Source organism: Drosophila busckii, chromosome X (genome assembly GCF_011750605.1).
Source record: "Drosophila busckii strain San Diego stock center, stock number 13000-0081.31 chromosome X, ASM1175060v1, whole genome shotgun sequence".
Classification (NCBI taxonomy): domain Eukaryota; kingdom Metazoa; phylum Arthropoda; class Insecta; order Diptera; family Drosophilidae; genus Drosophila; species Drosophila busckii.
Genome location: NC_046608.1, coordinates 4,904,753 through 4,976,841, shown reverse-complemented (window position 1 = coordinate 4,976,841; position 72,089 = coordinate 4,904,753). Strand labels below are relative to the sequence as shown.

Genomic DNA, 72,089 nt, shown 5'->3' with positions numbered 1-72,089 from the left:
AACTATTAACAGGTGAGTCAAGTTATGCAAAAATAAATTCTTAATGAATTATTAGTTATATTTAAAAAGCAACAAATTTTAAACAAAGCTAAATACAATTTTATTTGTTTAGCTTTTATTTGTTTTGATATTTTTGTGCAGTGTATAAATATGCTAGAGCACGCGTGTGGGTGGTTGGGTGGATGGATGGATGGATGAGTGTCATGTAACTGAACTTTGACAGATTTGCCAAGCGGGGTGAGGGGGGGGAGGGGGTGGCACACATCGAAGACAAAGTCGTAAACTATGCAACAGAATTCGCTGCTGAGCTGCGAAGGCGTGAGCGATGCCAAAACCGAAAGCTAAATGGCAAAAGTTGCACACACACAGCCAAACATATGTGTGTGTGTGTGTGTGTGTGTGTGTGTGAGCATTTATTGGATTTTTATGATAAGCAACGACAGCTACGACGACAGTCACTCAAAGTTTTGCGTGTTTATTTTTAAGAATGTTTGACTGTGTTGGTGGTTGGTGGTGGGTGGGGCATATTGTTGCTGCTTTATCAGTGATTAGATAACAATGGGCAACAGGAAATGTGCAAAATTGTGTCTTGCAGCACGATTTGCCGTTTGTTATTTATGCTGAGGCAACACACAATGCAAATCAAACAAACAAACAATAAATTCAGCGACGACATGTGGCCAAAAGCGAAGAAGAGCGGCTCACAAACAATGAGCGGCAGGCAGAACACCGGCAGTAAAGCGCATACATATCCTATAAACATTAAGGATATCCTTGAGTAGATGCAATTTTCTAACCAATATAATTCATAAATTTATTTTCAATCCTTTCCGCACATAAATTTTCATATTATGCAAGCAGAGAGACTAAGCCAAAGCAGCAGCTATGACATTTTTGCTGCTAGGCCTATTGTGCTGCACTATGTCCTGTCGACTGTCTACAACTCTGTGTGTGTGTGTGTGTGTGTGTGTGTGTGAGTGTGCATTATTATTTGTCGTCGTGCTTGTCATTATTTATATGGGCAGGCATGAGATAAGTTGCTTGCAACATTGCAGCAGCAGCTAGACTGCTAGAGCAGGCAATTACACACACATAGACACACACACACACACACACATACACACATTGATAGGCTGCAGTGCAAGGTTGTTGGCCCAACATTTTGATTTATAAATGCCAACAAGGACTACGAGTGCGTTTCTCAGTTCTCCAGAGCTCCAGAGCTCACAGTCTGTGCGTGTCTTTGTCTCACACACACACAGAGACACACACACAGGAAGCTGCTCTTGTCTGGCCGCCCAAGTGGCCATTAATATATCAGTTCAATTCATATTTGAAATTTTGCATTTCCTCGCAGACGAGAGTCCTGTGCAGCGAGTCCTGCTTAACAGTTACCCAATTGCTGCTGCTGCATACGCATGCGATTATGATTTGTGTCTTACTTAATGCACAGACAGTTTGGGTCAAGTGTATGCACACACACACACACACACACACAGGCACACAACTTGCCTCGTTGCTGCTGCTGCTGCTACTGCTTCGTCTCAATCTGATTGATTTAGAATTCCAATTGAGACTGGCTGAAATATGTTTGTCTCGTATCTCCCACTCACTCACTCTCTCGCTGTCTCTGTCTCTGTCTCTGCGCATTTATGCATAGGCATATCCTTTTGCCAAATTTGCATTTTGCAAGCGGCAACGAACCAACGAACGAACGACTTATTGGTATTTCATTGATTTATGACACTTGTGAAACAATTTGGAAAATCACAGATTAGCAGCCAGCCAGACCCAGGCACCTACACTAATTACGGCCCAGCCCCACCCCTCTCACTCTCCCTCTGCCACTGCCTCTGCCATGCAGACATGCCAGACATTGCTGCAACTTTGTCATGTAAATCGCTCGAGTTGCCCAGCAGCTCAGCTCAGGTGGCAACATTTAATTACAGCAGCTCTCTTGCTCTCTCTCTCTCTCGATCTCTCTCTCTCTCTGTCTCTTTGGGCAATTACAACTAAAAATTGCAGCTACAACTTTGGCTAGTAGGCGGGCCTGTTCTAATTGTATCAATTAAGCATTTAATAAATTATTTTATTGATAAATTGCTTAAAGCAAAGTTCAAGCCACAAATTTAGCGCATATTTAACTTTGTTAAATGCACAGCTTAGTTAATTTATGAGCAGCAGCAGTTTAGTTAGTAAGTGTTGAGTAAATATTAAAATTAAAATATTATTACAATTTAAATATATTTACTTAAGTTTTAAGTTTTTTGTTGCATCAATTCGTTTGTAAATATAATATAAATAATTTTTAATTTTGTATAGGTTTGTTTTATTTTTTTAAATTTAAATATTTGTGCGTTTGATTTGCTTTTGTGTTTTGTTGAATTTTGAATTTTTTGGCATATTTAATTTGATTTAAGTTTTTTCAAAGCTAGCAAATTTAGAAATATCTTTTATTAAATTTTGGCAAATTTATTATGTATTTTAAAATTTAGCAATATTTTTTATTAAATTTGTATTTGATGAGTAAAATTTTTTACTCTAACTATGCAACTTAATAATTATTTTAAAATTTTCCGATTTAATTTATATACATACTTCTAAACGTCTTTTTGTATAATTGCTTTAAAAAATAAACCTCATGACTTTATTTAATTTAGATATATTTAATGCTTAACAAAATTGCTTAAATATTTTTTTTAAATTTCTTTGAAATTCCTTGAAAAAAAATCATAACATATTTGTTTTAAATTAAAAAATAAATTAAAAAAATAAAATTCTCTATCTAAATAATTATTTAAAAATTTTTTGTTTTAATTTAGATCTAATCAAAATTAATAAAATCTTTTTAGTTTTCACTAAAAAAAAAACTCAAGACATAATTTATTTTAAATATTTCAATTTTCATACAAATGCTAAAAGCTTTATTAACTTTCTAAAGAAAAAACTCATCATATGTTTAAATTGAAAAAAATGAATAAAAAATAAAATTCTCTATCTAAATAATTATTTAAACAGTTTTTGATTTCATTTAGATTATAATTCTAATAAAAATTGTCAAATGTACTTATTTAATTTCACTAAAAAAAAACTCAATTATATTTTTAATCTTAAATATATTTATACAAAATTGCTAAAAGCTTTTTATTTAATTTCTCTAAAAGAAAAACTCATGACATATTTGTTTTAAATACAAAGAAGAAATTAAAAATAAATTTTCACTCTATTTATCTATCTAAATAATTATTTCAAAAGTTTTCTATTAGATAAAATTTAACTTATGACATGCATTAATTCTTAAAAAAAAAAAAAAAACTTAATTTAGATATATTTAATTTCAGAAAATTGCTAAAAATATTTATATTTAAGTTCTTTGAAAAAACTCATCATATAAAATAAATAATATTTTATATAAAACGGCAGCTTAGTTAGAAAATTAGCAAGCATAAATTAATAAGCGTAGAATTATCAAGCTGAACTTGTTGCATATTTTTTTTTTTAACTTTGCTGCTTTTATTAAAAATTAACGAAATGTGCTTGATGCATAAATTTATTTAGCAGCTGCATATTGAACCCTGAGTGCTTAAATTTAAATAAGTGGCAAACGAAAAATGTGCTAAATATTTGCTAACTCCACTGCTAGCCAAGATCTCTTGGCCGTCCATGCAGCTTTGGCAACTGGAAGCGGCAGCAGCAGAAGCAGCAGCAGCAGCAGCAGCTTTGTCACTGCATTGCGACTGCAGATTATCCCCTGTGACATTCTACTACACTTGGCTAATGCCAAGAGAGGATGGGTGGCTGCTGCATCCGCTGGCAGTTGAGCACAGTGATTAGGCGATGGGGCAACAAACGATTTGTTGCATGTTGTTGCAATTGATTGTTGCAATTTCAATTTTGAATTATGAGCACTGAGGGAGCACTGGGGGCAGCAAGGATGCGTTGCTCACTGCATCCGTTTGCAACGGCACTTCCTGTGTGCGTGTGCGTGTGCGTGTGTGTGTGTGTTAAGCTCCCAGTCTCAAGCTGGCAGCAGCAATTGTGCAACTGTGCAACTGTGCAATGTGTTGCAAGTTGCATTGGCAGCGTCATTCAAGTGTTTAGTGATTTATTGAATGACGTTAGAGCCAGAGCCATTGTTAGATTCCCCCCAACCACCCAACCACCCAACCACCCACTTTTGCCAGAGCTTAGGCAACAATAGCTTTGAGCACTTTTGACAGCTAAGATTTGTTTATGCAACAGCAGCAACAGCCACAGACACAGCGACAGACACAGAGAGCAGCAGTGCGCTTATCTTGAGGCTTGTCTGTCTGGCTTGCATGTCTGTCTCGCTCTCGCTCTCGCTCTCGCTCTCTGGTGCTGTCTCGCTCTGTCTAGCTTTGCTGCATGCGCTTGCATATTGGTAACAAATTTGTGGTAATTGATTTGAAATTGATTAATTTAAACAAACTTGCGAACCCTAAAGCGACTTCAACTTCCAACATTATCGACACGCAATTTGACATATTGAATAACAGTAAAACGTTGCAGACATGTCAGCAACAGCAACTCATGTCCTGGCCTCATGTATCGTCGTCGTCCTTCGTCGTCGTCTGTCTGCTGTGCCAAATGGTGCACATGCAAAAATATGCCAAATCGCTTGCGAACAAGCAACAGCCACAGCGAACATGTTTGCCTCACATATGTGGCAGTCTGTCTGTCTGTCTGTCTGTCTGTCTCGGCGTCTGTCGCTGGGTGTTAACATACATCAAATATTGACAGTTTACTTAACACAACGCCAGACGACACTTGCAATCGAGTCGAGTCTCGAGTCTCGCATCACAGCCACAAGCAAAACAGTCTATGCGGTCTTTGTGGCCTGGCTCTGTGCCTTGCAACTTATTGGCCAGATTGATAAAGAGTTACGTTAGCTAATCGCTTCAAATGCCAGCGCATGCAAATTGGCTTTGGCTTTAGCTTTGAACTTGATTTAAAGCAATTTATTTAGTAGCAACATCAATTACTAAGCGCTCAGTTGAGTTTTGCTTTGCTTTAAACTTAAACTTCGCTTATTTTCATTAAACTATTTATTTATTTATTTAATGTCAACTATCCACAGTCGACAATAAAAGAAAAGGATTATAAAAAATATTTAAAATTTAAATATAAAAATTATCTAAGAAGCAATAATGTAAAATGTTTACTTTGTTCACTACTATTTTGTAAATAACTTTTCTGTATATTTTTGTTGCCATAGCTGTCTTATAACTTTTAAAAACTTTAAATAAAAATACAAAAAAAATATTTTTTAAAATATTAGTCAATAAAATAAACGTTTTACCTTAACAAAATAAATTAACAGTGAATTAAATTATTACTTGCTTAGCATAAAAATAAATTTATTAAAAATCTACAACGTAAATAAATTGAAAATTGCACTAAAAAGAAAGCATTAAATAATTAGTCAACAAAGTAAATATTTTACTATATTTTTTATTAGAGAACTCAATTATTAATAAAATATTTTATTAGTGAATTTATTTATTACTTGCTTAGCATTAAAATCAATTTATTAAGCTAAATAAAATCAAAATAAATTGAAAATTGCACTTAAAAGTAGTATAAAATATTGGTCAACAAAATAAATATTTTACTATATTTTTTATTAGAGAAATCAATTATTACTTGCTTAGCATTTAAATCAATTAGTTCAAAATCAAAGCAAATCTTTTGCATTGCTGCTGAATAAAATCAAAAGTAATTTCAAATTAAAAAAGCAGACGCAGCATATTCAATACTTATATTAAAGATATATATTATTTAATAAACTTACAACTTGTTTATTACATTACTTGATTCAGTCATTAATAAATTCAAGTCTAGGCTAATTTGTTTGCATTGCTAAAAAGTAAAAGTGAGCCAAAGTGATTTTTAAAGTGCATAAAGCAAAGTTTTTTTTTTGTAATTAAATTAAATATAAACTGCAATTTAAATGGCTAAGCTATTTGCTATGCAATAAGCGATTGCCAAAATTCTATTGTTCAAATTAATGCAATTTATAATATCAATAATTAGACAAAAAATTCATATAAATGTAAAAACTTTGTTTTTTTTTTTTAACAATTTAGCTGCGTTGTTCTATTCTTAAATCATTTTTTTAATTGTTTTAATGCACTGCTAATTTTAAATAAGTTTATATCCATATTTATTACAATTTTATTAATAAACTATTTATTAGTTACACTTATTGTAATTGTTAAAATTATGAAAATATTTTTAACGCTCTCTCTCTCTCTTTCTCTCTCTCTCTCTCTCTCTCTCTCTCCCTCTCTCTCTCTCTCTCCCACTCTCTCTCTCTTCTATACAAACTATCAATTATGCATATGCATCGCTCTCTCAGTCTCTGCCTATCTCGCTCTATTTCATGCTGCGCCTAAAACTGTTGCCTACTTCTAGGCCACGCCTTTCAGCTTTTGCTTTTCAGCGCCAATTGCGCGCATAAAAAATTCTTTTTATTCTAAAATGCTTTCGCTATATTTCTTTTTGCATTTTTAATTCGGGGTTGAGCATAAATCTGTGCCTGGGCATTGTGGTTATGATTTATCAATGCTTTTAACTGCAGCCAATAGCTACGAACTGAACTGAACTGAACTGAACTGAACTGGGCGTCAGCTTGTGGGCGTTGTGGGTGGGTGGGGGTGTAAAAATTTGCATAAGACGCTGCCTGGCAAATGGAAAATGTCAATGAAAAGCGAAAGTGCCGCGCCATGATTAATGGCTGTGATTTTATTTTCATTTTCCAAATATTGCGTTTGTTTCGTTTCGTTTCTATTTTTTTTTTTGCATATTATCTGTTGAGTTTTGGAAATTGTAATTTAATTTAGAGCGTATAGTCTCTGGTGGCCGCTGGCTCTTGGCCCTGGCCCTATGCAAATGAGCGGATTTATGTTTTTAAGCCCAGACGCTGCCGTCGCCTCCGCTGCCAATTGAAAAAGGCAGCGTCCTGAAGCGAGACAATTGTCAATTGCATATCCTTTTCGCATTAATATTTCATTAACAACATTTGCGGAAGTTTGATCTTCTGCATCAATGGCTTGTAAAATTGACTTGGCCCAACAACAACAATAACAATGAGAAGAAGAAGCAGCAGCAGTAGGTAACAAAGTTCAAACTTTGCACTCCCCCCACCCCCTTCGTTGCTTGCTGCTCTCTCAACAATGTTGCCTTATTAGATTAATTTCATTTCAGCTTTTTTGTTCGGCTCTCGGCGTAATCATCCTGTTGATTCACCAAGCTCACCCACCCATCCACCCACCCACCGCCTTGGCAACTTATGCAAATTTTGTTCTTTTTTTTTTTTGTGCTCTTCACATGTTTGTGCATGTTTGTTGTATTTTTTGGCAACCCTCAGCCCTGCGCTCCACTTTCAATTTGGCAAAGCCCAATGCCTCGCCCGTAATTTTCATTATTTATATTTTTTCCATTTTACTGATTATGATTTAAAGCCGCGGCCACGGCCACGACCGCAGCCAAAGCTAAAGCCAGGGCTATGGGGATTGTCACACTGATTGCCGCGTATCAATTTCGTCGGCAGTTTGCCAATTTCTCAAAATGAAATGAACAACGTACAAAAAAAAAAACGCGCACGCCGTAGAAAGTGAAATTTAAAATAAGCCATTAACCGCAGTCGACGAGGCCGCCATTCGCCAGCCAGTGTTCAATATATCAAAAAGATGTTTAAAGCGCAAGCGAGAGTGGGCCAAAGAGTTGACAACAAAATGCAGTGAGGCATAGAATAAGATTGAGTTGAATAGAATTGAAATTTTAAGCTTGAAGTGTAGCAAATAAAATAAAAAGTTTGAGCTGCGAAGAGTTAATTTATTTAGTAACAAATTATAAGCCGAAAATTAAGAGCTGCAAATATATATATATATATATATAATAAATAGTGCTAAAAATGACGTAATATATATATAAATAAATGCAGATTTTTATAAAAAATTAAACAGCTGGGAATTGCTTAGCGCATAAATTACAAAAAGTTATTAATATTATATGCAGCAATAGGTTAGCACAAAAAGATATATATTAGTATCAATATGATATTAAATAAAAAGAAAATTAAAAATACTTCATATTATATTTATTATTTATTATTTGCATATAAATAAAACAAATTGCTTTAATGATATACAAAGCAAAGCTTAGAAAAGAATGATTAAAGTATAAAAAGAATTAAAAATATTTTTTATATATTTTATTTACTTATTTGCAAGTATTGTTATAATTTCTATAATAATTATTTAAAAAAAAAAAAACAATATTTTTTTCAAAATTATTACAATTAATAAATAAGATTTTCGAGTAAAGCAACAAATATTTTAGTAAAAAGTATTTAGTGGATGACTATGCAAGACTAAAAAAAAGTTAGGATTATATGAAATGAAGATGGGTAAATATGCTGGTAGCAATAAAAAGAGTAGAAAAAAGTTCTAAAGATAACTATGCAAAATAAAGCTTACATGATGAATATTGATAGTATCTAGTATAATGAAATCGGAAAGTAATACATTAAGTTCGATGCAAATTATTTAATTCTGCGTAACCTAAAAATATAAACAAGTCGAACTTGGATAGATATTTGCAAAAAATTCTATAATTATATAATTATATATATAAGGATATTACGATATTATTATTTTTATTTTATATGGGGCCTGGAAAACAAGAAAAATGTTATAAAATACAACATTGCAGAGCGGAATACATTAATAGGTATAATAATATATAAATAAAAGTAACTAACTTAATTAGCCGCTAAAGATTTAGACATGCTCTAATATGCATATATATTCATATATATATATATATTTAAAGCGCTCAACTTATTCACGCACAGCAGCTGCAACTGCTTGAGCAACCCTCTGCGCTTCGTGAGCGGCAGCAGCAGCTTTTGGTTTGCCAGTTTTTGGCAACATGACTGATATTTGCATGATGCTGATGCTGAAGCTGATGCTAACTACGCCTGTCAAGTGGGATTTTGTGCGATTTTTCTTGCCAGTCGCGAGCAGCGCGAGACTCACGCGTATTGAACAGCGAGCGCGCCCGCCTCTGACCCCACAGCTTTGAGTTCAGCTGACGGACGAGCTGGGCTGGCTATGGAACTGGGGGTGGGTCGCTGCTCCCTGTTGCTGGCAGTGGCGGCATGCATGCCGAAAATTGCGTTGTTTTGCGTGTAACCGCGCGTGGTAATCAAACACGCGGCGCGACTTGCTTGGCTGGGTTGGGTGGGGGGTGGTTGGGTGGTTTTTTTTTTGCGCATATGCCGCGAGCTGTGTGGCGCCTGTATCAATGCTGCTGTGGCAGGGGGCGCGGCTGTTTGCAAATATGTTGCCAATTCGACGGCGCATTGACGTTTGCCTTTTGCCTTGACGCCGACGCCGCTGCCGCTGCCGACGTCGTCAACAGCTCAACTTAAGTTGCTAACGAGCTGCGCTGCGACTTTGAGCCGCCGGCGCTGCCGCAACATTAATAAAAATTTACAAAAAAAAAAAGCGCACACACACACACACACACGCACACATTTTTAAGCAATTCTTTTTGCTTTGCACTTTATAACGTCGAGTGGGGCTGAGGCTGGGCGGAGGTTTATTTTTTTTCAATGTAATTTTTTCAAATATTGTTCAATTTGGCAAACGCCGCGCTTAACGATGTGTGCGTAATTTAAGTGCCCGTATTGATGCTTAGTGGGTGGTTGGGTGGGTGGCAGGTTGAGCCTTTTGAATTTTCACTTTGATGGTTTGACATCAATGCCATATGATTTAATTATTTTGATTAATCATTTTTAATTGTATTGGCAAAAGCGCAATGAGTGCGCCCAGCAAGTGGGCGTGGCCAGCGTTTATTAATAATACAAAAATAATAATGCGCTGCTCATTGAATGATTTTCCAACATGAGCACCCTTTAGATCAAAGATATATTCAAGTGGCTTCAACTTTTGTTTGCTATGAAGCGGCAAATTTATTTAATAAATTTGTATTTTATATAGTTTATATGCAAGCCTTTAAAGCAATAAACAGCCAACTTTTTGCATATTTTTATCAATTAAATAACAGTTAATTTGCATAGATAAAATACACTACTCATTATAGTAATTAGCTTTAACTGGTGATGTAAAGATTTTCTAAATGGAAGCTCATGCAAGTTTTAACTAATCAAATTATACATAATTGCCGTCAATCAACATTTAATTGTGCTAAAATTTCTATATTCAAAATGTATTTATAAACTTTTAAAATGTATAAGCTTTTAGCTTACTCATTATAATAATTAACTTTAGCTATAATATAAATATAAATTAATAATATATTTTAAAATTTTAATTAATTTTAATATTATATACTAACACTCGACTGCCGATGACATTGAAAATAGAATAAATAAAATAAATAAAAATATTTAATAGACCATTTTTACATAAAAACCAGTGCAATGTTTATAGAATCTATTAATAATCTGTTCATACAACATAAAAATAAACTGTTTATATAACATAATTGTAATAATTACGTATATATAAAATACACTCATAAAGGTATGTAAGAATGATTATTATTTATAATATATAATATATAAATTTCTAGCTGCTATCATTCATTTATTTGTTGCTGTTGCATTATTTGAATTATCTAAAGCATTTTTTATGGCATTTATTTATACATTTATGTGTATGCTTTATTTACTATATAATTTTATTGAATTCACTAAATTGTTGCGCTATTCTAGCTATTCTAGATAAATTTTTTTAATTTTTGTATTAATTGCTTATTTTTATATATTAAGTTTGCTTGCATTAATTTGTTAAACAAAACAAATCAGTCTAAGTTTTTAATATATATTTATGCATATAATTATATAATAATAATAAATTCAATAATTTTTTTACTTATTTGATTCACAACTAAATTTACATACAATAAATATACTAAAATTTAAATTAATAATAATTAATTAAATAATTTTTTAACATATGTAAATAATTAATATGCATTATACTTAATATATACTTAAATATGCCAATTTAAAATAAATTGTATTATTTATTTTTTATCATTGCTTTTTCTTTTTAATTTGCAGTTACAGTGACTGAAGTCAAATTTAACGCAAGGTAAGTTTATTTTTAAATATTTTTAATTATCAAAGCAGCACATAGATTAATTTATTGCTTATTTATTGCAACTTAATTAAACTCTAGCTTGGCAATTAGTTGCTCTAACTATTTTGCTTAGACATATTTTGATTTATTTAACATTTGCGCACTTAATTAAGCAATAGTTGTAAATAAGATAATTATGCGCTTGCAACGCTTTTGTTTTTTTGGAGCAAGCCCAACACCCAACGCCGCCCACACACACATCGCAAGCCTAACGCGCAAGCCTAACCGCTTCCGTTTCCGCCTTCATTTGCGAACTGCAGCTGAGTCTCGCTGCTTGGCTTGGGCTTGGGCTTGGGCTTGAGTCTTAACCCTTTTGGCTTGGCCACATTAGATGCGCTGCCTTCATCTCATGCCCAGCACATTGCGCTGGCTGGCAAGCACTTAAATAGTTTTTATCATGTAATTACCGCCGCTGTCGTCTACCAGGGCTGCGCGCATCCTCCCACAGATTCGCGCATCCCACGCAGCCTTTGACGCTTAACTTTTTCTGCTGCTTTTTGCGGCGGCGACTTCCGTGATTTGTGCAGCCAACCGCAGCGCCCACCAACCCAGCCAAGCTTAGCTGCCCACATGAGTCTGAGTCTGAGCATGGGCGTGGTTGGCGTGGGCGTGGCACAGCTGCCCATTGCGTGTATTACAATAATTTTTAATTACCGGCGTAAACGTAATTATGAATTTTTATTTTTGCAGTTCTATTTTTTCTGCGCTTTGCTGCGTTTGTTTTCCATTTTTTTTTGCCTTTTTGCTGTTGCTGCTGATCCGGTTCAGGATATGCACAAAGGCCGTTTACAGTTGGCTGAGGCGGCAGTCTAAGGGCTTCAGCGCTATGTGTGTGTGTGTGTGTGTGTGTGTTGGCCTTTTGTTGTTGCATGTGTCACTTGCGTTGGCGTTGCCAGATTTTGTGCCGAGTTTCTTTTCTTAAATGCCAAAGCGCAAGTGTTCAAAGGGAAAAGCGTTTAACAGCAGCAAAAGCTGCGTGGGGTGGGGGTGGGGCTTAGATTCTTCAGCTGCACGCAATTATCACAAGTGACGTGAAGCGGATGTGCTGCCAACGTCGTCGTCGCCGTCACCGTCGCCGTCGTCGTCATCGTTGCTGTGCATAAAACAATAAGTGCTGCATGCTTTCAGGCGCCTGCTGTTGGGCTGCACTGCAGCAAATGCTTCGCTGGCTTGAGCTTGGGCAGTCAAATGACTGCAGCTTGACAATTTAGTTGGATGGGGGGGGGTTGGGTGTGTGGCTTGCTTATTTTTTGGTGAATTTTTATGGCTGCCCGCAGCGGCAGGCGCGCGCTCATTACGCCAACTGCGGGTCCTGCCCGGCGTCAACGTCAGCATCAGCGCCAGCTCATCAGCCTTAACCCTTTATATACATATATATGTGCGCTCTCTCTCTCTCTCTTTCACTCTCTACGCTCTTTCGCTCATGCAGTGGCAGCTTCTTGCCTCTTTTGTAGTTTTAGCGTTGCCTGCGTTGCATTTTTAGCTTCTTCATTGCGCTTAAGGACTTTTGACTTTTGTTTTATTAGTTGTGAACCCGCACCCCACCCAACACACACACACACACACACACACACACACACACACTATGTTAGGTGGCACTGCAGGCGCAGTTATTTAAGCATTTGCCATGGCTAGTCTCAGTCTCAGACTCAGCGTTGATTTTTTTTATACACTACAGCAAAGAGTTGCGTTAGTTATGCAAAAATGTAGTAAAAATAAAATAAAAAATGTGCTAAGCTCAATTTAATAAATTGTCAACATTATTGTTAAAAAAAAAATAGAAATATATGCATAGAAAATTATAATTATTTAATAAAAGCACAAACGTATTTAATATAAATGCTGACATAATTTTTGTATAATATAAAATAGCTAAAAAAATATAAATATATGCAAGTTAAATTTTTAACATTTTTTTTAACTTTTAAATTGAATTCAGAATTATGAATTTATTTTTTAAAAAAGGCATTTTTTTGTTAGCAATATGTATTAAATATTTATATATATATGTGTATAAAATTATATATATATTTAACTATTTAATTACAAGCAATATATAGTGCTTAATAAATTTAAATAAAATTATTTATAAATATTTTAATAAATCAAAGTTGAATTGATTTAATATTTTTTAAGAAATATAAGCATATAATATTGAAAAACTAATAAATTGCCATACATTTATATTTATAAAAAATATAAATTTATTTAAATTAATTGCAAAGCGCATTTGAACTTCGTTCGATTTGATTTGCTAGCGCTCGCTGCTTATTTTGTTTTGTTTGATTTTTTGCTGTTCTTCGTCGTTATACAATTTTTTTTGTTGTATTTTTTTTTGTATTTTTTTTGTATTTTTTTTTTGTAAGCGCGCTGTGTACTATTTCTCATATTTTTAATTTCTGCACTTTGTCCCTATTTATCCTGGCGTTGGCAGTTTTTAATTTCTCTGCTTTTCCGGTGCAAAGTTAATGAATAATTGTGCGCACTTTTGCGGCAAACGGCGACAGGCAGCAGCTGAGGAAGATGAAGAAGAAGAAGCGGGGGCAAGTCAAAAGCGTTGGCGACATTCCCACTGTGTGTTGACGCCATTTTTATGTGGCAGGCAGCCGCATGAGCGAGTGAATAGAAAAATATGAGTGAGAGTGAGACAGCGCCTGGTAATAAGTAGTGTGTGGGGGGGGTAGTGGGTGGCGCTGAATTGCGCAAAGTGTGATTGCATCCGGCGCCTTAATGAGTTCTTGATTTAATTCTTTTTGCAGCTCTCGCTCTTGCTCACACTCAGTCCTCTCACTCGCTCTTTTTAGCTGCCCAAAAAAATGTTGAGCTGACAGTTGCAAAGCCCAAAGAGCGCAGCGCTCAGCTCATCGACACTAATTTGTCATTCAATGCAGCTTGAAATAACAAACTGCTGACCAAATCAAGCTCAAGTGGCAAGAATGACAAACAAATGAAACAAAAAATGGCAGCAACTGTAATAAGAGCAGCCCAAAAGCCAATGCGTAATCAAAGTGCTGCCCCAGCCCTAGACTGACTACATCTTAGGTGTAGGATCAGACACCAGGGCACAGTCCAACTCCCAACTCCCAACTCCGCTTGTCTGCAGCTCTCTCTTCAGCTCTGTCTCTCGCCTGTCACAGACAATGAGCATCATTGTGTTTTAAGTGCGTTTGTTGTGTCGTCGTCGTCGTCGTCTACTCCAGTTGCAGTCGAGTCGAGTCGAGTCGACTGGCTGTCCTGCTTGTTTATTTATTCTTTTGCTTGTTGCCCTGCCCTGACAATTGTCACTGGCTATAACTCCAGAGCAGAGCACAGCGGCTACAATTTTTGGCATTGCTTTGGCTTTTCCGTTTGCCAAGACAGCTTCAAGTCCCAGCCCTGCCCTGCCCTGCCCTGCCCCACTTCCCACTTTTGCCAATGCAAAGCGTTTTCAAATTAATTGATTAAAGTCCATTACAAGTTGCTCGCTCGCTCGCTCGCTCGCTCAGGCGACAACCCAAAATGACAGTGGCAATTGTATGAGAAATGACTGCAAAGCTCTTCACTCTGCACTCCACTCCACTCCAAGAGCCAGTTGGTGGTCCAGCAGCAGTCAAGGACTCTTTGTCCTTTGTGCACGCGCTTAACTCTGCCCAATGCATATGGCAAGGCTCATTGATTTTGTGCCTTTGCTGGCTAAAAAGGATTCCACACCATAATGAGCAAAGCTTTGTCAAAAGCGAAACCAAATTTGGCTGCAATTCATTGCCTATTTTTATAGCTTTAATAATATTTTGTTTGCTTTTAGTTAATATTAATTCAAACAAAAATAAATGAAATATTTTTATGTTAACTAAATGCCAAATCTATTAGTATTTCTATTTTATTTCTGCAACACAAATATTAAATAATTTTTTGTTTACAAAATACTCGAGTCGAACTTAGTTGCTATTAAATTATATTTCAAATAATTACAAATAGAATATTTTATTATGCTATAAACAGTCACAAACTAAAGTTTTGGCTTGCAAATTTAATATTTGATTTTATTCAATTAAATGCTTATAAAAAACAGAAAATAACAAATATTCCTCAATTTATATTACAAAAGTTGCAGTTAAAAATTATTTAATTTAACTACTTACTGTGTTATATTTTAATTTAATATTTTATGCTTATTTTATGCGAAATTTATTAGTGATTTATTTTATTTGTCTGCCACAAATATTTAAAAATTTTCATTTTATATTAAATAGTCGAGTCGAACTTATTCGCTTTAAATAATATTTCAAATAATTACAAATAATTACATAAAAATTAACAAAGAATTACAGCAGCTTGTGGCTTAGACTCTTGTGAAAATACTTATGCCTACTACTGTGTTATTAATAATCAAAGCTTATAAGTTATGCACAGCTTTATTGCATAGTAAATTTTTTTTTTATTAATTTATATTTTTATATTAAGACTTTATTAAATAAATTTGCAAATATGAAGCAACAAATTTTCTAATAATAAATTTATTAGATTTATTCATATAATAATAAAATACAATGCAGTATTATTAATTTCCTAACTATTTATTTAGTATTTGCCTTGCATTTTTATTTTATTTTATATTAATTTATATTATGCTTGCTATTTATTGGTTAAATTTTAAATAGCAACAAGTTTTGCTGCATTGTATAATAATAAATTTATGAATTTTATAGATTTATGCAATGCAGTAATTTCGTAACTATTAATTTGGTATTTATTTGCTTTGCAACTTATATTTTTTATATTATTATATATTTTATATTAATTCTTGATTTAAATATTTTTTACTTACATACAAAAAGTTAGAATATTCAATATTTAATTTGAATTTTCATTGTCTAGCAAATTTTGCTTCATTGTAATAAATTTATTATAGTTTTCTTATTTATATTCATAACTTTTAATTTAGTATTTGCTTTGCTGCTTGGCTTAGCTAAAATAACTTAATTGACTTAAAAAATTAAGAAAATTGCTTACTAGTATTTATTAAATAAATAAATATTAAAAAAATATGAAGCAACAAATTTTTTTCATAAATTTATTAATTTGCTAACCATTAGTTTAGTATTTGCCATTTTTATTTTATTTTATATTAATTTATTTTAAGAAAAATGCTTACTATGCAACAAATTTTGCTGCATTGTAATAAATTTATTTAATAAGAAATATTATTAATTTGCTAATTTAGTATTTGCCTTTCAAGTTGCCATTTAGCCATTTTTATTTTATTTTATATAAATTTATTATGCATTTGTTTAATAAGCAATATTATTAAATATGTAACTATTAATTTAGTATTTGCCTTTGCTTAACTGACTTAATCAATTAAACGACTGCGACTTAAGCTGCTGCGCACTTTTGACTGCTTTAGAATTAAACTACTGCTGGGGCAACTAGTTCTTGAACTGACTCCCAACTAACACTAGAGCTGCCCATATAGCTTGACGATTTATGAGATCGGGCGCTGTTATTTACAGCCCAAGCAGCCAGCAGCGCCAACTTTAGCTGCAACCTGCTGTGCCCTTAAAGGCACACGGCAAAGTTTTTGGACAGACGGACGGACAGACAGCGAGCACTACTTACGTTACGTCTGCTTGAATTTTATTTATGTACGGCTAGCCAAAAGTATGCCCGAGCAATTTCTCAAGGCGCAGCAGCAGCAGCAGCTTGGGCCTGGTACAAATAGAAATCAAACTTGTAAATTAGCAATACTCATTGACAAATATTTCATGGCGTGGTGTGGGTTGGACAGTTGGACTGTCTGTCTGTCTGTCTGTCTTACAATCAGTCAGCGCTCGTCCTGGCTGCCGTTGCTGCTGTCATCCTTGTGGTTGGGCAAACATTTTTGTTGCTGCTGTAGCCAGAGCTATGCAATATTTCAAACACGAACTTTGCGCGCGAAAGATTAATTAACTTATGTCAAAGTAATTTTCAACGTTCGTTAAGGCGACACGAGCCAAACAGCAGCAACATAGGCTGTCTCGCTCTCGCTAGCGCCAGTCAAGCGAAATTGATTGTCAGTCATTCAAAGACATTTTTTCTTATTTCTCGTAGCTTTGGCGCGGCTGCTGCTGCTGCTTGGGGAGCGATATTGGCTTTTAATGGGGGTGGCTACGCAGCTTTTGTGGCTTACTCTAGGTCAAAACGAGAGTACGGGGGTCAGTCTTGTGAATATTGTTAGTTATTTTTTGGCTGGGGCAGCTCTTTGGGCTTGGGCTGCGTCGACACAGTCAATAAGTAAATAAATGAATGTAATTACAAGCTAAATAAACACCAATGCGATTAATGGCTCAACGGCTATGTGTGTGTGTGTGTGTGTGTCTCTGTGTGTGCGCATAAAAATTGTCATAGTCTGCGCTTTAAGCGCTTTAAGCAGCGTCTTGAGCATCAAAGGCATTGCAATTGCCGCCCAAAAGCAGGCAACATATTTTTATTTCAACGCAGCAAAAATGTTAAGAAGTCGCCGCTTTTTTGCATAAAGTACAAAATTTACACATTCTTAGTTAAATAAAAAAAATACGCGCATAGCGTTAAAAGAGTTAAAAAAACGTTCTCATGCATATTTTGCCAAATGCTACAAAAAATGAAAAATTACAAACACACACATAGACGCACACACACATGTTTGTGTGCTGCTCTAAAGAACTTGAGCAAAATTCTTATAATTTTTACACACTCAAACACAACTTGTGTGTTGTTTTTTATTTTTTTCGCTCTCTCTCTCTCTCTCTTGTAGCTTAGCAAAAAAATGCTTTTTAACATTGCTTTGTGCAAATTGCAGGTGGGGCCCTTCGCTCGCGGTTTAAGAAATGCTTAAGCAAGCAGATTTCAGCTCGTCATTTATGCGTTTATCTGCGACCAGCCACGAGGGGCCACCACCTAACCCAACCACCCAGCTATCTACCTAGGCTCTCTCTCTAGCATTGCCGACGTGCCTGCCTGCCAAACTCTTGCCCAGCTTACAACAGCTCTAATTTTTTTTTGCTTTGCGCGCTGCACTGCGCCAAAAGTTGCTTAGCAAATATTTTTAAAATTTTTATTAAATAAAACAATTAAGCAAAAATGCTTGGCAAGCTGCTGCCCATATATATTTATGCTTCTTCTTTTTTATAGTTAAAATATATATTGCAAAAATTCAACTATGACAATATAAATATCACAGCAAGTTAGACAAACGTCGTCTCATCTTAAAGACTTCAAAGTGTTTGTAGTCTTTAGCTAAATTTGCTACAAATGTTGCTAGGCAATTTAGTTCTTACTACAATTGGAGTAGTGTTGGAAAAGGCTTTAGAGCTGCATCAATATTGTTAGAGTTGCTCGTCAAGTTGTGCAGTTAAAAGCATAACACAGCGATCTAGCATAGAATGTTGACTATATCTATATAATTAAAATAATAAAAAACTAAATCCTAGATTCATTGATTAAAAGAATCATAGAAATAATAATAATAATAATAATACATTTTCCATATTAATTGAATAATAAATTCAAAACTTCTTGTCTATCTCTTGCATTCAATCTTTTGCTCTCATTATCTCCCTCTCTCAGCCACTTTTTCTCCTTCTGTCTCCCTCGTTTCCTCTCACTATCTCACACATATATGCACATTTATATAGCATAAATCTAAAATGCTTTGCTTTTTCTTTAAATTAAATTCCAATTTATTCGGATGTTGTTAAATTAGTTTGCTATTACCTACAACTTTAACTAATTATATTATATAAATATAATAATAATAAAATAATATTATAATAGGGTATGAGAATGACTAGGCAATAAACCTAGTTGACAAGTCTTGGGGGTGTTGCCTCTTCCCTCGTAACATGCGAGACGTTGCCCAAGTGCATTGGGGTGCTTTGCAGCTTCACTTGTATTAATAAAATTAAATTAAATTTAAACTTAAATTATTCCAAAGCAGCTTGCAGCTTATGCTACTATAGCTAATGCCATATTTAATGCAATTTAATTTAAATTTTCTATAACATAATTTCCTAATTATTTTAGTTGCGCTGCTTGTCGCGCAGTGTAAACATTTGGCGGCTTTGTATGCATGTGTGTGTGTGTGTGTGTGTGTGTGTGTGTTTGCGGTGTTTGTGTTGCAAACGCAGCATGCCTAAAATTATGCAACTGTAAATGGCAGCTGCGACTGCAACACACACACAGAGACACACAGACACTCAAAGCTCTTGTTGCAAATCTTTTCTTTTGCACATAGAGCGAGAGACAACAGCCCGCGAGGCAAAAGAAAAATACGCGAAAATTATATTTAAGATGACATTTTATTTGGGCTCTTAGGCATATATGCGGTTGCACTTCAGTCTGTGTGTGTGTGTGTGTGTGCGTGTGTGTGTGTGTGAGCAGCTTGTTAACCTGTTCGTTTGTTTGTTCATTGTCAGCGCTGAAAAAAAATGAAACGCTGGCCAATTAGCTGCCGCTGAAGTTGCAACAAGCAAGTTGCAACATTAAAGGCGCGTACACTTGCCTCTGTGTGTGTGCGTGTGTGTGCCACAGTTTTGTGCTTAATTAGCAGTGTTTACGTGCATTTTTCTTGCGTTCAGCAGTTTATTATCTGCAGCTGCACTAAGCCTAAGACTTTGGGCTCTGGTACGTCCGACGATTGTAACGGTTACAGTTGCTGCTTTTTAATTAACATTTAACACGTTGGCTAGCCCCCAAGCACACCCCACCCCACCCCACCCCGCCTCACATGCATGACATACATCAAAAGCAACAAGAGACAGACAGTTGGGCAGATTAGCAGCAGCAGCAGCAGCAGCATGAAATATATGAAATAAAAAAACTGTTAAAAAGGCCAGCAGTGGCATCATTAATGCCAAGAGTGTGGGCGTATGTGCTGTGGAGGGGGGCGTGGCAGTTGTTACACGCGTTAATTTCATTAAAATTAAACACATGCCTGGCCAAAAACAAAGCGCAGCGAGCGCTTTTAAGTAGCTTCGCTCTCGCTCTGTCTCTGTCTCTTTCTCGCTCTGTTTTGCAGCTAATATAAAAATAACATTAGCATGTCCTTCTACAGGACACCTTAGTCGAGTGCTTTTCTGGTCAGGACAAACGACAATGAGCTACGTGTGGCAGCCCACCCCACCCCCCACACCACAACACATTGAGCACGCAATCTTCTGCTCTCTTCTTCTTCTCTCTCTATCTCTCTCTGCCGCTTACTTTGCGTCTGTTTGACTGTCAAACGTGAGCTGTATGCTTAACTCTTTTATTTTAGCCTAAAAATAAAATAAACACAAGTGCCTAGCGCCAAGTTGTAGACTACAAAATACTAAATACTAAACTAAATATGTTTTGTTAACATTTTCTTTTAACATCGACTGTACATAGTTGATTTTAAATAAATATAAGAGCATTCCATTTGAATATTCATTTTTATTATTATTAATATGATTTTTATTTATTTATTTAATTTCAACAAATTTATGAAACAAATAATATTTAAAATTAAATTTAAAAGTATTTAAAAATTAATTCATCTTTTTTTTAAATTTAGCTTAACACTTATATTAAAATTAAGCACCTAATGCTGCTGGGCAGCTTTAAATAAAAAAATCAAACTAAGTCTGCAGCTAATAATAGAAGCAATAAAAATGCTAACTGCTTTAAAAAATATAGTAGCTGTTTATTTAACATCGAATGCGTCTAACTATGCAAAAAACTTTGCTGTGCTAATTTTTTTTTGCCAAGTTAATGCTGCTCAAAGTTGAAAATAAAAGGCCCACAGCATTGTTACTTTTATCTATAACTTTAACTAAATAATTTTGTAATTAATTAAATAAAACGCATTGCGTTTATTTTAAGTGTAAAAAGTACATGCTGTTGCTATATTTTTACTGATTGTGACAACAGCTGCTCAAACTTATAAATAAAAAAAAAATCGAAACTGCGGCATTGATTTTTATGCCATAACTTTAACTAAATAATTTTTTAATTGCACAAATTAAATATTTATATAATTATTTTTTTTTTTTAACGTCTGCTGAGCTTAAAAAGCTATGTGCTAATTTTTTTTTAAATTCTGCAAAGCATAAGACTTTATTAAATTAAAGAGCAGCAGCTTTTAAGTCATAACTTGAACAAAAATCAAGCGATTTGGCTACAGTTTGCTGCTTTATGCTTTAAATGCTGCTAGCAATAAAATTGCATTAAAATATTTTGGTTAATACAACTTTTAAATATTTTGGCATATTTTGATTTTCATTTGAATTTGAATACAATTTGACTGCCTAAAATTGTGCAAACGCGGCTCATTTAGCTTATAAATAAATTTAAAAAAAATCGTAAAGCTAAAAAATGTACGAAATTTGCAAACAAATTTAATTGCTTGCTTGCTACTTGTATAAATATTAAACAAAGCATAAATATATATACTTGTTTTATTTATAGTATTTTTACGCTAATATAACGACGCATAAAACAGCAGATTTGAAATTTTATAAGCTGAGTGGCAGCTGCTCCAAGCTTGAAATAAATTTTCGAAATTTTTTTAATTGCTAAACATTTTATTGATACTTTAATATTTTGTGCATAGCTTGGCTAATGAGTCTGCTGCATTAATTTATTATTAAATGCTATGCAAATATTATTCTAAGGGTTTAAAAATAAAGTCTGTTTAATAACTTATATATATTATAGCTTATATAAAATATTATGCGGCTAATTGAATTAAAGCTAAAATGTTATTTATAGCAGCTGACTAAGACTTAGTTAATCAATCAGACCAACACACACGCCTTGCATACAGTAAAGCAGCGCTATAGCCAACTTGCTTGCCTGCCAAGTCGAATCAAAAATTTCAAATAATTTCAATCAATTAAAGCTCAGCGTAGAACGCAACGACGCCACATAAATATTCAATTCACAATTTCTGCCAGTTGGCAACCAAATTCGCATAATGAAAACTAACAAAACAGACGATGATGATGCTGATGATGTGGGGGCTGCTGCTGCCTGCGAACGACAAAGCGCGCTGAAAATTAAAAGCAGCTGTCAAATGCATTTGATAGTCTTTAAACCCATACACACCCGCCCAACCCCCTCGAGCGTCTCCAAGCTGCGCTCGAGACAAACAACAAATAGAAAATTATGCTTCAATAAATAAATTTGCCTATGTGCGGCACGTCTGGGGCGTGGCTGTTGAAAAACAAAAGTTGATTTTAGTGCTAGTTTTGATTTGATTTGTGTGCGTGTGTGTGTCGCTGTGTGTGTGTGTGAGCTGAAAAGGTGCGATTAATTGAAGAGTCCTGGCAACGGGCGCAAGCAAAAGCAAAAGCGCGTGATGATTTTACATTTTGCCTGGCAAAATGCGCTAGTTTTTTGTTTATTTTACACACACATACACACACACACTTGTATATGTGTGCGTGTGTGTATTTTCATTGATAATAAAAGGATAATAATAAAGTGCGCGTCGCGGCAAATATTTGAATTGCTTTCTTGTCCAGAACTCTTGCACACACATTTATTTATTTGTGTGTGTGTGTGTGTGTGTGGCAGACGGTCCTTTTCAGCTGGCGCGCCCAAAAGTATGCATGGATTTTATGCTTCGCATATGCTATACATAGCTTGCTCGCTCTATCTCTCTATCTCTCTCTCTCTCTCTCTCACGCTCGCTCACTCTTTCACTCTCGCTCACTCTGTGTATATTTGGTCCTTTGCAATTTATTGTTTTCGACATATTTGCGGCTGTTTATTTGGCGCACATTTACACTAAACAAAGTGCCGCGGCTCTAACTAACATAACTCTTGGCTTTGAAGCTGCCACACACACACACACACACACACAAGCGTAGATAAAGCTTTGAGCACTCAAGTATTATTTTTGTGTGCTGTAGTTTGATATGCAAATATATTTATTTGAAATATATAAATGAGTCACATCCATTTAAAAGTAATAATTAACTTAATTTGTTGAGTTTAGTAGCGAACAAAGCTAAGCAAACTTTGGCTTAGTATCAACTAGTTTAGTAAATCGAACAGTGATTATTAAATTAATGATAAAGCTGCACTGAATGAGGCGCTTACAACGCCTAGAAAAAATTATAGACAATACAAATAGCAAAAAGTGTTGCACAGACACATAGATAAACAAATAAATAAATAAGTATTTCAACAACTTCTTCGATATTTTGTTAACTATATTTATCAGTTCTAGCAATGTCTGCTATAAACTTTGTAAGCATACCCAAATTTTATTAATTTATCCTTCTGGTTAAAAAAAAAACCTCGAAAAAGGGCTGCAAAAACAGGATATATTTCGTTTTTTTTTTTTAATTTTTACTTTAGCTAAGCGTTGAAGCGTTTATTATGGTTTCAAGCTGAGACTGCAATGAATGCAATTATATTTTTCTAAATAATAAATTCAGCTAAACAAAATTTATAACAATTTAGATGCTTTTATGCCAGTTAGTCTATAAATGTTTTGAATAAATAAGTTAAGCTTAAGTCGAGTTCATAAAAAACTAAAACAAAAATCAGCTTAAACTATTTAATTAACTGAGAGCATTATTAACTATTTAATAATTGTTAGAAAATGAAAGAAATGACAATGTAGAAACGAGATATAAAAATTTTTAAATTAAACAAATTAATATTCAACTATTAAAGTCCATAAAACTTGCCTAATTGTTGCTTATTATTATTAAATTTTGCCTAAATACGTATCTTATATTATTATTACTATTAAAATCAATAAATTAGTATAACAAATTAATTTACATTTGAAAAGTTAAAGCCTTGACGCTGCCTGTTGTTTGTTGATAATAAAAAAAAATATTTTATAAAAAATAAAAAAAAAATTTAATAGCTTTCATGTATATATATTGATTTGATTTAACAATTGGTAATAATAATTTTTCGCATAAATTTTAAACTAGCATCAATAAAACTTTATTTTTTGTATACTAAGCAGATCGAAGTGAAATCAATTAATATTAATGGCAAAAAATAAAAGCAGCTGCTAGTTTGCTTTATAAATTTCATTTAATTTTTTTGCATATATTTATTTGATTTAATTTTAAACTAGCATCAAAATTAAAACTTGCTAAAAATCAATTAATTAGCAAGGCTGTAGCTAAATGCTAAAATAAAATTATTAAAGCCATTTTAGCATTTCATTGATGCTAAGCCTAAAAGCAAACGCTCATAAATAAATAAAAAATAAAAAAAAACACAAGACTGTGAGCCTTGAGCCTTGCAGGCAGGAAGTAAATTTGCGCGTTGACAAACATAAATTAACCAAAATAGTATTTAAATCAAATGCGATTGCAATCTACAAGTGGCTCTAACTATTGGTGACCCATTTTTGGCTAAAACCAGCTGCAGCTCCAACTGCAACTGCAACTGCAACTGCAACTGCAACTCTTCTTCTTCACTGTTGCTGTTGCCTGCTGCTCTCTATCGCCGTTTTTATGCCTATCGCTTGGCTGAGATGCACATTTTTGGCCAAATTGCCTGTTGCCAAAGGCACAACATCTATTAGCCATTAGCCATTTATGACAAATTGATAATCAGCTACAAGCCAAGTCCATGCTTGAGGCACGCACCAAAATGTACTTGCCACAAGGCTAATTTGCATACAATGGGGCGGCTCAAACAGCTTTTGGCCAACAAGCTCAACGCACTTGTCGCTAAATATGATCGCCAAGATTTAACCGATAAGCCAATAAAAGCACCAACTTACCAAGTTAGCTCGCTTGCTTTATTAATTTTATATATTATTTATATATATTTATTTATATTGTCGCCATTTTGCGTTGCATTGATCTATTGAGACGACGACTAGCCCTGCCCACTGTGCACACTGCCCATTGCCCACTGTGCCCACCGAGCGCTACGTACAAAAGCAGTCAGGTAGCTGCCTCTCTCACTCTCGCCCCACACACACACACACACACAGCACACACACAGTTCAAGTAAACGCGTTGCTATCTCACTCACTCATGCGCTCACACACACGCACACACACATACGCTCGCTTGCGCTCTCGCCCACTCAGCAGCGCGCGCTGTGAATTGAGCGCGCTCTGCCCCTCATTGAGCGCTTTTCGTTTACTCTTCGAACTTTCCCCTGTTCGAAAAAGTTTGCCTGGGGAAACGTAATGCGGCGATTGAGTGAAACCTTAGCTGCTGCTGCTGCTGCGACTGCGACTGCAATGAGCGCAGCGCGCTGCTTTTAGTTGCTGCAGTCGTCGCTGCAGCTTTTGTGCCAATTGAGCGTCAAGCTATATAAATTTATATTGCTGCACAAATAAATATATAATATATAGCTGCTCAATATAAATATGTTGAATTATATTTTAAAAGTAGCATTTTTAATTTATTCATTGTTAATATTTATTGTAAGTAATTTAAGTAACAAGCGTTGATTAAGATTATTTAATAATAGTTAAGCTGATGATTATATTTTATATTTTTAAAATATGTTTAGCAGCTATGTAAAATATAAAAATATTAAATAACTATTTGATTTAGTTTTTGAGTAGCGTAAGATATAGATTGATATTTTAATTGATTGAATTTTGATTGATTTATTTTTAAAATATTTATAACAAGCTGAGAGCTAAAACAATGAATTTAATAATTGACTAGCATGATTTTCTACTACTATAAATACTAAATAAAAATATTTATTAATTTATATAACAATTGTAAGCTTTTTTGATAATACTAAAGCTTTTATTTTGTAAATTTATATACTTGTTAATACATAATAATATTTGCTTTGGCTATAGAAATATTGTTAATAAATTTATATAAAGCATTAAATTTGCTTCAAGACTTTCGCAAGTGTTTGCAACTTATGAACTTGTTGAAAATAATGACAAAATGATGACTGCAAGTGCGCGCGTCCATATGTCAGTTGGTCATTATTTCATAGTCAATTGTCATTGGCGAGAGGCAAACAAAAGTTCATTAGGCAGCGGCAGCGGCCACCAAACGTGGCAGCGTGGCAAAGTCCGTGGCACACATATGCCAAACACACACACACACACACACAGCTGACTGAGATGCCAAGGACACGAGCGCATTAGCAGGCCCACACACTCTCTATCTGTGTGTGTGTGTGTGTTTGTGGATGCAACACAAAATGTCAGCGACATCATTTGTCAAAACAAACTTTTTGACGTAGTCGCGTCGCAGCGAAAGTGCGTATATGCCCACCCACTGTCAACCCCCCCACCCAGCAACCCAACACACTTTGTCTCGCTCTCTGTGTGTGTGTGTTGAACGTCTGAGTCCACACATGAGTTTATCATTATTATCGCAACGCCGAAACTTGCGTCCAGCTAAATATTCAAAATTGCACGCGGGTTCACCCCCAAAGTTTTGGCAGTATTTACCTTAGTTTTAATCTGTTAAAAAATTAATCAGCTGCATACATACACTTAGTGAAAAATGAAATAAAATTGAGCTGGCTTTACAAAGAAATGCTGCTAACATTTATATTTTATTGAATAAGTATTTAACTTAAAAAAAAAGCACAACAAGTTGAGTGTAGAATTTATATTAATTATTATATAAATTAATAAACATTTAATAAAAATTCTTAACATAATTTATTGTGTTTTGATTTCAAGTTAGATACTTAAAATTACTGCATTTGTATTTTTACAATATTTCGTAGTTCCGGTAGTTTGCACAAATGTTTGCGCGCTATAAAGTTGCTAAACTATTTTAATAAGAATTAAATTCATTTATTTTTTTATTATTCAATTTTTTTAATCTTTTTGGGGTATTACTCAAGCCAGAATATACTTTTTTATTATTATTAAAATTAAATTATAAACCCAAAGCTAATTAAAATTTTGTTTTATTTTTTTATTATTTTATTTTATCATTTTATTTCCTTTTATTATTATTTTATACTTTTTATTATTTTATTTATTTATATCTTTTTGTTTTTCAACTTTTGCTTTGCATTTATATTGCATTATTATTGAATTTAATTATAAAAAAAACAGAAATAAATTATATTTTTATTTTTATTATTTTATTATTTTATTTATTTTTATCATTATTGTATTACTTTTTATTATTGTTTTATTTATTTGCCTTTTATATAGTTATGATTTTGCCTGTTTGCTTGTCAATTTAATTTTAAAATATTTGCTGGCATTAAAAATAATTATAATAGCATTTAATTTTTTTTCAATGATTTTTATATATTTTTGCAATATTTTGCCAATTAATTATTTTGTTTTGATGTCTTGCAGCTCTTGTATCAAAATAATTGAGGGTAAGTGCAAAATATGCGCAATATTTTGTTCAGAAATATAAAATCAAATAAATATAGCAAGCAATAAGTGAATCAATTAATTGCAGCTTGAGCTTCAATTATAAAACTAAGACATTTCCATTAAACTAACTTATGTTTTGCAAACTGCTTGAGCTTTAATGCTTAATGTTGCACGCTCTTAAATTTTGTTGCAAGTATTAACATGTTAACAATTCATACGGCTATAATACCCGTTGATGCTCGCTACTTTGCTCTAACGACTGTCGCGACTCCGCGCGCTGCATGCCACACAGACATGCCACACAGGCTTCGCATGCTGTTGTTTATTTTGCCTGCGCCACGGCTCATGCATGTGTCTGTGTGTGTGTTGATTTTTGGTCGCGTTTTTTGTGGCAACAGCAATGTCGGCATATTAGCGGTTTTCGTGGCCGATTATTTGCAAGCACATTTGATTTGGGTGCAAAGCGAGAGCGAGACAGAGCGAGAGAGTGAGTGAGTGAGTGAGTGAGCGAGAGAGTGTGAGTGAGTGTCGCACAATTAATTAAACAAATGCAGCTTGGAGTTGTGTGTGCTGCGATTCGATGGTGACAAACACTTTCATTTCATTTCATTTCATAATTACAACAAAAACTCATTTGAAAATATGACAGACAAGTCAGCGAAAGAGAGAGAGAGAGAGAGAGAATCCCTTTGCGGAAGCTGCTGCTGGCCGCCAGCCAAAAACCCCAAGCCCAGTCCACAACTCAGCTGCTCAGCTGGCTGGCGACGAAACGAAGCGAAACTATGCACAGTTATGGACACGTACTTTGGTCAAAAGTGGGTGGGAGTGGGTTGGGTTGGGTTGGGTGCGCTGCTCTGCCCACTTGTGCAAATTATTGTGAAATATACAAGACAGCAAAAAGCACAAACAGCAACAACAACAACAACAACAGCAACAAAAAGCGAGAGCGAGAACACATTGCATACTTTTGAAAATGAAGTCATCGAGGCGCTCAGAGACACTCACATGCGCGCTCTCTTTCGCACACACACACACACACACACACACTCTCTCACTCACACTCAGTCTATGCCACATGGAACCCTTAATTAAATAAATTCAATATGCGCAACGGGGCGGCGCTCCAACTCCCCCCCCCAAAAAAAAAAAAACTAAAACTGCCAACTCCAAGCAACAACTACAAAATTATATGGCGAAAATGTTAGTTGGAAATCGTCATGGATTTTAATATTTAAAAGCGTTTTCAAAAATTGTCCCAGCGCCCAGCGCCCAGCAGTTGAAGTGAGAGCGATGGAGCGAGCGCCTGCTCCGGAACGTGGCTTGACCAGCAAGTGCCGCAGTTCAGAGGCCAAACGCATCGAGTCTCTGTTCCCAGCACACAGAGCTCTGGCCACAGCCAAGCAGCGCCATGGGCGTAGCTAAGCATCAAGCAGGGGCATCAACTCTCTTTTATAATACATTGGGCTTTATACAATTGCATAATTAATTTTTAAATTGCATAGAATTCAATTTGTTTAATTTATTACATTTTTTCATTATTTACACTATTTTTCTAAATTTCATGAATAATTCATTTTGGAATATATTAAATTTTAGTTTTTTTTCATCTAAATTTTTTAATTTATGTATTTTTTATTCTAATAATTTTGTTTTTATTAGAATTTTTCGCTCATTTTCATGCATACATTTGTTTGCTTAAAGCTTTAATTTTAAAATAATAATTTATTTATGAATTTATTAAATTTTATATTTATTTATTCTATTAATTTGGATTTATTTTTTTAAAGAATTTTTAACAACCTTTGAACTATGTATGCATTTCTTTTAAAAATGTTATTATTTTTGTACATACTTATGTATTATATTAATTTTTTTTTGCATTTGTTTTAGTTTAATTTTTGTTGAATTTATAAGAATTTTTTAAAACTTGTTTGCATTTTTTTATTCTATTAATTTTGTTTTTTTTTTTTAACTATGTATTAATTTTATTTATTTCTTAGATTTTAAAAGTGTACATATTTATTTTTTTAAGGATTTTTTTTTTAATATTCCTATGAATTTATTAGAATTTTTTAAAATTTGTTTACATTTTTCATGCCAAGCTGCCCCCTGCTGTCTACGCCCCTGATCGAAGCCAAGCGCCCAACTTCGACAGGGCAGCGGCAACATTTTGATAAGCGTCGTCCGGCTGGACAACCCCACCCCACCCTCCTTACTCTAACTGCTCTGGTCAGCACCCAAAAAAGGGATATTATTTAATGAGCTAAACTTAAAGCGTTGAACGTCGCTACACTGAATTGGTTTCTGGACTGGGCACAAACCAAATTGAGTTGACCTCTTTTGCATGTGTGTGTGTGTGTGTGACTCTCGTAGTTAGTCTTGGTCTCGCTTGGCTTGCATATTCAATTGAAACTAAAGTCCCAACCCTCCGGTTGGTCCGGAGTTTCTCAGTTCATCAGCCCACAGCCGCATTGGCGTCCAGGCTTCATTTTTGTTTGGGGTCAGGCGTGTGCGTGATTAAAAATTCAACACCCGAAACGAATGTGGAATTGAACGGCAAATTAAATGAGCACACTGCATTGGGTATGGGGGCTGGACCCGGGACCGTCACTAGCATTCGATTCACTTGACCAAAAGCACACACACTAAATATATTTTGAGCAAATGGCAAGCTTATGAAAATTAAATGTTGAGCATACATATAAATGTAAAGAACTCTACAATGTACAGTTACAAATTGTAGAAATAGAAAAACAAACTATAAGCATAGAAATATATGCTGCATAGTATAGATCAAAAGAGCGAGAGGGGAATAGAGAGTGAAGGAAGCTGAGTGAGTAAAATATTTATTATTTAAATATTTTGGCAACTAGCTATAAACAATTCGCATAAGGCTCAAGTTTAAGCGTCTAATGGGCAACAGTGCGTATTATTAATATTTTGTAAACATTTTAATACAATAGCAACAAACTTTTTGCTACTGCAGTTGAGTGTGCATTAGATATTTTAATATGTTAAAAAAAAATTATTAGATAATTAGATATTTCTGTAATCTTTTTCAAACGAATTAACTTTATTTATTTATTTACATACGCCTAGGTGAATTTGAATTAGCAATAAATAAATAAAAAATTATTAAAATCAATTAAAAAAAAAAACAATTACTAAATATATAATATATACTAAAATATTCTTTTGCTTTTTAAATAGACAATTTTCACTAAGGTACTTTTTAAAAAATTGATATTTATTTTAAAATAAGTATTTAAATGTTAGCCAATTTATTATGAACTAAAGTAGCCGCTAAATTCTAAGCGAAGTGCAAACTTTGTTATGTTCATTTACTTAGCTTTGAAAACTTTCAAATCAATGTGCTGCATATTAGAAACAAAATATTTTCCTTTTTTTTCTCGCTTGCTCTGTTTTGTTAAATTTCTAAAGCTTATGGGACGCATATAATTTGTTATGAGCTACTCTGAGCTGCAGATAGGGAGCGTGCACACGTTTAAAGAGTTTACACACACACATGCAATACACATACATATACACATATACATATTAAATGAGAGCACATATCAGAATGGCAGGCGACTTATCCCGCTTATCAGAAGAACAGCACACACCTTCGCCTTTCGAGCTTCCAGCTTCGAGCTTCGACTCGACTGGGAGCGTTTACATAAATTCATAAAATTATTGCCCGTAATCAGCATTATGCATTTGTAAAAACCGCAAAGAGTGAGGAAGAGTGCGGGGTAGAGGGTATGAGGGTAGGCAGCTTTCATAATTATAAGCGATGTCTCGTCTCGTCGCTCACTCCAGAGAGCAGCAACTGAGCGAGCGAGCGAGAGAGAGAGAGAGAGAGAGAGCGAAGCTTGTTGTTGGTTTTTGCTTGATTTGCCAGTAACATTTTCTTTTTAATTATTTATATTTTGGGATTTTTAGCAGGCAGTGCACGATTCAAAGGCTTTGCAAGTTTTCTTCTACATGCATGTGTGTGTGTGTGTTTATCAAAGGGGGTTGAGGGTGTGTGTGTGTGTTATTTGCATACATCAGACGCTACCGACAATATCTTTTTATGCTTTTTTTCTCACATATACACACATGTGTGTGTGTGTGTGTCTGCACCACCCAAGTTTTGAAATTCAACTCTCCTCCCCCCAACCAGCACCCAGTCAACCCATCAAGCCTGCTTTTTGGCATGTGTTTTATTAGGCATGTTAATTAAAAGACATGAAATGAAAATAATTAAAAATATGTATAAAAATATATATAAGCTATATACTATACACATATACATATATCTGTGTGTTATGGTATTATATATGCCTTGGCTGTTAAGCAGACTTTATTGCTTTTTGCGCTTAACGGTATCAGGTTAACATATGAGTGAGCGGGTTGGGCTACCACCCCTTGCGGGTGGGAGGTAGTTGTAATTAGGTTTCGAGCTTTGCATATAGTAAGCTTTGATTTTTAATGCCTGAGTGGCTTGGGTGTCGCCTTTTTTGTTTTTGCAGGGTATGGGGCGCCTTGGTGCCTTGAGGTGTTAACATTTTTATCGTCTTATTAACTCATTGCTGGCTGTGGTGTCAATTTACAACAAAAGCGCCGCCAAAACTGAAACAATAGCCCAACAATTGGCCACCCACACACACACACACACAGCAGCAAAGCAAGCAACAGTTTCAAAACACCCACCCAACCAACTCAGCAACAATTTTTGGGGGCATTGTCTACAGCATGCGTAGGTGTTGGAATAAAAAACGACTCGACGACTGCCAGGCAACTTAAGTGTTGCTAATAACGCCTACAACTAAGTAAAAACAGCTGCCAGCGCGCGCTCGGTGGGGTTGAGTCTGGGGTGGGAGTTGGGAGTTTGGCTTGGGGTTGGGGGTGCTTGGCTTTGGTTCACGACACTTTTAAGAAATCGCAAAGTTTTGCGCGCTCCCAGCTCCCAAACAATACTTTGATGCGATTTTGCGGATATTAGGTGTTAATTTTTCAAAAGCACCCCTACCAAGAAAAGCAACCCCGCTACCCCTTTCATTACTCATTTGTGTTGCCATTGCGATGGCGTCGTCGTCTGCTGTTGCCTTTTGTAATTTTAACTGCTTTTGGTTAACACTTTTACGCATTGCCAACTGCCTGTGGGCGCCCACGCCCACCTACTTGAACTCTCCCACTCTCTCTGCCCCTTTCTTTGTGTGTGTGACATCGATATCACATGGCAGAGCGCCACTTCAGGCAGCTACAAAAGCCTGACAAAGTCATCGATGGCAAAACTTTGGCTGCTGCTGCTGCTGCTCGCAACTTTTTACTTTTTTAGCTACTTTAATTGCCCCCCTGGGTAACTAGTGCTTGGTGGGGTGCAGGGGTGCAACAACAAGCAGTGAATTAATGCCCGTCTTTCTTCTTTTGTTTTGTCGCACCATTTATTGAGCATTTTAGCCTTTCATCGATGCTTTCAGCTGAAATTATTTTTGCTCATTTTAATTATTATAACCGCTAAGTACCCAAGCTACCACAGCTACAACAATGCCACACCCACACCCACACACATACAAATATATATATATATATATGGAGGTGGCTAGGCAGCAATGCTGACGAGCTCATGATGTGCCTCGCAATTTTGGAGGGTAGGGCGGTTGTGCGGGTGGAAGTTCTTAGGGCTCCCCGCAAAATATACAAATTTTAACGGTTATGCGCTGTGGCATGGGCATGGTCATGGCAATGGTTAGGCAGCAAGTACTTCTACTCAAATAGCTCTGTTCATTTTCTAGCGGAGGGGGCTTTGCCATTGTTGTTGGGCTTTGGGCTTTGTGGCAACTGAGACGAGACTGAGAGCTTCTTGTATTGAATACCATACTCAGGCTCAAGTTGTTTATAAACAAATATAATCGGCAAGACAAAACAGCTAAACACTTGGCATTATTTAAATGCTTTTAATGCTTGATATAGTAGAAAAAAAAAAACAAATCGAACAAGCTATAATCAACTTTATACTTTAGCCGATTCATTTAAAAGTTATAAAATTCAATGGCTCAAAGCGTTAAAACGAAAGTTCAGCTGCTACGCCAAATTTATAAAAGTGTTTAACATAGCCTTTATTTAATTTTAGTACTACTTCTACTCTTCTTGTTAATTATTAACAAAATGCTTGCCCTATTTTAATTCACAGCAAACATTGTTCTTAAGGCTGCGCTGCTTACAAGAAATATTTTATTATAAATAATTATTTACACGTAAATAGCTTTGACAAACTGCACTCAACACCAGTTCCCTTTCGAGCAACAAAACGCCATTTGCCTTTATGAGATCTGCAAAACAAAACATGTGCGTAGCTAGTGCAAGACTTAGAGGAGCCTAGGCGTACACCCCTTCCAGCTACGCCTCTCACTAAGTTGAAAACTAAATGACAATGAAAGCAATGCAATGAAAACGAAACATGTGCGTAGTCAGTGCAAGATTTAGTGGGGCTTAGACGCACGCCCCTCTTAGCGACGCCTCTAAGACAAGACGAAAGCAAAGCCATGAACTCTCTCTCTTAATTGCTTGCGCTCACTGCACTAGCTCAGCGCTGTCTGTAACTTCGTTATGATCGCTGCTTGCGTCGCGCTCTCATGCTTAGCTACGCCTCTAACTAAACTGAAAACTAAATGACAGACAAAGCAAACCAATGAAGACAAAACATGTGCGTAGTCAGTGCGAGATTTAGTGGGGCTTAAGCGCACATCCCCCTTAGCGACGCCCCTAAGGCAAGACGAGCGAAAGCAATGCACGAATTTTACTTTTGCTCGCGCGCTCTCTCTCATTTGCTTGCGCTCACTGCAAAGGTGCTCAGCGCTGTCTGTAGCTCCATAATGATCGCTGCTTGCGTTGCGCTCTCTCTTGTGCTAGCGCTTTAACTTGTTCAATTCTTCAATTTTGTAGTGCAAGTCATTGAGAGCCTAAGAGCTTCAATTGTCAAATTGAATTGTTTATTGTTTGAACGTGTGACATGTGTGTATTTTTTTATATATTACTTACTATTGTAATTGCAACAATTATTGTGCTGATCGTGCTTACGTTGACAAAGGCTATCCAGCGGGATTAAAGCCTTGCTTTGGGCGTTCGGTAAGTGTTTGTTGTTTAGACACTGCACTAATTCTAACTCTAAGCTAAGCGCTGCTTTATTGCCTTTAAAATTTGCAAGTCGAGCGCTGCTGTGTGTGGTGGCTGCTTGTTTGGCTATAATTAAGTGCATATTTATTACTGCGGTAGATAAAATGTTATGCTGGCTATTATTTTAGTTTTATGGGCAAGCGTGAAGCTCGTACAAGCATCCAAGTCGCTTGTTGTGTGTGGGCTTAAGAATCTGAGCCCACAATGCAGTAGCAGCAGCAGCGCAGGTAGCCAGGACACAAACCATTGCTAGCAATTAAGCCAGGACTAAGGCGCAGTCGAGTCAAGTTTGAGATTGGCATTGGGTTGCAAGCAAAACAAAAGAAGCAGCGAAGACCGACGACGAAGAAGCACCTAAGCAATTGCAATAAAAACAACGCTAATTGTTTTAAGGTCGCCAGCAGCGACGTCGGCAGCAGCGGCAGCAACGCAATAAGGTGTGAAATTCTAGCACATAAATTCAAGCGCTGCCGCTGCCACTGGAAAAAGTTTGTGCCAGAGTTTTTTGGCTTGGCGCCTTGAGCGCCCGTTGATAAGGCCAAAAAGTTGTTGGGCCGTAAAATAATAACGACAAGCAAATTACGCATACGCCGTGTTGTTTTACATTGTCTACGTGTATGCAGTGGGCCTGGCCTGGCCAAAAATGCGAAGATGGCTTATTAATATTATTACTCATACGCAGTGTCTGACTTTAGCAACTGCTGTTGGGCATTGTTGTTGTTGTTGTTGTTGTTGCTGTCTGGCAATATAATTATAATTGTTTAATGAACTGCAGCCAAACAACGAAAAGGCAAACAGATTCACAATAGAAGCAGCAGCAGTAGCAGCAGCAGCAGCTGTTGCCATGGGCGTAGCGCAAGGGGCGCATAATAATTCAAGCAAAGTATACTTTCAACTATTTATAGATTCATAAAATTGATAACACGTGCGCTGACTATTTTTGTAATTCAATTTCCTCACTCAAGCCTAACAGTTAAATTGACAATTAAAAAAAATGAAATGAAATCATTTTATAATCACCTAATGACTTCAGCACATCAAATTGCTTTCCTATCGAATTATCAAAAATTAAAATTCAAACAATTCGACACGCGAGGCCGCACAATCAAACTATAAAAGCTAAAACTGCGCTAACTGAAACATTAAACGTTATTCGACGCTTCAGCCAACAACATGCGTTTCCATCTGAGCTACTTCATCAGCTTGCTGCTGCTGCTGCTTTGCAGCAATGCTGGCCATGTGGTAAGTTGTGCTTAAGCCCCAATTGGAATCACTAACTTGATGGCGCTTTGCAGTTTGCCAAGCCACAGGGACCGCCCTGCCCAGGTGGGCGTCCTGGTGGACCGCCACCAAGTGGACCGCCGCCATCGGGTGCACCACCAATGCCGCCACAATCGACGACTACTCCAGCTAGCTGCTAAAGCTTCAATACCAAGCTGTAATTTTTTTTTCTGTTACTCCAATTTATCAAAAAGCTGAATATACTATATAAATAATTTGCAAAGCTAAGCAGCAAATTTATTTAATTTTAATAGAGGGTTAATTAATATATAATAGATAGTTAGCAAACGATTGCGTTGGCTACTGCGCTTGACATTAGTTAGACAGACTTGTCTAAGCTGGGGCAACATCCACAGTCGTTTGGCCCATTGCGCTGCTTGTTTTTGGCTGAAAGGTGTTTAGAACTTGCTTAGTTGTCTTTGTTCAAATTTGCTTGCATTGGGTTATTGCCATTTCTAGGAACTATTCAGTAATCATAGGTTAATTTCTTTGTTAAATATATTTTTGGTAGGCGCCACATAACTACATTACTATAATATATAAAAGTTGTAAAGAAAAACATGCAATTTTTTATAACAATAATTAAATATTTAGTTGTGAATATTTTTATTTTTTTATATACAAATCTTTAATTGTCCTTTTTTAAGTTACTTCAGCCTAAGCAACGATTTTAAATCAAGTATACGTAAAAGTCTATGTCATATTGTTCTGTATGGTATATATTGTTATTTAAATTAATATTAAAAAAAAAAAAAAAACTTATCATTGGCTTAATGCCAACAAATATCGGTTTATCGATAAATGCTACACTGCAAATATATCGTTTATATTTATTTGAACTGCACAAATATTTTGTTTAAAGCATTGGCAACTTAATTAATAACTCAGCTAATCAATAGACTTATATAAGCTGCTGCTAATTAATAATATAGTTAAGCAAATATTTATATGGGGATATAGCTCAGAGGTAAGAGTGTTCGACTGCAGATCGAAGGGTCCCCGGTTCAATCCCGGGTGTCCCCTTGTAACAATTTTTTTTTTATAAGTTAATTTTACAACTTAATCTATAACTTAGTCTATGTCTAGTGAACTAACGAACTAACTAGCTACTCGTAATATATTTAAGAGCTTAAAGCTAGCCCAGCCGTTCTCTATGCCTTTTTATTTGCTGTCAATCCTTTTTATTTATTCGAAATTTGTTGTTGTTTTTATCAAAAATTGTGTGAATCATGTCTGATGATTTTTTGACATTCTTGAAATTTAGCATGCATTGCTTTAAATATATCTTCATCTATTTTGTGTGTGTCAATTTATTGGAGCAGCTCATACAAAGCCAAGAGAGCACAACCAGCTGAAAAGCCAAAAAAATAACCCAAGGATGTGTGTCCTGTACAGCTGGCAGCAACAACAACAACAACAACAACAACAAGCGAAATTTCCATAGGCGCAAATAGAGAATAAAAACAATAGAAAATGCCAAACTTGCTATTTATTGAATTTAGGTTAAAATTATTGTTGACATGCGCTCAGTTACTTCGGGCAGGACATTATCCCTGCATTGTTTAAAGTATGAGTACGCTACAAGCCAAAAGTAAACACTAAGCGCTGTAAATAGTTATAAACAATTAGTTGTTCGGTTAAGTTGTCAAGTCACTTGCCCATGTAAACAAAGTTCATAACAATTTCAAAGAGCGTATTGCTCTTGTCGTTCACCCAGAAATAAGCAACACTGCAGCTAAAAACAATGTGCAAAAGATCGGCGAATAGATAAACAACAATCATAGGTGACATCTGCTGTAAATAGTTAAAATAAATTTAGTTATGCTAGACAATTCCACAAAGTTAAAGTAAAACCAAAAGGCAGCGCATTGAATTGAATTTTAAATACTTTTAATTATTTTCTTTTACCATTCAACATTCTATATATAATAATAATAAAAAAGCATGTTAACAACATTATTAATTTAGTTTTTTAGATACAAAAACTAATGAATAAATTTAATAATTAATAAAGTAGAATTAATAATTAATATAAGTATTTTAATTCAAGTTCTAAACATTTCATAAGCATGTTAAATGAGTCAACTATAATTCTCATTTTATTTTGAATGCATTTTTTACATTTTAAATAATTTTGATTAATTTTTAATATCAAGCAGTGCAAAAAAAAAACTCCTGATGTTTTTTAATACAATAAAAGTGCATAAATTTCTTGTTAATATAAATGTATCAAATTAATCTAAAGTAGCAAAACTTACTTAAACAAAAATAAGACTAACTAAATTTTTTTTAAAATTTAATTAAAATATAAATAAGCAGTAATTAATAAACAACAAGCACTAAAAACTTTATGAATACATAAACATAAAATGAATGCATTACAAATAAATAATAATATTTAAAAGTATTTAAAGTTAAATGCTGTTGAGCTTGTTGCTCGTTACACAGCACTGCTTTTCGCTAAGCATGTTTACCAACACTACTACAAGCTAAGTTTGAACTTAAAGTTTTGACACTTTTATATTCAAATGTTGTATCAAATTATTTCGCTTACAATCGCAGCGCTCAACCAAAGACAAATGCAGCCAGACAAATGAAAGCTATAGACAAATACAGAGAACTGATACACAAGCGGAACTGCAAGAAAGAGAGAGTGAGAGAGAGTGGGATAGTGAGAGGGGGCTGGGCTGGATTAGCTTGGCGCTTGCTACTTACTTGGGCCATAGGATAGATGAACCAACTTCATGCAAACGCTGGTGAAGGCAATCAGAAAGCAGCCCTGGCGCAGACTTATGCCCCAAAAGAATTTGGACAGACGTAACTTCATATCGAACTGAAAGCAAAGGCGTCGCCGACTTGTTCCCCAAGCTAAATGTGGGAAAGAGCAAGCAACAGACTCTTTTGCATATTTGGCCAGACGCAAAATAAAAATAGATATATAAAGTTTTATGTGCTGTGGGGTAAATATCGTAAACAAATGTGCAAATAAATATAAAGCAAGAAAATATAATAATTAAATTGCATGCAGCGCAGACACTGCAACAAAATGGCGGCGCACACTTATATGTGTGTGTGTGTGTTGTAAAAATATTTATGTGACCGCTTCGCACACTCATTGGTTTTCAGCAATTTTATTGTTGTTGTTGCTTTTCTTTTTTTGCATACACCACACAGTTTACAATATTATTGCTTACTCGTTGGGGCTTTGTTATATTTATGCATGGGCAGTGCTTAAATTTATTTATCATTCAATTAAATATTTAAAATACCAAAAAATGCTTTCACCAACATTACACACACACACACACACACACACACAAGCACACACGTGCACCTTTAATATTGAAATTGAAATCATAAATAAATGAGCAAATTTGCCGCGCAGCTTTTTGCTGTTTGCATTACGCGGCGTATGCGTAATATCTGTTTGTTTGTTTGTGTGTGCTTCCATTTTATTGTTGTAGCTTTTTTTGTTTGCGCATGTGTGTGTGTATTTTTTGCATGCAATGTTTGTAAAATTAATTGACATTTTATTTGTTAATTAATTGTTATAGCCGTTGGCCACATGGCCACACACACACACACACAAGCAAATGGCCAAATGGCTTTTCATTATTGTTATTACAAATGCTGTTGGCCATTATTATTTGCTCGTTAAGCCAACATGACCTGCTTGCTTGCCACTGTGTGTGTGTGTGTGTGTGTGTGTGTGTGTGTGTGCGTGTTGCCAAATTTAATGCATTTGTAATTTAGTTGTAGTTTTAATTGCAAAAATTGTTAATTTTCTAATAATTTATTTATATTGAATTTTGCGCATAGCCATTATAAACTCTCGCTATCTCACTCACACACTTGCTGAGCATAAACAAAGCGGCTGGGCTAGTAGAAATTACACTAGTTAACAAACATTTATTTTTTAGTCAATTGCTTAATTTTTTGTCTGTTTTTGACTTTAATTTTAAGCTTATAACAACTTAAAATTTATTTGCACATTTGTTTTTGCTGTCATTTTAATTTACTACAAAAATAAATGTAAGTTAAACTTGACGGTCTTGAGCTTTGAAAATCATTTTGATTTATTATTGTTTATTTATTTTAGATATTAATTATTATTAATGTGCGTGTTAATTATTGTAATATAATAATAATTAAGTTTGCTGCATTTTGTATAATTAATGCATAAATTTGTTTTTTATTTCAGTGAACTTTTAATATTTGATATTCAAGCTAAAATAAAAGCAACAACAGGTAAGCTTATTTATATAAATTTCATAAACAATTTCGGGCTAAGCAAACTTCAGTGCTTAATGACAAATTTAGTAGCTTAGCTTTGTTTGAATTTCCAATGCTTTGAATGGAAAGTTAATGGCATTGCCTTATACAATAAAATAATTTAATTAATTACATATTGACTTATGTAAGTTTTCTTTCAATTAATTGCTGTAAGCTGCAGTTTACTAATAATATAAGTGGGGATATAGCTCAGAGGCAGAGTGTTCGACTGCAGATCGAAGAGTCCCCGGTTCAATCCCGGGTGTCCCCTTTGTTAATAAATTTTTTTTTAAAATAGTTAGCAATGAATAAATTTTATATAATTTTTTATAATTAGCTATTTTTATTTATTTATTTATAATTGCTGCGAAGACGATATAAAATTGTAATCGGAGCCAAATTATTTCAGCTATAGCTACGGGGCATTAAGCTAAAATTTTTCTTATTCGATGTTGACATCATTTTTAACAGTAGTTTTATATTAAATTAGTTGAGCTATGTACGGATAGTAGTTTTATGTTTATTATTTACAGGTGGGTTGTTTATATTTTAATTAGTTATTTATTTTGTAGTATAAGCTAGAAATTCTAAACAGTTGTTTGGCTTAACTCATTTGCTGCTTAACTCTCTCTCTCTCTCTCTCTGTCTTTATCTCTGCCTCTCGCTCTTTTGGAATTACTTAAGTAAGCAATACTTTCTTGAATATTTTCGCTACACTCGCTCGCTCATAACTTGGTTGGGCTTTTGGCAATTTCAATCTAATCTCGGCCACACAATCCGGCAATAGATGATGGGCTCAGCTCGAAACTGCAACAGCTGAAGCAGCAGGAGAGGGCGAGTGGGGGTGGGAGTGTGGGGTGGGTGGCGCAGCAGAGGGCCCATCAATTTTTACAACTTTAAATACCAGCAGGAAGTAACTTAAAAACGACCTTACAGCCCAAAGCCCAAACACTGCTCATGTGCAGCCAACCAAAAAAAAAAAAACAAGAAAACCAAAGAGACCAAAAAAATGCAAAGAAACAAGTAAAAGTGGGTGGGGATATGCTCGGGGGGTGGGGGAAAAAGCAACAGACAGCATTTCGAATGCGTTCGAGAATGCGGCAACGACGACGACGACGGCGAATGGTGAATGGCAAATGGCGAACGGTGAATGGCAATAAGAAAAAGTCATAACAAAATTTTACGACAACTTTGGCGGCGGCGTTTTATTTCGTACGCGATCGTAGCTCTAGGAGTAGAGGGAGTGGGTGAGTGTGGGGGGGGGGTGTCCTCCGTGCGCCTGCTTGCCCATTTGTCGGTTAGCGTGAGCTGCAAAACAAAGGAAAATTACCAACGAAGCAAGCAGCACAGACAAAAATATTCTAATGGCTGCCATCCCGCTGGTTGCGCAACGCGTTACGGCAAGGAGGGGTGGGGGGCATATAATAATCATCTATATTCATGGATTAGGATTCAATTTTTATGCCAGCGAGCGAGCGGGCGACCGAGCGAGAGCGAAAAAATGAAAAGCGAATAAAAAAGCAACAACAACAACAACAATGAGGGTTAAATTGAAAATAAAGCGAGCCAGCGAAACGCCGACAAATATGAAATTATAAAGATGCTAGCAAAGAGACAAAGAGTGAGAGTGAGAGCGAGAGCGAAAAAAAAACACAAAAATTATACAAAAATTTATGCAAGAAAATATTACCAAAGAGCTAATAATTTTCTCCCAACGCGTTGCAAGGTGGCAAAAGCGTCGCTGCCGACGCCGCCGCCGTCGCCGCCGCATGAGGCATGCCACCTTGCTGTGTGTGTGTGTGTGTGTGTGTGTGTGTGGGGGGTGGCAAGCAGATTGCCTTTGGCTTGGCGCGCGAGCTTGTATTAATGAATAATATCCAAGGCTTCAGCTTTAGCTTCGACTGCGACGGCATCGACTCCAAAGCATCGACTAGAGCAGCCGCGCAATTGTGGCTGGGGGCACGCCACAGGGGTTAATAAGTAATCTGCATTTTTTGACATTTATTTATGTCCTCAAATATGTGCGACACCCACACCCCCCACACCACCCACGCGCTGACAGCAGCAGAGAGAAACACAACAGCTGTTAAAATTGTCATTAGACAAAATATTATGCCCAGGTCGTTGTCCCAAAAAAAAAAGCTTAGCATACTACTCATTGGCTGTAGTCAGCGGCAACACGCACACAAACACACATACACACACATACACACACATACAGTTTAATCTTTGCCTAGGCTTAAGCTAGTTGCACTTGTTCTCACACAGCTAATCAATGGACTTATATAAGCAACTGCTTGTTTTCAATTAATTGTCATTTATAATATATGCGGGGATATAGCTCAGAGGCAGAGTGTTCGACTGCAGATCGAAGAGCCCCGGTTCAATCCCGGGTGTCCCCTTTGTGGTTAATACTTTTTTTTACTTAATTTATTTTATTTTATTTATGCAACAAAACTAATTTAAGTGTGTTTTAGTACAAACTTAGCAGTGCAAAGCCTTTGTGCTTAAATTAGTTTGTTTGAACTTAGCTAAGGCAATTTAATGGCGACGCTCAGTGTCTGTCCGCTGGCAGTGAAAAGAGCAAAGCAAAAGCAGCGTACGCTGGCAGCGATGCTCGCACAGCAGCAGCAGCGAAGAGCGATCGAGCGCAAGCGAACGCAAACAGCCTGCTGCTCTCGCTAGCAAAGCAATGGCGCTGATTGTATACGTAAGAAGAATAGTATAAGTGCAGCGCAACATTGATCACTGTATAAGAATATAAGTCTGCGTAAAGCGTTCAGCGCAGTCGCTCTCGCGGCACGTAACACAAACGAAAAGAGCGAGACGCAAGCGAGCAGCAAAAGTAGAAGAAGTAGGCAAAAGGAACACAAGACAGCTGTTCTACGCTACTCGGACTGCTTGCGCTCTCAGGTGCCTGGCGTTGCACACAGACAAATGTGGTGTGTGTGGGGAGGCTGGCAGCTTAGCCAGCGAATGAGCGGCCGCAGCTCATTGTTTGAAATGCTAAAAGAAAGAAGAAGAAGCCAGCCAGCTAGCACCAGATCATGCCGTGTAAATAAATAATAATACTAATGTATTACAACTAAGGCCAATTGCAAGCGTGTCGGCTAGACTTTAACAATTCAATTGCTAATAGGCCGCATCAGCTTTAGCCTTGTTTAATTCTTACCATTAGTTGTTATTACAACTCATATATGCATACCTAACCTGCAATCAAATATAGAAATAAACAAGATAATTATAAAAATATTATATAAGCAATGTTCTTTCAAAATAATGCTGTAAGCGCAGTTACTATAATAAAAGTGGATTCGCTCAGAGGGAAGTGTTCACTGCAGAGCGAAGAGTCCCCGTTCAATCCGCGGTGCCCCTTTGGTGTTGAATTTATTTTATTAATTTTTATTGCATTAAATACTAGCTGTCTTTGATGAAATGTTGCAGAAGGCAACTGGGGAAAAGTTCCAAAACTCCAAGTGCGATTCACATGTCAAGGTAATTTGAACGCACTTTTTGTGCTGCCCGACCCCGTCTCATTTTATGAGTGAATTAAAATAGTGCATGCCACGCCCATGCGCCCACACGCCCACATATACATATATACACTCATGTGTGTAATTACTTAGTTTATTATATTGTAAGTGCGACTCGTACTCGGACTCGCACTTGGACTCGGAGTTGGGAGTTGGAAGTCTCGAGTCCAATTCGAAGTCCGCGTCCGAGCTTTGAAGCTTGGGGCACGCACCACTGCCACTGAGTGGGGCAAGCAGCATTCGCATTCGCTTTTTATAGTTTGGCAAATCGTAAAAACTTTTACAGCATTTACATGGCGTTGGCAACAGGGTTGCTTAGCTTAGGGTTGTCGTCGTCGTCGTCGCCGTTGCTATTTGTCTTGATTTGGGGGCAGCTTTTTCAATTACCTTGCAGCCACGCCCACCTTCTTTTTTTTGAGACGCACTTAAGTCGCCTGACCAAAAAATCATTAACTATTTTAATTTCAAGTTTGTAAATTCCATGCAATTTAAATGCGAATGACAAGGGCGTGTTTGACTAAAACCCGCTCGCTGTCTCACTCACACACTCTGCAACTCTCTCTCTCTCTCTCTCTTTTAGTGTTTGCACTTTGCCCAAATGCTAAGCAAATACAATTAAAGCGTCTAAGAAAAAAGCCAATGATTAAAAATGCACAAAAACCAAAAGTGCGCACCGCAAACTTTCTCTCTCACTCTCTTGCGCTCTCTCTCTCTCTCTCTGTCTATCACTTTGAGTGCAGCTCAGCACTTCAACTTCAGCTTAAGTTCAGCTCTCAAGTGCTTCAAAGCATTTTCCATTTACTACTTAGCTGCGGCTTTTATTCCATTTAAATACAAAAAAAAAAATACTGCAGCTAATCAAAATGAATTTATCGATGAACAACAAAGCCAAACCGGCGACATTTATCTGCCAGACAGACAGACAGACAAACAACAAGGATACGGACATGGCATATTTTCCACGCAGTTACTTGGCTTAATTCCCTAACTGTCTGTCCGCAGCCCAAAAAGGTCGCCGCGTCGCCAGTGGCTTCCGGTTTCAGTTCACGTAAAAAAAATGCTTCAATTGCTTAAAAAAAAATTATATTACTAAAAAATGAAAGCTAGAAAAACATTTAAAACATTTTAAATATGCAAGTTTACTTAAATTTTTATATAATATTTAATACTATATTCAATTATTTTGGCTATATTAAAATAATTCAATTTGTTGTAGTTATAACGAGTGTGAGTAAGAAATTTCAAATAATATTAAATATTATATTGAATAATAATTTTATAACATTTTAAATAATTTTAGAAATTGGCATTTATTTTTCTCTTATTATATTATTTTTATTATTATTATAAAATATAAAACAGCGAACAAAAAATTATTATTTTCATTAGTGCTTATTAAATTTAGCTTAATTTGTTCTAATTTATTTAATATCTTTCATTATGTTTATATTATATATAAATATTTATTGATTGCTTGTGTTTTTATTATTGCCAAATTTGAAGCCGATTTTTTTTTTATTAATTTCCCTTTGAATTTTCATTCGTTTTATGGTTGCTTAGCACGTTCGCTTGGGCTTGAAATCCTGCTGAGAAAATTTGCCATAACTCAATGCCGCCGAAGGCGTAACTAGCCACGCCCACCGGCACGCTAACCTTGGCAATAATTTAAATTTATAATTTCTATTTATATTTATTTTATTTCTCAGTGGGTTTTTTTTTTTCTTTTTGGTATTTGGCTCGTTGTGTTATTTTTGGAACTGCCTTTGGCAACCGCCTAATCGGATAATGTGAAAATTTTTGTAATCGAAGTTTGCCTTTGGAGTCCTTTGGAGTAGTAAAGTCCTGGTGTACATGACTTGAGTCAATATATGAAAAGCTAACCCTTTTTTTCACTCATTGTTGTTGTTGTTGTGCGCATTTGCATGACGACAACAAGGACTAAGGACTAAGGACGCAGCCGTTGGTTCGCGGCTTTTGTTTTAATGTCAGAGAGAGCGAATCGCGGGGCGGAGGCGCTGGCTGCTCAATTGTCTAACATTATCTGATTTAGCGTTTAATACTTAACCCTTGCCAAGGACTCACACACACACACACACACACACACATAGAAAGATATAGGATATACCCGTCGACACACGCGTTGCCATTAAGCAGGCAAAAGTAAAAAAAAAACACAAAACCAAATAAAATAAAAATGAGCATGGGAATGGGAATGAGACAGAGCCAGGCGCAAGGATAACGAATTAAAAAATTAAAAATCGAAAAGCAACGACATCAGCAGCAACAGCAACAACAACAAGGACGAGCATGACGACAAGAACAACAACGAGACGACGACGACGACGACAAAAGGTAAAAATGCGCTAGGGGTGAAAGTTGATTAGTTGGGTTGAGGGGGCGGCTGAGCGGTTGGGGGTGCGGGATTGTGATGTGCTGCCGCTGATTAGGCAGCGCCCAAGGGCTAGCTATAGCGTATGCATTCAAAGGGTTCAAGGGGGGGCATGGGGTGGGGGAGGGGGAGGCAAAGACAACAAGGACGACGGCGGCGGCATAATTAAAACTCCCAGCGCCGTGTAATAAATGCCAAGGCAGGCACGGCCAATAAATAGCAACAACAACAACACGAAGAACGAGAACAAGCATAACATTAGCAACCCTTTTTTATCTCAGCCCTGGCGTTGGTGGGGAGGGGGAGGTTGGTTTCTCCTGAGGCGCCAAGAAAATAAAAGCAACAATCGAATTTTAATCAATTCGCGCAACGCTTCGCTTCGTTTCAATTCTACGCGTTTTTTTGTGTTTTCTTTTTTTTTGGGCTTTTTCATTTGCATTTTGCATTGAAGCTTAAGTCGGCGCCGCGTGCTCTGCGCTTTGTTTCTAGTCAACGAGGCGTTTGAGCCCAACCAGCCAATCCAACCCAGCCCAGCGCAGGATGTGCGCATAGGTGAGCAAACAGCTAGAGATTCTGACCAGCTTTGATTACTTTACGCACTGACCCGCACAGCCTGCCAAATATTTAGAGCCAGAGCATTTCAAGCACAGCCCAAATTGCATTCAAAAAGCCAAAAGAAATAGCTAAAAGTGCAATTGAAAATTGTTGTAATGAATTTTGTGTGATAAAAAGTGTTAGACAATTGCTTGGCTTGCTAAAATTGCATTTCATTAGTAAACAATTATTTATTTGATAGAAATAATTAGCGTATAGCATTGAAATGTAAGCATATTGAAAGAGAGTAGATTAATTTAAAAGAAACTATGGAATTTATTGGGAATTTTTGAGAGAGAGAGAGAGAGAGACAGGGAACAAGAGTGAGGAGATAAGTTAGTCACAACGCCTTAATGTTTGAACTAAAGACATAGCTATGAACATTAGACTCAAGAAGTTAATAAATGAGAGAGAGAGAGAGACACAGAGCGGGAGAGCGAGAGCGAGAGCGAGAGCGAGACGGAGAAGTAGAGAGAGAGAGTCGCTTTGCTTTTAGGTTTGAACCTTAAAGACTCAAGAAGTTAATAAAAGAGAGAGAGAGAGAGACAGAGCGGGAGAGCGAGAGGGAGAGAGAGAGAACAAGTGACTCGCTTCGCTTTTAAGTTTGAACATTAAAGACTCAAGAAGTTAATAAAAGAGAGAGAGAGAGAGAGACCGAGCGGGAGAGCGAGAGGGAGAGGGAGAGAGAGAGAGAGAGAGAGAGAGAGAGAGAGCTGGCTGCAATTTTAGAGGCTTGTAAAGTCCTAACAGAGTCCTGAAACCATGGCCAGCACTCTAGCTAAATATAAATTTGTTTAATTTCAGCATTTGCCCTACTAACTTTTGTTTTTGTTACATTTCAAAAAAAAATTCTTTATGCAATATCAATTAAATAAAAATTAATTCATTGATTTTCTTGCGTTATTTTCTATACCGCACAATTACTGCAACTAGTCGCATTATTTAAGCTAATTTTTAATTATAAGATGCGCTTAGTTTACGTTTGCTGAACTCTCCGCACTTAATTAAATATTTTGTTGGATTTGTCTTTGATATTAAACGAAAATTTTAGAGCAGCGAGTTGTTAACTCAAGTCGCAATACATAAACCAATTAATTAAATAGATTAAACTTATGCTAAAATAGTATAGAAATCTGCTGCTAACTGCTGACAGCTATAAATTAAATACTTGCATTAATAATATAATAAAATGCCATGCGCTGCTTACTTTAAAAATAGAGCAAGCAAATGCAAGACTTGTGCTATTTTTAATAGCCACGCCAACTATTTAATTAAGATTTTCTATAAACAAATGCTAATTGACATTGACATTGTTGCTTGCTATAAAAGAAATGCACTTAAATAAAAAAAAAATGCGTCTTATCGAAAATTATTTGCATTGTCAGCAAAATAAATAAATAAAAAAAAAATGTCAACGCTGACAGCTCAGCCCACCTGTAACGTATATAAATAAACAAATGCACAGACACACACACACATACACATATACATTATATATATATAGTTGTATATTTGTACGTATTTTTAAGCTTGTCTCGCTTTTGGGCGCTGTCAGATTTGTAGGAGCTTGACACGCTGGGCCGGCTGACTGGGCTGGGCTGGGCTCTTACTTTTCATTTGTCTCCCCATGTCTTTAGCTGGCAGTTGATTTCTTTTGCAGCCAACACCCCGCCACACCCCATTTCACAAATTTTCACATTTTCTTTATAGTATAGTTGCTTGCTCTATACTTTTTTTTTTCTTTTTTGCACTTTGGCCATTTATACACATTTCACCTGGGCTGTCAGTTTGCATTTCTCTCTCTTTTACTGTGTATGTGTGTGTGTGTGTGTGTGTGTGTTGGTTGCTTGCCATTTGCTTTGGCAATTTCTATTCATTGCAGCTCATCAGTTCTGAAGCTGCTGCTTTATCATCATCATCAACTGCGGCTGCTGCTGCTGCTGCTGCTGCTGCTGCCTTCGTTCCAACAATTTCTCTTTTGGTTTTTTTGCAAATGCAAGTTATTGCAGTTGCTGCTGCTGCTGCTGCTGTTGTTGCAACATCTATGGGTCCCTCTCTATATAGTCATTGTGACTATCCTATTTTCTATTTCTATTTCCATTACCATAGCCATGGCCCATTGTATTTGTCTGTCCCAAGCTCGTTTTGCTCTTGACTTGTTCGCTCGCTCGCTTGTTGTTATTTATAATTTTCGTTTATTTGCATTCGCATCCAATTTGTTTGTTCGTTCCAAGCGAACGAACGAATGAATGAGAGTCACACTAACAAACTAAATACGCTTACTTTCAATTTTTTTTTAACAAGCGCTGCAATGTAGGCAATACTTTTTATGCCAAACTGCTGAGCGGCTCAATTTTGAACTCAGCACAATTATTCTAATAAAATAAACAGATCAAAAGAGTTATTGCACTTAACTGTACATATGAAAAATGGTTAGTTACTAAAACTATTTGGCTTTGATTTATTTATAAGCTTTACCTTGCAAGTAAACTTATTATTTAATTTACTGTTTTGCCTTATCAAACAAAGCTAATTGTTAACTCAATTAGCTGCAAATACGTTACCAAATTTATTAAATAAGCTTGCACAATAAGCGATGAAACTAAATACGCCCAGCAAAGTAGGCAACACTTTGATGCCAGCAAGCTGAGCGCCTAGTTAAGTCGATTTTAAACTAAGCTAGAGGGCTAAGGGCTAAGCTCTATAAAGGTATTCGCTAGTCGAGCTGACCGGCAGCTGAGCTCTCAAGCATTTTACGCCATTATCAACAACAACGAGACGTTGGCATCTTCTGCTGCTGCTGCTGCTGGCGCTGTCCGGCTTTGGAGGCTAACGCAATGCGCAGTGTCCACGCTTGTCTGTGTCTGTGAGCTCACCTTTTGCCCATTGTGCGCTCTTTCTCTATGTCAGAGCGTATTATTGGTGTGCGGAAAATGTTTGCGTAATTGCAATGTTGACATTCGTATTTTTCCACCCACCACCCACTGTTCATATTTTTAGCTACGCAAAAATCGTTGCCTAAGTGAGACATCCCATCTGACAAGCTATTAGCTTGTTGACTTGCGCCTCAGTGGATGAGACATCGACATCGACAGGCGCAAGCTTCGACAACTTGTCAAATTACCTTAAGCAAGCCGCCGGGCGCACCACCCCCAGCACCCCGCACCCAATCCCAGGCGTTTGTCAATATTTAAAATTGAAAAATACGCGCATTATTCATATCATTTCAATATCATTGCGCGCAGTGCGCTATGAAACAAAAAACACAAGTCAATAGAATTTTTTAGAGCAGCGAATTTCAAATGCACTTTGGGCTCAATATAAAACCAAAGCTCCTAAGCACAGTGAAGCTGCTGCCAGCCCTGGGAAGTGTATTGCGTCTGAAGGCAGCGACAAGGACATCGACATCGACATCGACAGCGGCAGTGACAGGACGACATTGACGACAATCGCAAGGCACCCTTAGACATGCAAAGTTATCGCTTAGGGTGGGGGGGATGGTAACCATTACCGACATTCATCCATCCATCCATCCCAGTCAGTCAGCAAAGCATCCTGTGCATTCATTTAGAGTCAGTCCTGTCTGTCTGTCTGTCTCTCTGCCTCGTATGTATATTTCATATGCCCTTATGCCCTTGTCGCCGTCGTCTTTGCATTTCTCAATGTACTCGAAAACGATTTATTAAAAATATCTTTGGCACGGCATCTCACAGGCAAAACAACAAGCAAGCTTATTAAAAATTTATTACCAAGCTTAAAAAATGTTACCCCAGTCGCCAGTCGACTCGACTCGACAACTTCGCTGCTTCTTCTTCTTCTGCTTCTTTCACTTGGCCCCGAGGGCAGCTGCTGAGCGACTGAGCCGCGCACCTTTTACAATCATCAAGAACGACAACAACAACAACAACAGCAGCAAACTCGCTCGCGGCGCAGATATTGAAAGGTATTTTGGCTGATTTGTTTGAGTTGGAAATTTAATTTATAACTGTAAATGTATTTTTCATAATAGGCCTGAGGGGCGCGATGTTCGCTCGAAATCAAAAGTGTGAGCGAGACTTGCAATTGTCGCATTCAATATGCTTACGCTCTATTCACTGCAGACTTGAAGCTTTAGCCTTGGCAATACGTAAGCGTGGGCTAAGCTTCATAAAATAGATAAACAAATATAGCAAAATATAGCAACTGGCTGGCTGAAATCCACAACTATTGCTATTCTGGAGCATATTACAATTTACTTTTAGCTTACAGCTGTTGCTTATGAAACTTGAATTGATTTGCCTTTTAGTTTCGTTTTTATTCTATTCTTCTTCTTACTATAAATAATTATTTACAAATAAACAGCTGCGGCTTTCGCTTTGACCAATTGCAATCCACGCACAGATAAAACGCCATTTGTCTTATCAGATCAGCAAACAAAACAAAACATGTGCGTAGCCAGTGCAAGACTTAAGGGGGCTTCGGCGCACACCCCTTCCAGCTACGCCTCTCACTAAGTTGAAAACTAAATGACAACAAGAGCAATGCAATGAAAACAAAACATGTGCGTAGTCAGCTTGAGTTTTAGTGGGGCTTAGACGCATACCCCTCTTAGCGATGCCTCTAAGCAAGACGAAAGCAAAGTCATGAACTCTCTCGCTCAATTGTTTGCGCTCTCTGCAAAGGTTTAGCACTAGCTAAGCGCCGTCTGTAGCTCCGTTATGATCGCTGCTTGCGTTGCACTCTCTTGTAATCATAAGCATGTGCGTAGTCAATGCTAGTTTTAGTGGGGCTTAGGCGTATGGCCCCCTTAGCGACGCCTCTAAGCAAGACGAAAGCAAAGCAATGAACGATTTTTACTTTTGCTCGCGCGCTCTCAATTGCTTGCGCTCACTGCAAATACGCTCAGCGCTGTCTCCGTTTTGATCGCTGCTTGTGTTGCGCTCTCTCTTCTGCTTGCGCTTTAGCTTATTCCAAACGTTTTACTTTCTTAGCAAATTAGTCTTGTTTTGTTAGTGCAAATCATTGTGTGCCTTTAATTATCAAAGTGTTTTAATTTAGATTTATACAATTAATTGCAACAATTATTGTGCTGATCGTGCCTGATAATATTTAAAGCCTTACTGAGCGGTAAGTGTTTTTGTTTAGCTGCACTGCACTTACTCTAAGCTTTATTGCCTTTAAAATTTGCAAATCGAGAGCTGCGGCTGTGGTTCTATCTATAAAATTATGCATGTTGCTGGTATTAATTTAAGGAAATGTTAACTGTTTGCTTTAAATATTTATTAAATTTATTGCTTATTATTTACTTAAATTATTTGGATGTGCTGTATGCAAACATTTAAATGCTGTTGCCCAACAAATAAAAGAAAAGATAGTTCAATGTCACAGCTGCTTTGGCTTTGCCCTAAGTGATACATCAGGTTGCCCCTTTGAGCCGGCCCTGGTCATCATCATCATTAGCAATGAGCAGCAGCAGCAGCTACCACCCAAGCCCAATTCCAATCCCAGCGTTAGTTCGCAACGGTAACCGCAGAAAAGCCCAAGAGTCGGACAGACTGACGAACGGACGACGGGCTCAGTGCCAATGACAAATGATCAAGTGTCACACATGGAATTTAAAGTAGCTGCCAGTCCAACTGAACGTGTGTGTGTGTGTGTGTTGGTCAGGGGGCGCTATCAGGTAGACGCTTATTAGTTGCCAGTGGGGTGGGTGGGTGGTTTGGTTAGGGGGTTGGGTTGCTGCTGCTGCTGCTGTCGCACTATTTGATAACTAAAACTCATCAGCGTCGTCATCATTTTTATTATTTAGCTGAAATGATGAAATGAATGCCCGTGAAGGCTTAAGTGCCCAAAACAGACAGACAGACAGACGGACGGAGAGACAGGCAAGCTGCTCTCTTGTCCTTTTTGTGGTGCACACATGTGGCGAGGCACACACACACAGACATAAGCCCAAGGCAGACGCTGAGCCAAAGCATTTTTCAATATTTGACAATAAGCTGCAGCTGTATGTGTGTGTGTGTGTATGTGTGTGTGTGTGAAAAATGGCAACTTTGACAGCTTGACACTTCAGTCGCCCGCGCCTTGACTACGACTCACATGTGTGTGTGTGTGGCAAAGCTTTAGAAATATTTTAATTTAAACGCAGTCGCTCCCTTTGCTCTGCTCTAAGCTTGACACAGTTTAATTCGTTTTTGGGTTGTAGTGGGTGGCTGGGTGGCGCTGCCTGATTTGCTTGTTATAACTCAATTTGTTGTCCTTGTTACGCATTTGGCTGCTATTTTGACAGTTGAACGTCGCGCGCTTTGACAGCCAAACAATTTGTCATTTGACTTTAATTAATTCCAGCTAAACTATATTTAGTGCATAAATTAATGAAAGAGCGCGAGGACAATGCAATGCAACTAATTGACAACAGGCAGCGAGAGCTTCAGCATTCATCTTAGCTCACCTGCCTGAGCTTTTCTTTTCTTATATCAACTCATTAATTTCTATTTCTGTTTGTCTCCGCTGCTGCTGCTGCTGCTGCTGCTGCTGAGTGCAGCGCGCTGAGCTGAGCCTCTTGAGCGCCTCAGCTACATATCTGAAATTATACTTTGTCCTTTCTATAACAATAATTATTATTTTGCTTCAAGCAGCAGCAGCAGTCAGCGCCCAAGTCAGAGCCAGAGCCAGAGCGGGGGTCGCTCGCAAACACTTAAAAATGCTAAATAAAACATATTCCACTTAGAGAAGCGACTGCAACTGCGACAACTGCGAGTGTGTGTGTATGTGGGGGCTGAGTGGGCGTGGCGCTGTTGGGGTTAGGTGCCAACACAGCTCACAGGTGCCGCTTGTTAAAGAAACAAGTCAGCTGGCAAAAGAGGGCTGAGGCTCTGGCCATATTTGCAATTCATATACAGAACACACACACACACATACGAGCGTTAAAACAAAAACAACAAAAAAAAAAAAGAAATAATAATTTGCAAAAGTAGCGTCGTGTGACAATTGCTCGACTCGACTCGACACACACACACACACACACACACTCATAACTTGTCCACCTTGCCCATGTGCTCGGCGTCTTTACTGCGTGCCCAACTACATTTGTTTTTGTTGTTGTTGTTGTTGTTGCTGCTGCTGCTGTTGCTATTTGAATTTTGAGGACATTGTGATGAGGCTTTAGTTTGCAAATCTCTTGCCCACACACGCACACATAAACAAACGTCAACGAGCGACGTCTATGTCTGCGCTGACTGCAGCTGCGACTGCGCTGCCCTGTGGTACTTCAACGTTTGAAATCTTTGTAGCCAGGGCCACCAGCCACAACCCCCCACCACCCGCACCACCCCTCGTTTGTAACATAGATGCGCAGCCCAAGCAAGAGCTGCGTAAAATCGTTGCATACTTCTGTGCGTTCGCATAGCTCAAACAACAAGCGGCAAAACTTAAGCAAACACAGCAACTGCTATAGATCGAAAACTTATAGTATATATACAGTTTAATAGGTAGAACTAATGCATATATTATTTATTTATATTATTATATTAGTTAGCTGCTGCTTACAAGAGCAACAACTTTATTTATTTATTATTAAATTCTATGGTACAATTGGTATAGCTAGAGCAACAATAATTGCAAATAATTATAAAATAATAAACAAATAATTTTCTAACGTCTTTGCGCTGCACTTTTATTAAATGTTATACATTTAAAGCTAAACAAATTAGTTGATCACTGATTTATTTTTAACAACATAAGCACCAAAAATTGCATTACATTGCATAAATTACTGATTGCTTACAGCTTAAATTAAATATCTATATTTATTTTGCAAACAAATTATATTATATTAAATAGTTAGCTTAGTTAGCTTTGCCTTTAATGATCGTTACGCTACGCAAAGCTTGAGCAGTGTATGCGCCTCAGTCTCAGTTTCAGTTGCAGCCTCAGTTTTGCTTTATTAACCATTAGCTGTGTGTGTGTGTGTGTGTAGCATTTAGAAATTCTTTTGGTTCTGCTCGTATTTCAGTTCTTATGCATTTTTCACATGCTTTACAGTTGCTGCCTGAGATTTAGCAGTTTGTCTGGGCTGCATAATTCACCCAACCAGGCAGCCAACCAGCCACCCAACTAGGTGCGCTTACCTAAGCAACGCTCATCCCCCACCCCCTCTTGGCCCCTTTGGCTGGTTTGTCTATATGCGCCGCTCAGTTCGTGTGCTGTCAAGTGCGCTTATGGCTGTCATGACGCCCATAACATTGTCATCAACATTAGTTTTGTGTCATCGTGTGTGGCGCTAGGTGGCGCTGCCTGCCATGCACTTGTTGTTGTTGTTGTTGACATCGTCACAAAAATTGGTGCAAAATGCTTCAGTCTTGCTTTATTTTTTAACTACTTACATGGACTTGTGTGACTTAGGCTAAGCGCACAAAAGTAGGCTAAGCAAAGCGATCAATACACTGTACATATTATCGATAGTTATCGATAACAATGCGCATGCTTAGGCTATTTACACACGCCCCCCCCCCCTTACGCCCACATCTATGAGCAAACAATATAAAATAAGCATGAATAATTAGAATATGTTAAGTGTTTTGGGGCCCTGGCGCACAACACTCGACATATGTATTTGTATTGGTGTGTGTGCGTGTGTGTGTGTGCCCGCATATATTGTATATTTATATACAGTCAGTCAGTCAGTCAAGTTGGGCGCATCTACAAAAGCCACGCCCACACAATGTGCTCTGTGCGAGAAACGACTCGAGTGCCCACCTGACTTTTTGTCATTCAAATGAAAACTGTACGTCGTCGTCGTCGTCGTCGTCGTCGTCGTCAGCAGCATCAGCAACGTCGTCATCAACAGCTCTACAACATATATATATATATATATATATTTATATATACACATGGATTCACATACTTACACCTGCTCTGATTGCTTTGTTCAGCATTTTTCTCTTTCTTTCTACGCTTTTTTTTTTGCGAACAATTTTTCTGTCGCTGCATCTTTTTGCATTGCATACACTTAGGCGCGACTTTTTCACTTGCCTGTGTGTGTGTTGACTTGTTGTTGTTGTTGTTGCTCTGGCTGGCATAGAAAAATTTACAATGCAATTGAGTATGCAAATATTGCCTACTTGTCATGTAGACAAATACAACGTTCTACGCTCCTCCAGCCACACACACACACACACACACACACACACACACACACTTGCTTGGGTTTCTTTGCTTTTTTTTTAGCCTGTCCCTGTTTTCTTCTTTGGCTGCATTTTGCATATGCATGCGAGTCTTTGTAATATACATATGTATGCGTGTGTGTGTGTGTGTATTTGTTATTGTTAGCATGCGCCTACATTGTTGTTGCAATTTTCGAAATTAAAATAACAATATGGAGGACACACGTATAGCTTCAAGCACAACTGTACCTAAGCAGCAAAAGCTTAACGAAGCTACTACCATATGTAGGTACTTAGCATAGCAAAAGAAGAAGCAGCAGCAGCAGCAGATGATGATGATGCTGCTGCTGATGAAGAAGAAGAAGAAGCAAGCGCAAACATTTGTGCTGAGCTTGCTTTATTAATTGCAAACTTATTTAAATAAATAGCAAAGCTACTAAGCTTAGCTATAAATAAATAAATATTTTAGTTGCAGCAACAATAAAATATACAATTTTATTTAAATAACTTATTTTTATTATACATATATTACTTAATAAATTGTATAAATCTAATTATATCACTAAAACAGTTTCATACATTTTAAATTGAATGAATATTAAGCTTAATTAAATATTGAGCGCTAACAAAGCATTCAAATCAAGATATAAATTTATATTTACATCTTATTTAAATAATTTGAATACATTTTAGTTTAGCCATACAATTAGCAATGAAAATTTATGAGAAAATATTAAAAGTTCTAACATTATTTAAATTATAAACTGATTAAACTGAACTGAGAATTTTGAATTTAACTAACTGCTAAATGTTAAATTCAAAATTGTCAGTTCAGTTTATAAATCAAATAATGTCATAATAATATTGTATTTATTAATTAAATATTGTTTTACTTTTATATTTTAGCTACATTTTGCAGTCTATATTAAATATTGAAAGTGTTAAGAGGTAAGTGATTATTTTCTTAGCAATCCAAGTATTCAAAAGAAAAGTCAATTTATTTATTCCAAATATTTTTTTGTAATCCACACACACACACACTTGCTGACTTTAAGTACTTTGTTCCCACTGACATTTATGTCTATGCCATTTATAAGAAAATTTTGGCTTTTATTTATTACAAATTCGTTGATATTAAAAATGTAGAGGGGCTGGAGTTGGGGCCGAAAACTTTTGCACAAGTAAATCATTTGGCAAAAGACACAGCCACATCGCTGTGCGTGCGTGTGTGTGTGTGTGTGTGTGTGTGTGTGTTAAACAATGGCTATAAAAATGGAGTGTTTGCCATGCATGGATTTCCCTTTGGAGAAATGTTAGGAAATTAATGGCATTTGGTATAAATTTATGGGCGTTATGATATTTCTACTTGCGGCTTGTCAATGGGCGCAGCAGCAGCAGCAGCGTTGAAATTTTTATTAACCAAGTGAACTTAAATGCTTTGCATAGACATTAAATAAATTGCCATAAATAAAGAACAGCACACAAAATGCTAATTTTAGTTAAAAGCCAAAAAACAAAGAGAACACAACAAAACAAAACAAAATGTAACAAAATATAACAAAAAGGGTTACAACACGGGCGTTTTGTGTTTTTTCCTGTGCGACTAAATTCAATTTAGAAAATGTGTGCAAAGGTAATGCAATTTATTTGGACTCGTCATAAAAATTAATAACAAAAACGTGTCGGTCAGCGTCACTAATATGACTGGACACAAAAGAAAAAAGCTAAAAGAGTTAAAGGTGTGAGGTGAGGGGGGTGAATATCATAGATTTAATGTTGGCTTTGATTGCTTGCATTGGCTCTAATAAAAATCAAACAAATTATGCTAACAAACTGGATTTCATTGCTCTGGCTCTGGCTCTGGCTCTGGCTCTGGCTCTGGCTCTGGGTGCTGGTGATTTGCTCAATAACCCTTGTAATATAAACAGAGCCACCCACACACACACACACACACACACACATATGACATGACTCTTTCACTTGGCAGCAGTCCATCAGTGTGTGTGTGTGTGTGGCAAAAAGATACGAAAAAAGGACATGACTTGAAAATCACTTAATCTACTTGGCCAAGCAACAGAGAGACAGAGAAAAAAAAACAAGAAAATAGACAGTCAAGGCTAAAGAAAGCGCCCAGGCAATGAAACTGAAACTGAAAAACCCTTTCGACGGCTTTGGCATACTTAAGGGCGCGTCCGGTTAACCCCAAAAAATTCGCTCGCTCGCTCGCTCGGGGAATCAACAAACCATGACAACGGCATATTTCACATATGAGCCAGAACCTTGGGCTGGGGGCGCTCAAAAATTATTGCAAATCACTAAAACCAACAAATACAAAACTGTGAACAACAACCACCCTCCACCCCTTGCCGTTCGGGTTAACGTAATTGAATTCAATCAAAATTGTTTGGTCCATCAAACAGACAATTACAAGCAATACATTTTGCCAATATGCTCGGGGATACTCAAAAGGAAAGGATATTGGCAACAATAACAAACATAGAAAAACTGCGCAAAAATTTGCAACCCCCTCTCGGCGTACATTTCATAGAGTTGTCAGTCAGCCCAACCCCCACCCCCCCAGCCCTGCCCACCCTTTCGAGCGCTTGTACATTTAGCTAAGGAACACACACGTAGACAAGCAATTTGTCAATCGCTCGATTTGATGAGCTTACGACATTCGCCAATGGATTAATAGCTGATGCTACTTTCGCTTGAATGATACATAAATGTGTGGGGGGTGGGGGTTAAAAAGTGGGTAAAAATTGTTAAAGAGTTGCGTACAAAGGGGTGTGTTCATTAAATTCAATTGGCTTTGAAGCGCGTATAAACATTTTAAATTGCAAGTAGCAGCTAAAATATATAAAGTATAAGCAACTAGCAATTAATTTATATTATATTATTAAATTTAGCTACGCCTAATGCGGATTTGGAATGAATTTTTAGCATTTTTCTTTATACACTTAAAAATTAAATTCACACATTTTTTTTAAGAAATGCTTGTTCTTATTATAAGTCTTTTATTTATTTTATTAATTATATTGCTTATTATATTTAAAGTGCAATACAAATTTTATATAAACGTAAAGTAATAGTTAAGTGTTTGCAATTAAATCTTGAACTGCATACTGGCATTTAACTAACAAATTAGCGTACTAATCGCAATCAACATTTAATTGCACCAACAAGTTCTATTAGAAGAATGCAACTAATGAGTGTTTATGGTGATCTGTATTTCACAGCTACTATGCTCTGCCTTGCTGGCTGTGATGGCCGCTAGCTGCTCGGCTGGCTTTCTTGACTACATTTATCCCACAATTATGCAGGACTATTATAACCTTGCGCCTACCAAGGAGGGTTATCGCTTCAAGTTAGTAATATAATAATATAAGTAATATTATTAGCTAAAAAAAATATAATAAAATTAAACAAAATTTATTTTATATAAATTGTTAAATAATTTTTATTAATATTTACATATTTTAATGCTCATGGGTTTACATTTTTCTTAACGTATGAAAGTTATGAATGTTAGCAATTTATTTTGCTTTTACTTTAAATATTGAAATTAAGCTACAATTGCAATCAAATCTAAGGCAAATTTTTTGTTAACAAAGTAAATACCAAACATAATTGAATTGCAATTGGTAACCATAACAAGCTCGCTGTATATAAAAATGGCATTAAAAATTTTAAGTCTCAATAACAAAGGCAAGAGCGGAATCTATTGAAATTCGCTACTTGTGCTTGATTTTCTGTTTTTTTTTTACAGCCACTTGGCAAACTTTCAATCCACTCTCACTCTCACTCTCACTCTGTTTGTCTATTGCTGTTTCTCTTTTACTATAATCTATGGCTTTTCTATGGGCCGCCCATACGCTTTGGCTTTGCTTTTTTGCCAAATCACTTGACCAATTTGTCAAGTGGCACTTAAGCGTGTGCGTCCGCCCAGCTAAACCCCCAACCCACTCCACAGCCTCAAATAAATTCGGGGTTGAATATGCTGGTTACTTGTATTTGCACTTGGGTTTTCCTAGTTCTTGTTTGCGGTGGTCTTTTCAGAGTTTGCCATTATCCCAATCTCGGGCTACAATTTGCATGCATTGTGGCATCATCTTTAGCCATTCATCCATATATAGCCACAGTCAGGAGTCTAACGCTAGTATCTATGTGTGTGTGTGATAAAAAAGTCACTTGTCATTTCTTTTGAACCCTCCCCCAGTCTCCTCAAGCCGATCCAACTGGCGTTGGCCATTTATGTTTGCCCAGCTATTTACTTTTTTTTATGATTTTATTAGCTGCAAAAACAAGCAATTTTGTTACAATGTTTATTGGTTATAGTGTTGTTTCTTTTTTTTTTCCTTTTTTGTTGAGGGTTCTCTGCTTTGATGTGCCCTTAAAAATCATAAGCGTGAGTTATGTTTTATGCTCAACAATTGCCTCAGTGGCCGAAAGGGGTTGCCCACCCCTACTACACACATGATATGGATATGGCTCACATAAATGTGTGTGTGTGTGTGTGTGTTAGGGCGGCACTTGCCAGCCAAAGGGCACAATTGCGTCAGCGATTTAGCCTGATTTGTATGATTTGATTTGATTTGATTTCATTAGATTTGATTGTGTTGTAACGCAAGTCAGAGAGAGAGCCAAAGAGAGAGCAGAGCTAGTCAAAAAGAAAAAGAGTTAAAATAAGCGCATAAATAACAATTTATAATGAGAAATTTCTTAGACTTGGCCGAATTAAATATTGCAACATTTTTATATATTAATAATACTTAATAATACACAAAATATTATAGTATATAAATAAATTTATTATAAAATAAATAAATTAATAACTTAAATGAATTAACTGAGTGAATCAAAAATTAAGCAATTAAAACTTCAATCTAGCTGCAGCAATAAATAATAATTAATTGCAATATTTGGCACATCAACTAAATTAAATATGATGAACAAATAGTAAAATATTAATCGACAAATTATAAAAAATAAATCAGCATGAGCTAAGAACTATTTTTTAACTTAACTTTAGCTGTTTTGAATTCCAATAAATAAATAAATAAATTCAGTCACTTTATGTAGAACAATTAACAAGCATAATATGTAAAATTTATTTTATTATTGCAATTTTTTAATATAAACAAATACATTGAGCTTTGGCATACAATTGGCAATGTTAATTATGTTCTATGTTCGTCCTTAATTTATTAATATGCATTGGTGAATTCTATTTAAATTTTGCTTAATTAATACAAATATTTTTAATACATATTTATTATATTTTACATTTAAGTTTGTCTGTTAATTTATAGTATTTGCTTTATTTATTTATTTTATTTGATCTGCGCACAACTTAAAGCTTTGAATTGTTTAATGTGCTGTCTGCTAATTACAACAGACGTTTCGAATATTATCGATGCCAAGTCGCTGTGCATTGGATTAAAGTGTTATTAAAACTGCTTGCAGACGCTGCTTGGCTGGTAGTGGGGGGTGTGGTGGTTGGGTGGGGGGCGATCGGACGCATTTACAGCTCATAAAAACTGCGCACGACAGCCAAGAGCTCAATATAAAATGAAATTTTATAGCCGACCAGCCGGAGATTGGCTGGGCTAACCGGAAGAAGCGACGTGGCACACACACACACACACAGGCACACAAACTAGTGCAGGTTACAACTAATAAGCCAAAAGGCGGCGCTGTTCGATTTAATGAGCAGCCGTCGCAGCCGTCACAACTTTCCGCAACGTTGGACGCGTTAAACTAATCAACGCACACGGGCTCGGGCTCCAGCTCGAATTGCAGGGCGCAGGGCTCAGGACGCAGGACTCACCTCTCACTTGAAGCGAGAATATGCAGACAGCATTCGACAGCTGCTGCTGCTGCTGCCTCCCGGCCCCACCCACTCAACAGTTGTTTGTTTGTCTGCTCAATTGCTTGTTAACATTTTGCGCAATTTGGCGAACGACGAACAGCAGCGTGGGCGTTGGGCGTTGGGGTGTGGGCGTGGCATTTTGGGGGCAAACGCTTAAACTACCTGCAAACATGGAAAAAACCAAAAACCAATTGAGCGTGTGTGTGTGTGTGTGTGCCTGTGTGTGTTTGGCCTGTAGAAAGTCATAAAATTTTATAGTTTAGTTGCGTCTCTGGCGGTTAGACAAATAGTGGGTGGGTGGTTGGTTGGTTGGGCTGACTGCCGTGTGTTATGACTGTGAACTAATCGCCGCAGCGTTTTCGGTTTGCCAGCGCGTCAGTTAATGAAATGGTCAAGCTCCCAACATGTTGTTATTGTTGTTGTAATTGCTCCAAGGGGCGGGCATTGGACAATTAAAAGCAAACGCGTCTCACATGCAACGCAAAGCAGACAATGAAGCTGTCCCCCCCCCCAGACTTGGAACGTCTTCTTGCAAATGCTGTTGGCTAACATTAAAGCGTCCAGCCCCAACCCACTGCCCCTCTCAGTTCGGCCACCCAACAAAGCTTTGCTACAATTGCAATTACTTAGCTTCAATTTCCATTGCTCATCAGCCGTTTGGCCATAATCGAAGTCTTGGCTAAAGTAATTCGAACAACAATTTCACTTAAGTTTTATTTAAAGTTTTATACTTCGCAAATCAATTGAATTATATAAACTTATATAAGTTTGTTTTCAATTAATTGCTGTAAGCTGCAGTTTACTAATAATATAGGAGGGGATATAGCTCAGAGGCAGAGTGTTCGACTGCAGATCGAAGAGTCCCCGGTTCAATCCCGGGTGTCCCCTTTGTTAATAAATTTTTTTTTAAAATAGTTAGCAATGAATGCAACAACTTGTTTTGTATACTAAAAATAATTTATTTTAATTTCTTAAATTAGTTTGTTTAACTTAGCTAAGGCAATTTAATGGCGACGCTCAGTGTCTGTCCGCTGGCAGTCAAAAGAGCAAAGCAAAAGCAGCGTACGCTGGCAGCGATGCTCGCAGCAGCAGCAGCAGCGAAGAGCGATCGAGCGCAAGCGAACGCAAGCAGCGCTGCTGCTATCGCTAGCAAAGCATGTGCGCTGATTTGTATAAGTATAAGAAGTAGAAGTATAAGTGCAGTGGTATAAGCTGCAGCGCAAGCATTGACTGCTACTGTATGAGTCGAAGTATAAGTGCTGCGTATAAGGGCATTAGCAGCAGTCGCTCTCGCTCGCACGTATACAAAACAAAAAGAGCGAGACGCAAGCGAGCAGCAAAATAGAAGAAGTAGCAAAAGGAACCCAAGAGCAACTGTTGCTTACGTTCTCTGAGCTGCGTGCGCTCTCAGCAGCTGTTCTTTGCACTAAGATCAATGTGTGTGTGTGTGTGAGGCTGGAAGGTAAAGCAAACGAGCGGGGCCGAACGTAGGTCAGCTGTGCTTTTTTACTTTTTGGGATTAAACAAGTACTGAAAGTGAAGTGTAGTGCGTTGCCAAAATAAGAAAGAGAGAGTAGACGGAGTGTAAATGCATCAAATAGAGCTCTGCGCACTTTGCTTATACCTATTATATTAAGCCTTAAAACTAAATATGGAAGCCTCGCTTTGAAACATGTGCCGTTGAAGTTTTTAGTTCAACAATTTGTTGGAATATTATAGCAAGCCACAGTGACTGTTACTTATTAGCATTTGGTAAATGCAGCTGTTAAATTTGAATTTGAATTTTAATTTAATTTGATGAGCCAAAAGCACAAAATAGTTGTTTTCTTTTTATTTGTTGGCAGTATGTATGTACATATGTTTGTATTTGATGCTTGGCTTGTTGTTGGCTTTGGCCAACTCTTGGTAACAGTTCCTAAGTTAACCCACCCCCTCCCCGCCGCGCTTCTGTTTTTGGCGTGCTGCTGTCAAGTCAAAGCCTGACTGTCAATATTGACTCGTTGCGTGGAAATCGCGCAACTTTTTGGGCCTCTGGCATAATAACTGTCAAAAATCTTTCAAATTTTAATCAACATGATTTTTCATGCTGCGCTATTTGCTCTGACACACGTCTGGGGACGTAAGCTGAGAGACAGAGACAGAGAGAGAGAGAGAGAATATAAGAGAGCGGGGAAAACTGAGCAGCGTGTGTGTTAAAACTTTGCAGTCTCTTCTGCTTTTTTCTTTAACAAATATGAACATGCATAAGTGTGTGTGTGTGCATAAATACTTACTATGTCTGTGTGTGTGTGTGTGTGTGTATGTTTGCCTGTTTGCCTCTGCACGCCCAAAAAGTATTAAAGACGCATTTAATTAAGTTGAAATTGTTGGCAAAGTGCGCGTTGTTGGGTTGGGGGTGGGGTGGGGGCTATTTGGATTTACAGTGGGAGGAGCGTGCCAAATGAAACTTATTTTCAAAGATTTCCTCAACATCTGCATGAAGCGAAAGTTGTTGCCTACTTTGAAAAACTTTCACATCAAGCAGCTTCGTCTTATTTGATTTTTCTATAAATTTGCCAAAAGGAGGTTTCCAAATAAAAAAAAAATAAATATCAATATTGTAGTTTACAAAGGCTAGAAAGAGAGAGAGAGAGAGAGAGAGAGAGTGAGAAAAAGTTTAGAAGCAGCTGCATAGGTTTTTAATTATAATTATATCAATAAACAAAAGGCAATTGATAATAATTTTTAGGCACCAATACATCAATAAATGTTTTCTATAGTCTAATTAGATTCAAATATTTTATATTTAAAAGTTACAAGCTATAATAATTATAGAAATTATAAAGTTTTCCATTTTATTTTAACTTTAAATCAACATTTTATATCCAAGTCCAATACTTCTCCCAGCTTTATCTTTATAAATGTGCTACGCCCAGATTAACAAATTATGTTTTTATTTTTTTTGTATTGAAGAACGTCTAAAGTTCTTAACTTTTAGCGCTTGCTTTCATATTCTCGCTGTCCAAGCTGTCAAAAGACAAACGCCCACGCCCCCCAGCCCTCACCCCCGCTCAATTCTTGACGCGTGTTGTTTGTCAAAAAATTTAACGCGTAAGTGGGAAAAACATAAAAACAACAACGCGCCGCTGTCTATGTAAAAAAGTTGTAAAAATTATCAAAGAAAATTTGTTAGCATCCACCCAAAAAAGAAAAAAAAAAAAAATAAAGAATCTAAGGAGGCATTGATAACGCACCAATCCCAAACCAAACCAAACGAGACGTGTAAATGGACTTTTGGTCGGCACGTTGACTGACTGACTTAGCCCCCATCCCCAGCCCTGGTCGCCCCCCTTGGCCCATCTACTCATCACTCAGATGCAAAATGGCGATTATTCATAAATCATTAAACACCATTTGGCAATGCGTTGGGTGGTTTGGGTGTGTGTGTGGGTTGGACGCTTGTCGCGGTCGCTGCTGCTGCCTTTAAAATTTTTATCGCTTTCCCAACAAAACTCGCGCAAAGAAAAATTCCTAATGAGCCAAACACAAAAAAAGAAAGAAAAAAAAACAGACAAAATATATAAAACGAACCCGAAATAAATGCTCGAAAAAAAAGTGAAAAAACTTCGGAAAAAATCAAAGGCCGCTGCTGCTGCCGCTGACCGAATCTAGGGGGTTGGGCTGGTGGGCTTGGAAAATTTCGCGGGCTTTTTAACAAGGCGACCAGGCAGAAGGCATAAGGCACAAGGCTCAGCATTTTTCGTCCTGGGCGAAGACATTAAAAATTTTGTTTGATACTTTTGGACGCTGCCCGCAGTCGCCGTCGCAGTCGCTGTTCTGGTCGTTTGATTTCCGCTTCCGTTTGCCGTTGAGATTAAAAAACATTTCGTTCGCTTTTTTTTCCCTCATTTTTTTGTATTTTTTTTTGGAGGCTGTGGTAGTGGCCGCATCGCTTTTTTTACGTTTCGCTGGCTGTGCTTCTATCTGCTGCTGCGTATCTGTAAGATACATTAAATTAAAAATTCATCTTTAATCAAAAATTATTGTTGGCATGCCCAAGACAAAGTAGCGACGGCCAATGGCGCCACCATGGATGAGTCCAAGGTGCACCCCACACACCTCCAACTCCAACTCCAGCGCCAGCGCCAGCTACAGCTTCAGCTTCAGTCTGGAGTCCAGAGTCTGGAGTGGAAGCGAGCGCAGCAACAACATAGTTGACAATATATCAAAGTTTTTGGCATTTAAGTGGTTGGGTGGTTGGGTGGTTGGTGCGGTGAGTGGGAGGCAACGCCATATTGTAATTGCTGTTGCCGTGGCTTGTTCTTGTGGATGGACTAAGCCGATTGCAGGTGCAGGAGCTAGCAAAGGCAGCCAATAAATGTGGCTGGGCTTAAGTCTATAAGCAGCTGCATTCAATTAATTGTGAATTTCTTAGGATGAGTTCAACCAACACTAAAAAATAAATACAGAAAAAATAAATAAACAAAGTGAAACTAATATAGAGACAGCTTAACTTATAATCAGCCAAATTTGTATCGTAGCATTATACAGCCGATTGTTTATTTATTTGTTTTCATTTAAATTTATATTTACAATACTAAGTTAATAGAACAAATATATAAACTAAGTTGAAGTAATATTCTAAAAAGAAACATAAACAATATGCAAACACTAAAATTAAGTCGATAGTTAAAATTTACATGAGTAAATTAAACATTTAAATTGAAAAGAACATTGTCCAATTTTGAGAAAGAAATTACTCAACCATTAATTGAACTGGCAACGTTCAATTTTCCATGATTTCCATTAAAAAAGCAATTGTATTATCTTTAATTTTTACATACAAAGTAATTATAAGTTTTATATAAAATAAATTGCAGACAAGTTTAACTATTGAATGTAACTATTTGTTTAATGCATGAAATTATTATTAAATTTGCTTGTTGATTTTATTTTCAGGGCTCTACCTTTCACTCACACGTCTTTAACTTTTACTATAACCCAAGCTATGCCGTAAGTACAATACGCTTATTAATAAATTTAAACTAGTTTTCACATTTAAATACACAATTCACTTATTTACTTGCATTAAATTGAAGCTGCTTGAATGTTTGTTTGTTGTATAATCAAATTAAAAAATCACTTGCATTTAAATTTTAAAAAGTGTTGAGTGGCACTTGTACACTAAATTTAATGCAGCTTTAAATTTATATGTATATATATTATTTATAATGTATCTAAATGCTTTAGAGCTTGTTTAATTTTCTTGTTGTGTCTGCGCTATAAAAACTTCAAACCTTAAAATCTAAAAATAACATGAGCCAGCCCCCCAGTCCTCCCGCTTCATTTATGGCTGGCTTTCATTTTGAGCTTAACTCGTTGAATGTCTTACAAACTGCCTGCTTAGCTGTGAGTTTACAGCAATCAGACAACCACCCAACCCCCACCCCCCACCCACAACCAGTAAGAGCTACACATGCACATAAGCCTATCAAAAAATTGTTGTTGGGAATTTTTTGTTCTTTTGTAAGCGACGCGCCGCTTATCAAATGTGAGGCAAATCAAACGCAAAGCGACAGGCAAGCCCGTTAAAGTCTCTGACAACAACAACAACAACATAATACGGCAATCAAAACACACACACACACACATAGACACACACACATGTGTATGGAAGCCATTTGTTCTATCAGAAAGTTTTGATCTTTGATTGTCTGTCTTGGCTTTTTAACTAATTTGCGCCAGCCAAAGCCAAAAGCCAACCAAGCAGCCCACCCAACCCACTCCAGACACTCTTAAAATACCTGTATAAGGCACATATCAGACACACACATAGAAAGAGATAGTGAGTGTGAGTGAGGAAAAAGCGCGAAAACCGCATGCAAAACGCGTCACATGCAGTCGCTAGGGAATTAGCAAAAAAAAACACCACACCCAACCCCTCGAAAATTTTGCATACGCTTAAGCTTGTAACATATACCGCATCCCCCCCCCTCGCTTGAGCTTCAGCTCCCATCCCTTGTTCCCTTTTATTTGCGCAATATTTTTCTGATAATAACAAATTCGCGAATATGTTTATCTGCGTTTTCATTGCCGTCTTTGCCGTCTGCTTTTCTTTTTAGCCTGCCACTGAGCTTGGGTTGGATTTGTCGTCGCTCGTTGTCGCTTTTATTTTTGTTTCTGTTTTTTTTTTTTTTGTTTTTTTGTGTTGCCACTAATTCCATTTGAGACGTAACGAAAACGAAAATGACATCAATTTATTTGTGTGTGTTTTACTTTTGTCTCTGTCGTTCTCTTGTATTCATTTATTTTTATTTATTTTTGGCTTGCGCGCTTTAATTTGTATCGAAGTCAAGTGTAAAATATATAGTCAAGTCTGTTTTGCCTATCAGTGTCCATCAGTTTGGGTCAAGTTTAAAATGCAAACAATAACAGCAATGACACCCAAAGGATCAGTTTGAAAAGTCAATAAACCTTGCACACAAAGCACTGAAGGGCGCAACGAAATAAAATGAGAGAGACACACAGCTCCGAGAGCTGAAGTTGAAGTTGAAAACGCAGCAGCAAAAACCGCAAAGTAACCACACACACACACACCCCCTTCAGACCACCCAGTCGCCCACCGCCCACCGCCCCGCGGCGCAACCTTTTTTGCTACAATTTTCCTAGCCATTTTTTTGTTGTTGTACTGTTCGTTCGTTTGTTATTTACAAAAACCATAAATCAATTGGACACGCTACACACACACACACACACACACATAGAGAGAGAGAGTAGCAAATGCAAATCTATTTTTAAATACGAAATAATACGAATCCAGGCGAAAAAGCAGCGCCAGATAGTGAAAGGGAGTTGAAACCCCCGCGGCCATGCGTTCAAAATCGCGCGTGGAATTTTACAAAAAAAAAGAGCGAAGAGCGAAGAGCGCCGCGGCATAAAATAAATAATAATAAAGGGGCAAAAAATGCCGCAAAATACGGACGGACGAAGGCCACACGGGAAAAGCCGCTGATACGACATGTGGGAAAAGTCAAAAAGTCGACGCGTCGCAGAGTCAAAGATGCGCGTCCAAAACGAACGAAAACCCAAGCCAAACACCCACCCACCCCACCCAGCCGACTGAGCGAGCGAGCGAGCGACCAAAGCGACCGCCCGCTGGCAATAAAGTAGAGTGTAAGCGTAAGAGAAACACGAACAATAAAAATTGTACATTCAGCAAACGGGGTAAACAGACAGACAGACACACAGAATAAAAAGAAATCCCACCCAAGAAGGGAGCTGGGTGGGGAGACTGACACACTTTAAGCATCTCAAAGGTTTGAGTTCTCATTGAGAGTTGGTCGCTCTCTCTCTCTCTCTCTTTCTCTCTGCCCAGCGGGCCTTTCAGATTTCGCCTTCGACTTGTCGCCCACAGTGGCAGTTCGACATTAGTTTTGATAGACTGGCACGCATGTCCTTGCCAAATCCTTTGTTATGCAAACAAATCAGGCGCTCGGTCAGACAGACAGACACACACACACAAATCTGATTTCCGTTTGACGAGCGTGCAGCAGCAGCAGCAGCAGCAGAAGAAAAAAGGCAGAGGAAAAGAAAATTCTTGAGTCGCCTGAGGTTGACTTAGAGTGGGGAGTGGGGGGAGTCCTTGGCAAAGTGGCTGGCTTATTAGCTTAGCTCAGAGGCTACCGCAGCAAAGTGTGAAGACGCTTAAGCGGTTTGGGGTGAGCTTAGCTTAAAAGCCAGAAGGGGTAAGCAAATGCGCTAAAGTAGTTATAGTTATAGCAATAGCATGAGCATGAGCATGAGCATGAGCATGAGCCATGAATATCACAGGGGCGTAGTCTTTAGTTTAGTGAGTGGGGAAGTGGTGGGGGCTCATAATCAACGAATTAGTTTATGAAATATGCAGAGCTAGTTTTAAGCGCTAATGCGATTTAAAAGCGGGAACAAGGTATAAGATCGGCTTAGCTTTAGTTAGAGTTCAGTCTTTCCGGATCTAGACATCGAAGGTTCGAAGGCTCTGATTCCTTTTTAGTCAATTAGCAGCTGCCTCTAACTTTAGTTCTCATTTAATCATTTTTGATATACATTAATGAATTTGTTAATACAAGTAAGTCTTTAAAATCAGCTCTGCTCAGCTTTATTTAGAGTTGATTAGTAGACTTGTCTCTTCTAGACTTTATAGATTTACCAATTTTTTTCTGTTTTAGTCTAGTAGAAAGTCTGCCTAACTTCATTTCTTATTCAATTATAAAATATTTGTCTTTTGTATACCAGCATAAAATATCGTTTGATTTAAGCAATAATTATTTTAATTTAAGTATTAAAAACTTGGCCGCCTAACCCCTCAGCTTATTTAGAATTCACTGTAGGGTAGACGATTGTTTATTCTTCCTTACTTGTGTTAAATGTGCTACTAGCCTAACTTCTTATTCGAACGTATATTTATTTATTTGGTTTACATATTTTTTCTTAAACAAACCAGTCTCAAAATTAATTAAACAACAATTAATTAAAATATTTATTAATTGAATTCGATTACTCCAAAAGTTTTTCTTAATATGCAAAATATTTGCTCTAAGTTCTGCGCGTTCTACTTGTTGTTTTGAGTTATTGCTGTGGTGCGTTTGTTAATTTGTCTACTTAATTTTATAAATATTTTGAAATTAATTTTTGAGCAAGTCAAGCTCCAACACTTTGGAGCTTTAACCGAGGAGCTGCAGCAGCTTTGTGGGACAAGTCGCTGTATAAAACAAACTATTTGCGCTTTATCAAAAGATTTTTTCACGCGCCGTTGACAAAATGAAACGTGGCAGAAAAGAAATGGAGAAATGGAGCGTGGAGAGCGCAGGTAGCAGCGAAGCCAGCCAAAGGAAACACACACACACATAGAGAGAAAAAGCTTCAGTATGAGTTGACGATGATGAAGAGCTGGGAGCTGGAAGCCAAAGGATATGGAAGTGGATGTAGCAGTAAATAGAAGTAGACGCAGCAGAAGAAGAAGAAGTAGAGCTGCCAACCAACTGCAAAACGCATCACGGAAGTAGGAGTAAAAAAAAAGAGATTGGGGTGGCGTTAGGGCGTGTTTACTGTAGCTAACATCAGCGTTTCAATGTGTGTGTGTGTGTGTGTGTGTGTGTGTGTGTGAGAAAGTCAGCAATGAGTTGGTGACAAAAAATAGATGGTGCGCACTTATTCAAATTAACATAAATCAAAAGAATTCGCAAGCGCACAAAATATGAGCAAAAGAGAAAGCCAAAGCACAAATTGAAAGAGATAGAGATAGAGCTGGAGAGAACAGGAAGCAATGAGAAACAGTTTTAACGCCAGCGCTCGCTCAAGCAAGAGGATCGATAGATCTGCTGATAACAGCAATAGCAAAATATGTTATAAATTTTTGTTTAGTAGCAGCATAAATATTGAAAATTGAATTGAATTAATCAATAAAAGATTTTTATATACAATATTTTAATATAAGTAACCAACAATATTTTTAATTATTAATTCAACTCTTTACTAAAGCATTTTTTAGCTATTAAACATATAAAATTACATATAGAATTATTTATTTCAACAGCTTACAACATTTTTTAATCAATTGACTGAATTATTAGCTGCGAATAATTAAATTTTTCAAGAAGAATAAGAAGAAGCAATTAAGAATCATTAAAAACTTTTTTATTTAATATTTATTTAAAATTCTTGCCTACCCAAACCACGATTTCCATAAGTTATTTAAAAATTTAAGAATCAAAAAATACTTTCTATATTTTTTAAATCGAAATAATATTTAAGACAGTTAGTTAATAAAATATATTTTAATTTAATATACTTAGTAGTATTTTAAGATTTCTTAATAGTTTTTTTAAACAAACTCAAGTATTTTCAATGGTAACCAAACTGAGTTGCATGCAAAAATTCTAATGCACATGTGTGTGTGTGTGTGTGTGTGTGTGTATCTGTGGGTCTGTGACTAACGTTAACATTTTTTGTGTTATTTTTCATAATTTTTTTTGTGTGTGTGCGTGTGTGTGTGTGTTGAGCGCGTTTTTCACACCTCTGTGGCGTGTTGGCGACGCTTTCGCATCATTTGCTTCGTTGTTGAGCATTTCCATTTCCATTGCCACTTCCGTTTCCGTTGATTTGTTGCTGCCAGTGGCACAGAGCTTTACTCTCGCTGTGGGCCGTGTGGGCGTGGCAGGATGTGGCTGCTTAAAACGCTGAGCGCAGCTAAAAAAAAAAGGCGTAAAGCATAGAAAGAGAAAGAAAGAAAGTATGAAAGAAAGCAAGCAGCATAAGAAACGAATGTGCCAATGGGCAAATCGCTTCAAATTGTTGTAACTTAAGCTAAAGTCTGGACTTAAAGTTTATGGCTTTGGCCTCAAATGCAAATCTAAATG

General features: G+C 36.8%; 3 protein-coding genes and 4 non-coding genes across 9 annotated transcripts; 6 read left to right on the top strand and 1 right to left on the bottom strand.

The window, feature by feature from the left end:
* The first annotated feature begins 35,687 nt into the window (after window positions 1–35,687).
* On the top strand, window positions 35,688–36,129 carry LOC108606025 (proline-rich protein HaeIII subfamily 1). Its single transcript, XM_017995851.2, has 2 exons — window positions 35,688–35,871; window positions 35,925–36,129. Exons 1-2 carry the CDS (start codon window positions 35,803–35,805, stop codon window positions 36,048–36,050), a joined length of 195 nt encoding a protein of 64 aa, XP_017851340.1. The 5' UTR covers window positions 35,688–35,802; the 3' UTR covers window positions 36,051–36,129.
* Window positions 36,130–36,860: 731 nt separating this feature from the next.
* Window positions 36,861–36,933, top strand: Trnac-gca. The gene has a single exon. It is a non-coding gene; the product is annotated as a tRNA-Cys (tRNA).
* A 184-nt stretch (window positions 36,934–37,117) lies between these two features.
* On the top strand, window positions 37,118–37,398 carry LOC108606097. The gene has a single exon (XM_017995944.2). The coding sequence runs from the start codon at window positions 37,140–37,142 to the stop codon at window positions 37,263–37,265; it is 126 nt and encodes a 41-aa protein (XP_017851433.1). The 5' UTR covers window positions 37,118–37,139; the 3' UTR covers window positions 37,266–37,398.
* LOC108606095 lies at window positions 37,391–38,877 on the bottom strand. 3 transcript variants are annotated; one of them, XM_017995940.1, is made up of 4 exons: window positions 38,626–38,877; window positions 38,465–38,547; window positions 37,569–37,704; window positions 37,391–37,515 (listed from the first exon to the last, which is right to left on the bottom strand). In XM_017995940.1, the coding sequence occupies exons 1-4, from the start codon at window positions 38,735–38,737 to the stop codon at window positions 37,409–37,411; spliced, it is 438 nt and encodes a 145-aa protein (XP_017851429.1). In that variant the 5' UTR covers window positions 38,738–38,877; the 3' UTR covers window positions 37,391–37,408. The 3 variants fall into 3 exon arrangements, with proteins under 3 accessions (XP_017851429.1, XP_017851431.1, XP_017851432.1); XM_017995942.1 differs by having other exon boundaries at window positions 37,569–37,701; XM_017995943.1 differs by having other exon boundaries at window positions 37,463–37,515; window positions 37,565–37,704.
* A 1,504-nt stretch (window positions 38,878–40,381) lies between these two features.
* On the top strand, window positions 40,382–40,453 carry Trnac-gca. Its single transcript has one exon. It is a non-coding gene; the product is annotated as a tRNA-Cys (tRNA).
* Window positions 40,454–42,513: 2,060 nt separating this feature from the next.
* On the top strand, window positions 42,514–42,584 carry Trnac-gca. Its single transcript has one exon. It is a non-coding gene; the product is annotated as a tRNA-Cys (tRNA).
* A 19,945-nt stretch (window positions 42,585–62,529) lies between these two features.
* Trnac-gca lies at window positions 62,530–62,601 on the top strand. The gene has a single exon. It is a non-coding gene; the product is annotated as a tRNA-Cys (tRNA).
* Window positions 62,602–72,089: the final 9,488 nt, after the last annotated feature.

Bases quoted from the DNA above. Each gene is read 5' to 3' on its own strand.
- LOC108606097 (XM_017995944.2), top strand. From the start codon at position 37,140: ATGTCTGATGATTTTTTGACATTCTTGAAATTTAGCATGCATTGCTTT.
- LOC108606025 (XM_017995851.2), top strand. From the start codon at position 35,803: ATGCGTTTCCATCTGAGCTACTTCATCAGCTTGCTGCTGCTGCTGCTT. The intron at 35,872-35,924 runs GTAAGTTGTGCT...GGCGCTTTGCAG, and splicing joins GCAGCAATGCTGGCCATGTG to TTTGCCAAGCCACAGGGACC.
- LOC108606095 (XM_017995940.1), bottom strand. From the start codon at position 38,737: ATGAAGTTACGTCTGTCCAAATTCTTTTGGGGCATAAGTCTGCGCCAG. The intron at 38,548-38,625 runs GTAAGTAGCAAG...TCTTTCTTGCAG, and splicing joins TCATCTATCCTATGGCCCAA to TTCCGCTTGTGTATCAGTTC. The intron at 37,705-38,464 runs GTAAGCGAAATA...AACTATTTACAG, and splicing joins TTTGGTTGAGCGCTGCGATT to CAGATGTCACCTATGATTGT.